At 39.0% G+C, this 72,089-nt stretch overlaps 1 pseudogene; it reads right to left on the bottom strand.

Moving 5' to 3' along the window:
* Window positions 1-35,633: 35,633 nt before the first annotated feature.
* Window positions 35,634-38,179, bottom strand: LOC122739120 (annotated as a pseudogene).
* Window positions 38,180-72,089: the final 33,910 nt, after the last annotated feature.

Raw genomic sequence — 72,089 nt, 5'->3', positions numbered from 1 at the left:
CTTCTATTTATCAGTTCTTTCTCTGGATGCAGATAGTGTCTTTCTTTATTTGTCCTTTATAATTTGAGTTATTTATAACAGTCAAAGTAACTTACTCATTCAAAGTTGTTCTTAAAACAATATTGCTGTTACTATATAAAATGTTCTCTTGGTTCTACTCATTTTCCTCTTCATTATTTCGTGCAAGTCTTTCCATGTTTTTTTCTCATCTAAGTCTATGCTCAGACCTGAGTTAATTAGTCACTCATATAGACTCATGGAATAACAGAATCTCAGAGTCAGAGAGGACCTCAGAGGGTATCTAGCCCTATCTACCTAAGCAGGACTCCCCTGTCCTCAAGGAGCTTACAATCTAAGAGGGCAAACAAATATATACAAAACAAGCTATTTACAGGATATATAGGAAATAATTAACTGAAAGAAGACACTAGAATTATAAACATGATTCCCCTTCATCCTTTCTATATTACAGCCAAAACAGGTCTTCTTGCTGTTCTTCCAATACAGCCAGCACTCCTCTCCACCCCTAAGAATCCCTTCAAAGCTCAGCTCAAGCATCTCTTCTACCTGAAGTCTTTTCTAATTCATATAGCTGTTAGTGCCTTTCTTTCTCCTTTCCAGTTTATTTTATATTTATGTTAGGTCTTATCAAGTTGGGAAGGCATTCAATATTGCACCAGTGATGGCCTAGAAATTAATCATCATGTGTTTTGCCACTAACTGATAACATTTTTGGTTATGCCATGAAACTAAGAAGAACCATGTTATATGTTCTAATATACAGAATGGCTACATTAACTAAAGTATCAATCTTTAGAAGTATCCAGTTTAGGTTTCTGTATCTATCCACAAACTCTCCTTAAGATTGTAGATTTCTGAGCAAAGCCAAATAAGCTTCTCAGAATGATTGCTCAACAACATTTATCCCCTTATTATTTCCCTATAATTTAGTTTTTAGGGAGAAAATGGCGATAGTTCTTTCTAAATGTGTATCCAGGCTAACAAACTTGATCTCTGCTGATGGATCTGTCCCCTGAAATATTTGCAATGGGATTGTTACTTTTAAAAAACAGTTTTATTGGTGCCTTTTGCTTTTTACACCACAGTCATTTCCTAATATGTACCCCACCCCCTACTCTGTCTGGTGACACATACACATGCAGACATAAACACACAAAGCATTTTAGCAAATTCAACTGACAAAATAAGAGTGACCAATAACATTCTGCATTCATAGTCTTCTGCCTCTCCCCTAAGATGAATGAAGAGTATTTCATTTCTTCTCTAGGAATGAAAATTGATCATTACATTTACTCTGAGTTCATCTGGGTAATATCTTAAAGGGTAGCAGTGTCGCTAGCAAATCTAGTACTGGCATACCTGTGTTTTTTTGTTTTTTGTTTTTGTTTTTTTTTTGCAGGGCAATGGGGGTTAAGTGACTTGCCCAGGGTCACATAGCTAGTAAGTGTCGAGTGTCTGAGGCCGGATTTGAACTCAGGTACTCCTGAATCCAGGGCCGGTGCTTTATCCACTGCGCCACTTAGCCGCCCCCATACCTGTGTTTTTATTAATTAATTAATTAATTATTATTATTTTTTTAGTGAGGCAATTGGGGTTAAGTGACTTGGCCAATCTGTAGGATTTGGTCTGGAGTTCCCAAATATGCTTTTAGGGTGACAGGGCAGAGTCTCAAGGAGAATCCAAGAGGTTCTCACTGTCTCAAGAAATGACTTTATCATCACAGATGATCCTGGACCTTAAAATGGATCCCAAGCCATGTAGCAAGGTAAAAACATAGCCAAATCACACAAGATGTCCTTCTTAGGGTTATTCTACTGGAGGAGACACACTCATATTAGTAAAATTTCCTTAGGAGATCGGACAATGCTGTCAAGCAGCCTTTGAGCCCCAAAGATGCATCTGGGTCCAAATCTCACCCTGCAAACAACCAAATCCACTCTAGCACTACATTGTAGCCAGACAATTTGTCCACCAGCAACAGAAATTTTTTTCCTTTTTTCTTAACATTTCTAGGCACACTTTGTCCCCTGTGTACCAGTAACTCCAGGGTAAAGCACACAAACTCAGCTACTGCCAGCTCTGTTGCTTTCCATAGCCATGGTGCTGAAAGGAGGTTGGGATGTCCCAGGCTACCTATGGTGAAAGTTCCCAATCATGGAGGGGATATGAATAATCTTCACCCAACTCCTATGTGCTACCCTCTGGACAGTAGTCCCTTCCAACCAGTCATACTACATCAACGTCCCTGCTTCTATTGGCAATATGAAATTTTGTACTTGTCTCTTAAAACCTCTCACGCTGAGTTGGATCACTTTGGTTCATATTAGTTTTAGCTCAGAGATCACTGGGTTCAAGTGTTCAGGTCTACATATATATTGTCTAAAGCCCCAAATGTCCTGTGTTCTAGAAGGGATGTGTGTGTGTGTGTGTGTGTGTGTGTGTGTGTGTGTGAGAGAGAGAGAGAGAGAGAGAGAGAGAGAGAGAGAGAGAGAGAGAGAGAGAGAGAGAGAGAGTGAGAAAGATCTGGTGAGATTTGGTCTTCAATTTCCCTAAACAGTTCCATACCTACCTGCCCCCCCCATTGCTTTCCCTATATAATGGTTGCTGAGTGACCCTGATTTCTTTAGGTAGGTGTTACTGCCAAATCATCAAGACTATTACTTGCTGAGTCTTTAGTATGATTTCTAAGCTCATAAGTTATTAGAATGAATCCATAAGTCATCTGAAAAGGTAAGTTTCTAAAGGCAAAGTGCATGGTGCAATTTTGGGCCAATCCTGGCATCAATCAACATCATTTTTTTAAACACCTAATATTTTCTAGCCACAAGGTTGGTACCTGAGATAGAAATACAAAAGCAAAAAAGCCTTGACATCAAGAAAATTACTTCTAATGGGTAAGACAACGATAGATGATAGAGATATAGATAGATAGATAGAGATATTGATAGATAGATAGATAGATAGATAGATAGATAGATAGATAGATAGATAGATAGATAGATAGATAGATAGATAGATAGATAGATAGATGTAAGACATATTTAAAGCAGATACAAAGTAATATTGGTGGAGAAGGTACTAGAAACTGGTAGGGTTGGGAAATAGATGAGGCTGCATACAAAGGCATTTGAGCTGAGTCTTAAAGAAAACCAGCCATTTGTTGTGCCATAGGTGAAGAGGGAGAACATTGATCACATAGAGGATGACCAATGCAAAGCTATAAAGATGGTAAATGGAATGCTATGTGTGAAAAAGAGCAAGTAGACCAGTATGACTGGATTGTGAAGGGGAGAATAATGAGAGAAAGATAGGATGTGGCCATAATATGAAATGCATTAACAAAGGAGTTCATATTTTCTCTAGAGGTGAATGAATTAACGAAGCATTTATTACATGTGTTTTATATGCAAAGCACTGTGCTAAGTGTTAGGGATACAAATAGAAAAGCAAGACAGTCTCTGCTCTCAAGATGTTAGGGAATCACTGAAGTTTATCAAGGGAGGGGGTGGGGTGGGTGACATGGTCAGATCTGGTCCTTAGGAACACAAGCCAGCACTACCCAGTCCTGTTGTTACTGTGTCGACTCATAGTGTAGATACTGTTTGATATCCTAGTTTGTCTGTGATACTTATCTTCTGGCCTGTGGGTGGGAGGCCATGGTAAGCAATAGCTGAACCCCTAACCTTTTTTGAAGCCTTTTCCAGAACTTGGTTGTAAAGTGTGGGCCCCTATCTAAGACAATCTGTACAGGAAGCCCACGCAGGTAAACAACCTCCTTTAGAAGATACCACATTGTCTGTGAGGCAGATGGTAGCCAGGGGGAAATTTCAAAGGAAGCAACTTCTTTCTCATTTCCCCTAAAAGAGGGGTGCTTAGTAAACTGCAAGTGAACTCCCCCCTCCTTCTCCCTCTTATTTTCTCTTTTCCCTTAGAAAGATCATTTGGCCAGGTGCCAGGATGTCTAGCTCACCATTGCTGCTGACGTCTCCTGATGATCTTCATAGAAGTTTAGCTGGCAGGGTGGTGGTGGAGATTTTGATGAGGGGATTGGAGTAGATGATCTCTGATCCTATGACATGTGATTGAGTGTTGATTCATTTGAATGAATGAATGAAAAAGTATTGATTAAAGACTTCCTATGTGCTTAGCATGAAAAGGGGAGGCTTGCAAGGAGCTCACGTTCTAATGGGGGAGATAATATATGCAGAAGATTTCTGCTGTCATTCAGATGCCAAGACTTCATGGTCCTTAGGGTGCTATTGCAAAGCAGATGGTAGTGCATCTTTTAAAATGTCATTTCTACTGATAAAACCATGTTGATGTGGGATGTTGAACCATTTAATAGGGCATAGGATTTTAGTCTCAAGCATTCCCCTCCCTGCCCCATCTTTAGTATCTGAGACTACTGAAGAGGTGTGTGGGGGGGAGGGGTGTGGGCTGCAGAACCAGAAGAAGAAGTTGCCAGGACATATCTCCACATGAATTATTTCCTGGGACAATGGCTCAGAGACCAGGCTGGAATCATGAATAGTAGTCTGAGGAATACTGGTATTCCCAAGGCTTATGGCTTTGGGGCCCAAAATGTCTCCATCAGGGTATCAGGGAAGGTAGTAGTCAAAGTGATGGTGGTGCAAGTATTTGACTTACCTGATACCTGACACACTTCAGAGTGCCTTGCTGCTTTTGTCTATCCTGTGGGTGGCAGTTGGTTGGTGGTTAGTGGGGATGATTGGCCCCTTCTTCACAACAGTTGCTTCCCCAGATGATACCTGGGAGTGGAAGGCAGAAGGGCTGGGTTGAATTAAAACCTGTGTTCTGGGGGTACTGCCATTTCTGGGGATCTTGGTCACTCCCCCATTGATGGCATTTGGTCAGTAACTGGTTTTGATGATATCAAGGAAAGTGATCTCGTTCTCCACAGGGATGATCTTCAATAATGGCTGCAGGAGTCAGGCTGGAAGCAAGGCTGATGGGTGTGTGTGTGTGTCATGCTATTCCTAAGGCTCTTGAAGATGGTGGCCCTCCCTCACAAAGGAAGTCAGCTATTGTATTATTATTTAATCAAACCCCACTGAATACTAGGAGAAAAGAGGTGTTGTAATGCCTTTGGAATCTTGTGACTTCTGATAGGAATTCTTGTTGATCTGGGTGCAGCCTTGAATGGCTAGATGCCTTGTATTCTGTTAAGGGCTAAAATTCTAGCTAGTCTGTCTAAAATATCTAATGAGTGGTCGCCAATAAATTATAAGCTTTAGCAAGAGTTAGACTTTTAAGCATTTATTAAGGAGAATAAGAATTTGGTAAAGAGAGAGAGAGAAAGGCCTAGATTCCTATCTATTAAAGGGAGAGCACATTTCTAGCTCCGCTCTCCACCAGAGTCCAAAAGAAAGAGCCCGAGACTGAGCGCCAGTCTCTTCCTTCCCCCTCCCACTAGTCCACGTCACTTCCTGACTCCTGGTCTTGCCCTCAAAGACCTTCGCTTCATGGGCAGAACTCTTCTACAGTAAGTCTCCAGCAGGTGGCGTCATTCCAATCGTTACAGTCCCCCCTGTTGTTCCTCAAGAAACAAAATGTTTCCTTGACGGAACAGTAAAAACAATATAATAACTATTGCTAACTAATAATATGTGAACAACAATATAGAAAAGGAAGAGAGGAAAGTTTTGTCCAGAGGGGCGATTTTTTCCCCCACTTTGCCTCCAGGTGCTAGGGGATTAAAAGCTTCTAGAGGGTGGGTCATTGCCTCCAGGCATGCAAAATTAGAGCAACAATTAGTGTTAGAACTGGGAAAAGCTGCGGGAATCTCTACAGGTTTCTCTGAAAAAGCATGGTTGGGAGAGGGAGAGATATTTCCTTCTGTGAGTAAGTTGCTGGCTCTTTTAACAAAAATAAAAAGAAAAATAGAAAATCCACAAAAACAAAGCATTAACATGATCTTATCTCCCATTTGTCTGGTTAAACAGACTAAAATCAAAAATAGGGTAATTAGGGAGTTTAAAAGGTCCATTCGAAAAAATTTAAAGGGAAAACACAGCCAGTGCGCCAGTACTTAGCAGTTTAAAGGGTAGGGGAAATTTCTTACCCAACCGGAAGATCAGAAGTGAGGTTCAGCTTTCCTCTTTGTGGTCAGCCATCTGTTAAGGGCTAAAATTCTAGCTAGTCTGTCTAAAATATCTAATGAGTGGTCGCCAATAAATTATAAGCTTTAGCAAGAGTTAGACTTTTAAGCATTTATTAAGGAGAATAAGAATTTGGTAAAGAGAGAGAGAGAAAGGCCTAGATTCCTATCTATTAAAGGGAGAGCACATTTCTAGCTCCGCTCTCCACCAGAGTCCAAAAGAAAGAGCCCGAGACTGAGCGCCAGTCTCTTCCTTCCCCCTCCCACTAGTCCACGTCACTTCCTGACTCCTGGTCTTGCCCTCAAAGACCTTCGCTTCATGGGCAGAACTCTTCTACAGTAAGTCTCCAGCAGGTGGCGTCATTCCAATCGTTACAATTCTATCAGGTCACCAATGGTGCTAACAGATTATATTTTTTATTCTCATCTCCCTTGGATATTTGGCTAATAGAGCATCATTGTGACATAGTATGGTTGTATTATAATTTGCCTTTGGAAGAATCACAATTGGGATAGATACTCTCTACTTCTTTTTTTTTTTTAGTGAGGCAATTGGGGTTAAGTAACTTGCCCAGGGTCACACAGCTAGTAAGTGTTAAGTGTCTGAGGTCGGATTTTAACTCAGGTACTCCTGACTCCAGGGCCGGTGCTCTATCCACTGAACCACCTAGCTGCCCTGACACTCTCTACTTCTTACTGCTGCTTCACATATTCCTGGAACAAGTAGGAGCTCCAACCACGTCTCTTCCTTAAGGTTCCAAACTTCAAGTCAGTGAATGCCAGCCAATGTGTTTCTTAAGCCAGATACATATATAACCTGGAGAAAAGAAGCAAAAATAATAACACTCACCAAGGAAGAAATTCAGATCTCATCTGGACCTCTTTAAAATATACCGAGTTCTTGTGGTCTTGTGAAGACATAGAGTTTAACTCCCTCCCAATAGTCTTGCTCAGTCTTCAGTGTAGACAGCTAGCAATGTTTGGTCCATTGCAGTTTAATTTCTTACTGTTAAAAACCAACTGGCATGAAGAATATGGGAAGGGGAGGTTTGCAGACTGGCTCTGACCTGTCCCCTTTTCTTGACACAATTTGACTTAGTCACTGCAGTAGTGTGATGCTTCTGGAAAGGCAACTAAATTTGGCTGTGATTGAATCTGAATGAAGGCTCTCTTCAATGAGTGAAATGACTGAATAAAAAAGCATTTATTAAGCACTACTATTTGCAAAGCACTGAGAATACAAAGAGAAAGCCAAGTTAGTCCCTGCTCTCAAGGTGCTCATAGTCTAATTGGAGGAGACAGTATACAGGAGGTTTTTTTAGCTACGAGGTCTATAGTAATGCAACATTGGAGTCATTTCAATTGATTGAATGATATTCTTTTCTAATGTTGAACTATTTGACAGAGTCAAGGATTTTGGTGGCAATGACAATTGAATTCTAGAAAGATGGTCACAGGCTGGATGATGGGAGGCTTTGATTGCTAGCGTAGTTTCAATTTAACTGGGCTAGGGATCTCTTTTCAGCCTGGCTATTTAGAGGTTCAGTGAAAATCCTCATCTCTGGATTTTGGCTAATTCAATGAGAAAGATTACAACTTCAGAAGTCATGCATGTTTGGAGAGGTGGCAGAATGCATCAGAAGAACTAGGAGTTAGAAAACCTGGTTTTGAACCAAGCGCTAAGACTTCTGATCCATGCAGCCTGTGACAAATCACTTTCCTGATGTGAGGTTCAGATCTCTCATCTGTAAAAGAGGGAGAAGAATCCTGACCTTAATTAATTAATCAATCAATCAATCAATCAATTATTAATTAATTAATTACAGGGCTTTGGGGACAGTCAAATAAGGCATTGTAGCTTTGGAAGGCATAAAGCCTGATCATTGTTATGGAGTATAACTAAAGTATGACCTTTTCAGTTTCTTTTTGTTTGTTAGTTTGTTTTTGTTTTTTTTTAGTAAGGCAATTGGGGTTAAGTGACTTGCCCAGGGTCACACAACTAGTAAGTATTAAGTGTCATCCACTGTACCACCTAGCTGCCCCGACCTTTTCAGTTTGAATAAAATACTTGCTGTGTGACCCTGGGCAAGTCACTTAACCCCAATTGCCTCACAAAAAAAGAAAAAAAAAAGAATGAAATCCTTGCATAATTTTGAGTTTATCTCTAGGTTTTCCTCACCCTGACCTACCTGGCAGCCTCCACGGAACAGCAACTGCCTGAAGGCATGAATAATCTACTCTCACATCCTGCTCCCACTGCTGATTAATACATTCTAGATATCATGGGGTACATGGGTTTTGAAGAGGGACTAGCCCCTCTGGTATGAGGGCTTGCTGAGCCCTTTTCAGGGCTGCTGAACCACTTTTGGTGTCTACCTGGCACTCGGCTCTCACCTGTGGCTCCAAGAAGCTGTAGCATGCACGGTGGCCACACCCAGATAAACTGTGCATGCAATTGGGCCAAACCAGGTTGAGGGTAACCAATGAACCTCAACTCCATTGGAGAGTTAGGGCAATATCTACCCCAAGTGTGTGAAAACTTTCCCCTAGGAATGGTCTGATGAGAACAATTTATTCCAACTGCCACAAAGGGGGATGAAGCAGACATTAAGGACTCCACAGTTGTCCACTGCATCCTGGGTCATTTCCAGTTGTCTTGACTTTTGTCTTGCCACTGGACTTCAATGACTCAGGAAGAAAGAATGAGGCTGATTTTCTGCAACTCTGCCTCACTTAAGTCCAAGTCATGCAGAAGTCAAGATAAGTTATATCACTTGTCCTCCTTGAAAAGGAAGGAAAATGACATAGACACCAGCATTTTTTGCCAGCTGTTGGCCAGTACACATTTAAAAAAAAATCTCAGGTTGCTCTCAACCACAGCTCTTTCCTAAAGAAAAATATTTCCTTCTTAGCATTAAATTGTACTATTAAATTTAACAAATATTTATAAATTAATAAATAAATAGTTGTTTGGGGACTTCTTCCTTTCTTCTTTCCTCCCTCCCTCTGTCCTTTCCTCCCTCCTTTCCTCCTTCCTTTCCTCCCTCCTTCCCTTCCTCTCTCCCTTCCTTCCTCCTTCCCTTTCTTCTTGTAAACAAGTTCCCTTTACTCAGGAATAGAATTGTCCTTGCTATGTCATAGGCCAAGCTCTAGCATAAGTTGCACTAGATGACTTTGAGGAGAGACCTGTAGATGGACTATTAATTAAAGACTAGGCTAGCTAAATGTAGTGAGGAACATCATAGTCCATCAATCAATCAACAAGCACTTGTTGAATAATGTTATTGTTGTTATTATTTGTGAGGAAATGGGGATTGGTCTCCTCTCAATCTGGACCTGTTTGAGGAAAAAGGTCTGCTTCTCCTTCCCACCCTCCCCCAAACAAAATCACATGAATCAGGGAAACCCTAGGCTGGTCAAAATTAGATCTGCTCTTAAGCTGTGTCCATATAAGGGAGGAATTGAAGAATTGTCCCTGTATCACCTTCCCTATTGGCTAAGAAAGACTTCATTCCAATTAGCTAGTTTTTGCACGTAGATTGTAACCCTTGAGTAATCAGAATAATAGTGAAAAAGGGGAGGGCCATTCACATTAGAGACTAGGAGATAAAAGGCCTGGGAGCCTCCATTTTGGTGGTCACTCCACAAGATGGACCAGGGGTGGCCTATTCTCATGAGAATGACAATAAATGAACCTTTGACACATCACCAACAATGAGTTCCAGAAGTTATTTTTCTCACATTATTATTATCTCAGAAGGAAGGAACTGATATTTTGGGCATGGGTGAGGCAGAGAAAGAAGAGATGAGGGCACTGAACATTTTAGGCATGAGGACTTGCTAGTGAAAATGCACAGGATTGGCACAGATGGAATGTTATGTTTGACCAATAGCAAGAAAGTAGGTGTTGTTGAATCTAAAAGTATGTGGAGGAAAGTAAAGTTTAAGAAGACTGGAAACATGAAGAGCAAAGTTTACGAAGGTCTAGAAATGTCAAATAGGATTTTATATTTGATATTGAAGATAACAGGAAGTGAATGGAGTTTTTTGATTAGGAGATGACATGGTCAGACTTTAGGAAAATTACTATCAGCTAAGTGGAGAATGAATTGGAGTTGGTGATGAGGAAACTTGAAGCAGGAAGACCAACAAGAAAGTCAATATTCCAGGGTGTTGTATTAAGAGCCTACAAGAGGGTGGTGACAATGTGAGTAGAGAAAATGAAATGTTACCCAGAGATATTATGAAGGAAGAAATGATAAGACTATAAGACTTAGCAACAGATTGCATATGTAAGGTAATTATGAGAGAAGTCAAGAATAACACCAAGGTTGTAGCATAGGTGATTAGGAGGATAGTGGTGCTTTTGACAGGAATGAGGAGTTTGGAAAAGAGGAGAGCTTGGGGGTGGGGGTGAGGAAGATCATGAATGTCAAGTGTTCATGGACATCTTATTTGAGATGTCCAAAAGATAATTGGTGAGTTGAGAATGGAGTTTGGGAGAGAAATTAGAGTTATATGTAGAGAGCTGGGAATCATCTACATAGAAATCATAATTGACTCCTGGGAGCTAATGAGTTAGTGAGTTACTATAATGGGAAAATGGAACCCAGGATGGAGACTCAGGGGACACCTACAGTTAGTCAGCATGACCTAGATGAAGATCTCCAAAAAGGAGCCCAAATAATATTCAAACATGTAGGAGAATGACTAATGAAAAAAAAAACGCAACATAATAAATCCTTTTTTGTTCTTCGGTCATTTCAGACTTCATGAACCCATTTGGGGTTTTTGTGGCAGAGATTCTGGAGTGGCTTGCCACTTCCTTCTCCAGCTCATTTTACAGATGAGGAAACTGAGGCAAACAGGGTTCTGTGACTTACTCAGGGTCACTCACCTAGTAAATGAATGAGGCTAGGTTTGAACTCATGAAGATTAGTCATTCCCTTTTCTCTACTCATATTGTCATGTCTTCTTCCAAGCCAAGCATTCTATCCAATCTGTCACGTGGCTTTCCAGGATATTTTTCAGGGAGGACAATAGTAGCTATAGAGATCTAGAAAGGTTTCATGTAGAATAATATAATAATAGCTAACATTTACAGAATGCTTACTATGTACCAAGCACTGTGCTAAGAGCTGTATTTTAACTCAGGTTTTCCTGACTTGAGGCCTTGACCTCTATGCCCTGTGGCACCTCACATAGAAGGTAGCATTTAAGTGGAGGAGGTAAAGGTTAGGAGGGTGCATTCCAGGCAGAGAGGATAGGTGCTGAAGAAACATGGAGATGGGAAATGGAGCACCATCTGTGAGGAAGCTATTTAACTGGACCTGCTTTTCTGGCTTCCCATCCAAAATCCCATCTTATACAAGAAACTTGCTTTAATTCTAGTGCCTGTTTATTTGTGTTTATTTGCTGCCTCCCTCATTAGATTATGGGCTCCTTGAGGGCAGGGACTGTCTTGCCTTTTTTGTATCCTCTGTGCTTAGCACAGTGCTTGGAATATAGTAGGCACTTAATAAATGTTTATCAATTAATTGATTGACCTTAGAGTGAACAATATATGAAGTGAATTAATGTATAATAAGACTAGAAAGGTAAGTTGGAGCCAGGCAATAAAGGCCTTTTAATTCTAGACACTAGGAGTTTACATTGACTCATAGTGGTACTAGGGAGCCACTGGAGTTTAGTGAGTAAATTTATTGAGTTTAACAACTAATGTGGTCACTTTAGAGAGTGCTGACTTAGACCTGGATTCACATCCCTGGTGATGCTTACTGGCTGTAGGACCATTGGCAAGTCACTTGATCTCTAGGTGCCTTAGTTTTTTCATGATAATTCAATTCAGTTAAAAAAAATGTTTTAAAATTGATTTTATTTTCAGTTCCAAATTAACTCCCTCCCTCCTCATTTTTTTTCTACCCATTGGGAAATTAAAAAAATGTATAGTCATGCAATTACAAATTACAAAATACAAAATTACAAACATGTATAGTCATGTAAAACAAAAATTTCTGCATTGGCCATGTTTCAAAAAAAAGAAAAAATGCTTCAGTCTAAATTCTGAGACCATTAATTCTCTATCTAGTGATGGACAGCATGTTTCATAATTGATTCTTTGTATTTGTGGTTAGTCATGGTTTTGTTCAGAATTACTAAGTCTTTCAAAAGTTGATTATCTTAACAGTATTGTTATTACTATATAAAATCTTCTAGTCCTGATCACTTCACTTTCTACCAGTTCATACATGTCTTCCCAATTTTTTCTGAAGCCATCCTCTTTAACATTTTTTTTTGTGGGCCAATGAGGGTTAAGTGACTTGCCCAGGGTCACATAGCTAGTTAAGTGTCAGGCTTCTGAGGTTGGATTTGAACTCAGGTCCTCCTGAATCCAGGGTCAGTGCTTTATCCACTGTGCCACCTAGTTGCCCCCCTCTTTAACATTTCTTAGAGATGTAAGGGCCTAAAATTCTAGCTGTGATGTCTAAAATCTAATGAGTGGTCACCTTAAATTAGAAGCTTTAGCAAGAGTTAAGACCTCAAATTTTTTTTTTTTTTAGTGAGGCAATTGGGGTGAAGTGACTTGCCCAGGGTCACACAGCTAGTAAGTGTTAAGTGTCTGAGGCCGCATTTGAACTCAGATACTCCTGACTCCAGGGCCGGTGCTCTATCCACTGCGTCACCTAGCTGCCCCAAGTATTTATTAAAGTACATCAGAAGTTAGAGAAAAGAGAGAGAGAGAGAGAGAGAGAGAGAGAGAGGTAAAAAGCAAACTTCATCTAACTATCTCTAAGAGAGGCCCGCATCTGTCTTCCCGCCAAGCCCAAGTCAGGAACCAACAAGCTTGTTCCTCCCAGAAGCCTCCTGTGAAATAGGAAACAGAGTCATCCACACACACAACTCCAAGCTAATTGGTTGGTAGCACTGATTGACAGGACCCATGGGGCGGCAACCATCACTTCTGGATGCTAAAGTCACATGGTTTCTTTGCAAGCCAGAGCTCACAATGTCTCTCCCAGCAGGGGGTGTCATCCCAATTCTCACAGTCCCCCGTGTGCTTCATGCGAAGAAACATGGTTTCCTCACATGAAGCAACAATGTTACAGATGTTTATGACTAACAAAGTAAAGGGAATGAAAAGAGAGAGCAAGAAATTGAGTGATGTGTTGACAAAGGCTAAAGGGGGCACTCACCTATTAGCAGGTGGACATTATAAACAGAAAAACTAAAGGGGGCACTCCCCTTTAGTAAGTGGACATTAAAAATAGTGTATACATGGGGCAGCTAGATGGCGCAGTGGATAGAACATTGGCCCTGGATTCAGGACAACCTGAGTTAAAATCCGACCTCAGACACTTGACACAAACTATCTGTGTGGCTCTGGGCAAGTTACTTAACCCTCATTGCCCCACAAAAAAACCAAAAAACCAAAAACAGTGTATACAATGTGGAAAAGGAAAACAGGAAAATGTCCATTTAAGTCTTTGGAAGTCTTTTCTCAGATGATTCTTGGGATGTCCTCTGGATGTAGTTGTAGAATGGAAGTCTTTCAGGTGTGGATGTGTGGATGCTGGTAATCAGCCAGGAAAATTTCCTACAAAATTGAGCTTAACACAACTTTAAGTAGCTTTGTTAATAATCAAATTAAACAATGAGAGTTCTCAAAAAAACACGTCTAAGGAAATTCAGAATCTTAGTTGTTACACATGAAACATATAATTACAAAACTGAAACATTCTCTAAAACTTAATATTACTACACTCCTCTAAAATTTAATATTTCTACACTCCCCGATGTGGAGGATAAATTGAGAAGACAATTGTGATATTAATTTAGAAAATTATTTTTTCTTTGTTTCATCACTTTTTGCATCATCTGCCTAATTATCATTCCATTATGAGAAATTAAAGAATCTAATATAATTGGTAGCAGATATCAAGGCCAAATCCAACACTATATTTATCATGATACCTGAGATAAGTATGGGGGTTACTATAAAAGAACAGAGAAATAACTAAGTCAGGCTTAATCAGATGCATAAGATTGAGATGTCCATGACATTAGGCATATAGGAGGGGTAATTGAAGTCAGGTGTCAAATGAGATGGTATAGTCTGGCCACCTAGTGCCATGTGGAGGAAAACTGAACCAAGAAAATCCAACCTCGACATTTGCCAATAGCCGTTTTCTTGGCCTTTCCCAAAGCAGTGCAGTACCTGGACTTCATGCATGTCTTCCCTCATGTGACAGTTCAGTGTCTGCTCTTGTGTGTATTCCTCTTGTGATTGGATGGCATCCTGGCCAATTGGCATCTGATAACTCAGAATAAAGGCAATTAATGTCTTAAATGATAAGTTCCCACAATCCAAGTCCCATATGGATTTAAAAGTTGAGGATAATAATGATTACAAAAAATGTGAATGTGCCGAGACTCAGAATATAATATATAATTATGCAATAATTTCAAGTAATAACCTTTTTTTTTACTAAGTATACAATTACTTTTGTGAAAAATCAGAACATGTTTTCATGCAAGTTAAAACAAAATCTTAAAAGAATGAGAATCTCTACAAAAATAAGCCCATACTATTGAGTTCAAAATGTAGTTGTAATAGCATAAAAAAGAAACCCTTATGTAACATTTAAACTGACTTTTTTAAATTTAATTTTTTTTAAAGTCCAGAACATTTTTTTGTTTCAGAGAACAATAGTATTCCATCACAATCATATAGTATAACTTGTGTAGCTATTCTACAACTGAGGGACATCCCCTCACTTTCCCATTCTTTGCCACCACAAAAACCAGCTGCTATAAATATTTTTGTACTCATGAATCCTTTTCCTCTTTCTTTAATGAAAATTCAATTCAACAAACATATAGTAAGCTCCTACTCTGCATAAGACATTATACTAGGGCACGGGGATACAAAGAGAGAAATGGAATGGAAGCTTGCCTTCTGTTGGGCAGGTCAAGAATGTCCACACATTTTACAAGGTTGTGGTGGAGAAAAGTACTTGGAATGTGGGCAATTATCATTGTTTAATAAGATGTGACATTTGCCTCAGCCTAAAAGATGGCAAGGATTCTAGCAGGAAGAAAGAGAAAAGAAGGACATTCCAAACCTAGGAGGGAAAACATCTCCAAAACAAAGGACCAACTTCATCAGAGGTGAATTGTTTAGTAGAAGATAGTTATTTAAACAGGAGTCATTTAAAAATTCTTTTTTGAACACAAGCAAAATAAGAAGTAACTTAGGAAGTAAAATAGGTAGTAGTTTAGTTCCCTTTAATACTTTTGTTCTCTAAGAACTAACTTGTGTGATCTTGGCCAAATCAAAGAATCTCTCTAGCCATTGTTTCTCTCTCTTAAAAATGACTACATGACTGGTCAGCAACTAGCAAAACCCATTTAATATGGGAGGAAATGGACTGGGGAAGGGACTTGCCCAAGGTCTAAGTGGTGGAACCAAGATGGGAACCCACATCTTCTTAGTCCTATTCTAGTATTTTTGTCTACTATCCTATGCTGCTTCTAAGACACCAGTCAATCAACAAGCATTTTAAAAGTACCTGGTATGGGCCAGGAACTTGGTTAAGCATTGTAAATAGAGACAAAAAGATGAAACAATCCCTGCTCAAAGGAGATTACGTTCTCTCGGGCAAGATGATATGGGATCCTAGAATTTAAGCTGGAAGAGACATTAGAGGAAAGAAGAAAGGAAGGAAACAGCATTTAAAAAATGCCTACTATGTGCCAGATATTGTGCTAAGTGCTTTACAAATATGTTCTCATTTGATCCTCACAAAAACTCTGGGAAGTCGGGTGCCATTATTATCCTCATTTTACAGATGAAGAAATTGAGGCAAACAGTGGTGAAGTGACTTGCTTTGAGTCACATAGCTGGTAAGGGTCTGAGGCCAGATTTGAACTACGGTCTTTTGGAATCCAGGCCACTGCTCCATTCAGCGGCTTTTAGAGACCATGGAATCCAACCTCCTCATTTTGCAGACAAGAATATAAGTATATACAACATAAGTATATATAAGTATATATAAGGTAGTTAGGGAGGGAGAAAAGAGCAGTGGGCAGGGGTAGAGGAGGGGTGGGGGAGTGGGTTAGAAATCAAAAAGGTCCCTGTGTGGCCTCATTTCTCAAAGGAAATGAGGAATTTTGTGAGAAAGATGAGGAGGTAGTGCCTTCCAGACATGAGATATAACCAATTCAAAGGCTTGGAAAATGGGGCAGCTAGGTTGCACAGTGGATAGAGTACCAGCCCTGGAGTCAGGAGGACCTGAGTTCAAATCCAGCCTCAGACATTTAATGCTTACTAGCTGTGTGACCCTAGGCAAGTCACTTAACCCCAATTGCCTCACCAAAAAAAAAAATCAAAGGCTTGGAAATGGGAGTTGGAGTGTTGTGGGTGAGGAACAGAGAGAAGGCTAGTTTGCTAGGACCACAGAGTAATGTATAATAAGGGTAGAAATACATGTTGGGGTAAGATTGTAAAGGGAACTGGAGACCAAACATACAGTGGGGGAAAAATCTTATACATCCTTTAAGGTAGTATTTAAGCAGAAGTTGTTCAAATACCTGTCAAATATGTTCAAGGGATTAAAAAGGTGGGAGAGAGAAGGTTGGACTAAATGACCTCTAAGCACAGATCATGGTTGTGTCAGTTTGAAGCTGGGTCTGGAAGGAGGTGTCCTGTCAGAATTAGCAGAAGGAGAAGCATAGAGAAGTTCCTGATGTACATGTGGGGGTGAGTTGGGAGTGGGGTTGGAGTACATGGGAAAAGGTAAGAAGGGAATGTTATAAGCAAAGGGAAGGAGATGGGAATCAGTTCCTAGCTGGGAAAGAGCTGGGAAAAGGATGGCCTAGAATTTCCTCTTCCCCTAAAGTATCTGACTCTTATATATGCAATTAAATTCAACAAACCTTTATTAAGCCCTACTAGATGCAAGGCAATAAACTTGGGGATGACATGATGAAAAAACACTTCTTGGAATCTTCATTCTGCTAATTTAGCTGATCTCTCCCAAATCCCAATTGGTCACACAGCTAGCATCTTTGGATTTGTGTCTTCTTTGCCTGTGTCTTCTGGACTCCAAGTCTAGCATTCTACTCATTATTCCATACTACTTGAAAGATGGGCTTCTTTAGGGGCATCTAGTCATTGCAGAAGGCTTTAAAGGATGGGTATGAGCAAAAGTCACAAAGGTATGGGTGGACTATCATCTTCACTCTTGGAAAGAACTACCTACTTGGATGAGAAGTATCAGGAAGTAATTTAATGATGGAAAGGTATTCCAAGGTAGAGAACTGTGTAATAATATACCCACACTAAGTTGGAGAGGCAGTGTGGCATAATGGAAATTACACTGGCTTTGAAATAAAAGATATCCTCCCTGTGATTTAGGGTAAGTTACCTAATTTTCTGGGTCTCAGTTTCCTCATCTGTAAAATGAGGGGATTGGATGAGATGGTCTCTGAGGTCTTTTGCAACTCTCTATCCATGGCACTATAAGCATTCCAAATTGGTTCATGTTTCATGGTTCATTGGTTCATTTTCTCTTTCACATCACAAGATTCTTCTCTATTTCTTGGATGGAAGTGGGAGATAGAAGACATAAGATGTTATGAGGGAGCCAAGGAGCTAGAAAGCTAATTCTTTCACGTTTTCACCTCTCTCCACCCCCATCCATCTGGAAGACAAAGTTAGTATAATATGCTGGTCACTTCTATTTAAGAATTAGTGCTTGTTCTTGATCTCATTGATTTTTTAAAAGTTGCTTCTCACAAACAGCATCTGATATGACTTTTTGTTTTTTGCTCAGCATTATTTATAAATCATAGAATTATCCTCCTTTAAATAATCACCATTCCATTCCACTCTTCCCCAATATGCATTGCTTTATTGGAAAAAGAAAATTGCACAGGAAAATCCTAAATTAATCTCATTTCATGAAATAACCAGTTACAAGATAGTTTTCCTGATTTGGTGTGGCTATATTTTATGACCTAACCTAGGTTAATATCTTGGAATGGAGGAAGGAGTCAGTTTTATAAAATGAGGCCTGTCTTTAGAAGCTATTGTTTCTAACTTTCTGTTTTCATATTTTCTCTCACCAGCTGCAGCTAACAAAGAGCTTGGTTTTACAGTCCCACTCAAGCTCAAATCCCTTTGAAATTAAGGGGGCCATTAAAGTCTCCTGGGAATGTTGGCCACAGAGTCAAGCCCCAAATGACTGGATGTAATCCATTCAGCAATCGTAGGGTGAATTTTTCTCTGGAAAGAGGGGAGGAGGCAGTTGGCTGTAAAGACACAAGTTTCTAGCTTTTACACAAATATATCAAGCTAGAAGCCCAGTGCCTGGCCCATAGAAGGTGCTTAATAAATACTTGCCGATTGTTTTAGAGCCACTGATAATTGTCACCAAAATGTTAAACCTTTCCCCTCCCCCTTCAAAAACTTTCACATTTATCTCAAGATTTGCACCCCTCCCCCTCTCTGTCTTTTCATCTAGGACTACGGGACACTGGGAGAAACTTTTCAGAGATTGGGAAAAAGTTCACTCAGATAATTTACATATAAAGATCCAGTCTTAGGGAACATTTGCAATTCCAAAGGGACATTTTGAAAATGATTTTGAATTGTAAGATTGTATTCCCAAATGACTCAAAAGGCTGAAATTAGATTTCCTCTGGATGACAAGAGTTCACAGACCCCCAAGATTTCAGAGAGTCCATGAAATTGGAAGGGAAAAAAATTACATCTTTATTTTCACTAGCTTTTGGTTTCCTTTGTAATCCTAGATGTTATATTTTATGCTCTTAAAGACATTATTTTGAGAAGGGATCTGTAGACTTCCCCACACTGCCAAGGGGTCCGTCTCACTGAAAGGGTCCCAAACTGCCTGAGTGTGTCCTAAAAAGTTATGGAGTGGGATGATACCCTCAATATTTGACATCAAAATGAAAATTCCCTAGACTATTTTCAAAGAATAATAATGGTGATGATCAAATAAACATCTTTAAAAGGCAAGTGACAACTCTACAGAGAAAGAGTTGAAAGTGAGAGAAACAGGATTTTAGAGACCTTGTGCTTACTAATACCCCTAGATTCTGAAGTTCTATGTTCTACGCAAATGAGCGAGTGATTGAGGGGAAAGTACTAAGTCCAATTAGAAGCCCTGGAAGCTTTCAAATCCCTTGAATCCTCTCAATGAATCTATCTACTCTGCAGACCAGTATTGTTTCTCTCCCCCCCTCCCCCTTCCCCTTCTTCATTTCCATAAACAATATAACCATTGGCTAAGCCACTCTGTCAGCAAATAAAGGCAGGAGGCTAAGCAAATTTGCTTCCCTGCAATTATTTTTGTGAGGTCACCAAGTTAAGCATTAAGAGAACACTCCTATGGATGGGGGGGGGGAGGGGAGAAGACTCGGTAACAGTGTGATTTTTGCTGTGGAACTGACAAGCCCCCTCCAGCCTCTCATCTATTTTCATACCAGGAGAAAACAATGGCTTTGTTCTAAAAGTTCAGCGGAGGGGAATCTTTCACTGGAACAAGTCTGGATTACACATAATCTCCTCTCAGGGCTTTGTTTCCCAGAGAATTGAAATGTAGGCACTTGGCTTGAGTCTACAGACTTGAAAATCATCTGATTTCTTATGCAGAAAAATAAACTGGCATCTCTAAGGATCTAAGAAAACCTGGCCCCTTAGACATGTGATAATAACCATCATGTTGTTCAGTCATGTTCGAGTCTTTGTGTGACCCCGTTTGGGGTTTTTGGGGTAAAGATACTGGAGTGGTTTGCTATTTCCTTCTCTAGCTCCTTTTATTGAGGAGGAAACTGAGGCAAATAGGGTTATGTGACTTGCCCAGGGTCACATAGCTAATAAGACTTTGAGGCTAGATTTGAACTATTGATTTGAGGCTAGATTGAACTAGATTTGAAGATACATCTTCCTGACTCCAGGCCTGGCAATCTATCTATTGTGCTACCTAGTTGCTGCAAAAAGCATCATAGCTTCCACATATATAATAATTGTGATAGTTTATATCTGTCTAGCATTTTGCAGAAAGAACACTTTGCTCCCTGTGACCCTGTGAGGTAGATAGTTGGCATATTATTATTATTCCCATTCTATAGATCTGGAGAAAATTTGAAACCCTAAGGAAACAAGTCAGTGGTCCTAAACTGGAAATCCAACACTGCCACTTACATTTGTGTGATCTTAGGAAATTAACTTAACCTCTCTGGGTCTCAGTTTCTTCATTTGTAAAATAAGGTGATCTTTAAGAGGCCTTCTACCTCTAAATCTTATAATCCTATGACACCTTGAAAATTTTTTGAATTTTAACATTCTATTGGAAAAAGATTATGAGAGGCAGCATCAGAGTTAGGAAGACCTAGTTGTAAGTGCTTCCCCCACTATTATTGGTCATGTGACCATGGGGTTGCCAATCTGCCTTAGAACAGGACTTGACTAACCTGGAGTCTCCTATGCCAATGAAATCAAAGGGTTGATCCAAAGAGAAAAATTTACAACAGATTAAGCAATCCAGGAATTAAATCTAAGTATCTTGATCTCATCTGATTACTCTCTGGGTGTGTCATGCTCCATGCAATTCATATTGCTGAAGATAGTATAATCTTAGGCAACCTCACATATCTGATCACAATAACTAGTCACATTTATACAATGCTCTACAATTACAAAGTACTTTATATACATTATCTCATTTCCTTCTGACCACAGCCCTGGGAAGCAGATAGGCCATGTGTTATTGGTGTCATTTTATAGGGGAGAACAATAAAGCTTCTAAAGGTTAAGTGACTTGTACAAGAGCAATAGGGACTGCACTCTAACTCAGGTTCCCCCTCCCAGTTATGGGCCAAGTATTCTTTTCTTTATACTTCCCTACAGTTCAACAGTATAGAGATAAATGTAAACAATAATAGTTAACATTTCATTTAGATAATATTTTAAATATAGGGTGTACCAAAAATCTTAGTGCAGCTTCAAGTTATTAAGGCTTTAAACTGCACTAGGAATTTTGGGACATGTGTGTTTTCTCATTTGATCCTTACAACAACCCTGTGAGTCAGTTGCTATCATGATATCCATTTCACTGATGAAGAATATAAAGCTGAAAGAGGTAAGTGACTTGCTCAGGTCAGCACTCTATCTACTATGCCAGGAAATACCTCTCAGCCTTTCATACTGTAAATTATGCTCCCCCATATAAATAACAATAGCCCGAGAATGTGACAAGTTCTTCTGGGATTCCTTTTCAAGCTTTCATGTTTACCAACTGTGTGACCTTAAGTGAATGACTTCAGTTTCTCTGACCCTGTTCAATTCAATTAAAAACATTTAGTAAGTGCCTACTATGTGCTAAGTTCTGGGGATACAAAAAAGAAGCAAAAGATAGTCCTGTCCACATGGAACTTACAGTCTGTTGGGAGAGAACTTGCAAATAAATATATACAAAACAAGATGTATACAGGAAGTAAATAACAGAGGGGAAGCACTGGAATTAAAAGGATTAGGGATGGTGGGATTTTGCTGCTATATGCTTTTCTGTCATGTCTGACTCTTCATGACTCCACTTAGGGTTTTCTTGGCAAAGATACTGGAATGGTTTTCCATTTCCTCCAGCAGCTCATTTTAAAGATGAGGAAATGGAGGCAAATAGAGTGAAGTGACTTGCCCAGGTTCATACAGCTAGTAAGTGTCTGAGACCAGATTTGAACTCATGCAGATGACTCTTCCTGAAACTTCACTTAGCTGCCCAGATGGAATTTTAGTTGAGACTTAAGGGAAGCTGGGGAGGTCAGTAGTTGAAGTAGAGAAGACAGAGCACAGGGGGACAGCCAGAGAAAATGCCTGAAGTGGAAAGATGGAGGTCTTATTTGTGGAACAGCCAGGAGGCCGCTGTCACTGCTTCCTTATATGTAAAAAGGTTTTAACGACACTTATAATCTTCAAAGGATTATTGTGAGGAAAATGCTCTGTTAATCTTACCTGGCTAGAGACATGTATTGTTATCATCATTAACAATTTTAAAAGTAGACATTTATTAACCATTTACTATGGAAAGGCACCATGCTCATTTGTAAGACTACAAAGCTGGAAAATGGCAATCTCTGCCTGCTCTCAGGGAGTTTATATTCTACTAGAAGTTGAGGGAGTGGGAATTATGTGCTCAAGAGAAGTATAATTTAGGCTGGAGAAAGGAGAGATCATGCCAAAGTTTTCTAAGAAACCTCAAGGAAGGAGGAAATACTTTTAGCCAAGGAAATCCAAGAAGGGTTTAGGGAGAAGGTGATGTCTAAATTAGGCCTTGAAAGAAGAGAGGGACTCTGAATGGCAGAGATGAAGAGGGAATGTAATACAGGAGCTGGGGATGATTTTCATAAGCAAATGCCTGAAGGCTGGAGATAGTATGTCTGCTAGAAGTTCAGTTTGGTTAGAATGTAGAGTAGGTAAAGGAGAGAAATATAAAGTTAGACTGGAAAGGTAAGCCAGAGCCAGATTAGAGAGAGCCTTAACTGCAAGGCTAAAGAGTTTGTATTTGATCATATGGCAATAAAAAGCCATGAAGGTTTTTGAGTGGGGGGTTTGGCATGGCCTGTACATTAGGAAAATTGGGGAGCTGTGTGAAAGATACACAGGAGAGAAGAGAAACTAGGAGCATAGAGATCAGGTAGGAGGCCAGGGCAGGCCAGAAGAATAGTTGTGTGAGTGGGGAAAAAGGGAATGATTGGCAAGAATGTGGAGGTAGACCCTGGAGTACATGGCTCATACTCTAGAAATGTTCTATATTAGTCCATATTTATAAATTTCTGTTTCTTTTTTTGGTTTTGTTTTGTTTTTGTTTTTGCTGGGCAAAAAGGGTTAAGTGACTTGCCCAGGGTTACACAGCTAGTAAGTGTCAAGTATCTGAAGCCGGATTTGAACTCAGGTCCTCCTGAATCCAGGACTAGTAGTTTATCCACCTAGCTGCCCCATGTGTCTTTTATTAAAAAATATTTTATTCTATACTTAAGAAATAAACCAAGGATTTCCATAACATAGTATAATTAAAAAAAGATGATTGCACATGAAACTGCATCTATTATGTACAACTTGCTATTCCTTTTAAATAAATAATAACCTTATCCTGTACATTTCTTTTTCCCCTCATCCCCCCCCCCCAAGAGATGGCTGCCATTCCACACAAATATGTAAAACCATTCTATACATACTTCTATTTATCAGTTCTTTCTCTAGATACATATAGCATCTTCCTTCACAGGTCCTTTTTAATTAATTTGGGTATTTATAATAGTCAAAATGACTTAATTGCTCAAAGTTGTTCTTAAAATAGATGATATACTTGGAAAAACCCAAAGATTCAACTAAAAAGTTAGTTGAAACAATTAATAAATTTAGTAAAGTAGCAGGTTGTAAAGTAAATCCACATAAATCATTAGCTTTCCTATATGTCACCAATAAAACTCTGCAACAAGAGATGGTAAGAGATACCCCATTTAAAAGACCTGGGAGAACACCTTCCAGAACAAACCCAGGGAGAATATGAACAAAATTATAAAAAACCCTTTTCTACAAATAAAATCATATTTAAATAATTGGTGCTCTGCGTCTTAATGATGAGAAAGCTCCTCTATGCCCCTTCAAATCTTGTGGTCCTCAGGTGCCCAAGGTCCAAAGTGACCACTCTAACCTTTTTGGGCTCTTGGGAGTTCTATGGGATGTACCTTGGGGACTAGTGCAAAAAAAATCTTTGCTGCTAATGGACCAAGTTTAAGTTTGGGGATGTCCTTTGTTGGTTGCAAGAAATAGATATGGGAGAGTCCTTCCAAATTCTCAATTCAGAGGATGATTTTATATGTCTACTGCTACCTCTCAGTATGACTCCATGAAGTTAGCTATGGATATAACAAGCTTTTAAAAATATATACATATTTTATTTGTGATATATAATTATATTTTATACATATATCAAACATAGATATAATATACATACATTTGACATATGTAATATAAATTTTCATTATTACATTTAGATATCTAGATATATTCTAATATATATCACTTAGTATTTTAAATCCTTAAATAATTGCTATTTAAACAAATTTGTCATATAAATTATTTATACAAATTGACATGTATATGTTATTTATAACATGTTATAATGGAAAGAATTTGGGTTCAGAGGACCTGGGTTCAAATTATAGGTCTGTAATTTAGTAAATATGTGACTTTGGGCAAGTCACTTATCCCTTTATAGGTTTCAAGTTCCTCATCTGTAAAATGAGGGGATCAGATTACACAATCTCTAAAGTCACTTTCAGCTTTAGAGCTGTGATTCTATGAATAATTTCTGGGGCTCTGAAATTCCTGCAAATCTCCTTGATTAGGAAGGCAGGAACAAAGAGAATAACTAGAACATACCATTCATGCATTAGAATGATAGCGGGTGGCTATAGGTTAATATGTCTCCTCCCTCCAGTTTAGGAATAGATTTACATTTTAACCAAGGTCTTCTGGAGATCATCAATGGAATGATTAATGGTGGGAATTTGGACTGACCCATAAACTGCTGGGGAACCGATTTTTAGGTAGGAAGGTATTAAACTCTGGTCATCCTGAACAATGATGCTGGGCAGCTAGATGGCACAGTATAGTCAGGAAGACCCAAGTTCAAATGTGGCCTCAGACACTGACTGGCTCTGTGACCTTGGGCAAGTCACTTAACCCTTTTTGCCTCAGTTTCCTCATTTGTAAAATGAACTGGAGAAAGGAAATGTCAAACCACTCCAGTATCTTTGCCACAAAAAACCCAAATGGGGTCACAAAGAGTTGGACGCAACTGAAATGACTGAACAATGGATCATAATACCACCTTGAATGCTTACCCTGACAATACAAAACCTGGAGAAGGAATAGTGGGAAAGTTTTTATGGAGGAGCGAGAAAGAGGTAAATGAAGGTAGATATTAAGAATGTGACTGGTGGGGGCAGCTAGGTGGCGAAGTGGATAAAGCACTGGCCCTGGATTCAGGAGGACCTGAGTTCAAGTCCAGCCTCAGACACTTGACACTTACTAGCTGTGTGACCCTACACAAGTCACTTAACCCTCATTGCCCCACAAAAAAAAAGAAAAAAAAAGAATTTGTTTTTAATTTAATTTTTTTTAAACAACAGAGGAATATAGAGATTGCATAATAGTGGTATAACTCTGGTCTCAAAGACCCTAAGTATGAGACTCTCTCCTTACTGGAAGAGATCAAGGCCCCACCCTGAGTCAGAGTTGAAGTTGATCTCCACCAATAAGGAGAGAGACCCATACCAAAGGGCTTTGCGTCTAGGGTTACCCTTAGTTAATTTTAGTATTTTTCTTAAAAAAAAAAAATTTAACCACTGCCTTTTGTTTTTATACCAAAGACATTTCTTCTTCCCATCTTTTGTACCTCTTCACTGAATGCTCCCTTGTAACAAAGAAAATGTTAAGCAAAATATAGGGCTCTACTCATTTGATAGCACATACCACCTTCCACATCTGTAGCTTTGACCTCTTTACTGAGAGGAAGGAGAATTTCATTATAAATTTCTGCAAATCTGCTTGTTTAGGAAGGGAAAGACAAAGAGGATACCTACATCATACCATTCATTCATTCACTAGGATGATAACCTTCAGAATTCCCAACTAACACTGTTATCTGAGCATTCTTTGTCATGCTTTCATCATGGATAGATAATCTTTTTCAATATTTAGCTATGGGGGGATAAAAAGAAAAAAATGAAAAAAAATTAGCTACGGGAGTGGTTTGTCTGAGTACAGCAACAGTAATAACAATGATAATAACTACATTTGTATGGTACTTTGTATTTATAAAGCACTTTATATACTTTATAGACATTTTACAGAAGGAAGCTAATGCTAAGAGCATATATTTCCTATAGCCTTTACTCAGCTCCTCTCCCATACTGCTTACCAAATTCTTCCAGTAGTGTGACTCTTTGTTCATGTTTTATCTCTCCTACTAGACTATACTAATCGTAGCTTACATTCATAATTATCAGGATACTTATGATTTGAAAGCACAGAAGCAAACCTGGCCCCTAATATGTTTTGAGATGAATTAAGAGGCAAGAGATATGGATTTAAGTCCCAATTCTACTACTAAGTACTAAATAATTAGTATTTAAGTACTAACCCTAACCCTTGACAAATTAACCTCAATCTTGCGGGACCTCAATTTCCTCATCTGAAAAATGAGGAAGGCTGAATTAGATGATCTTTTACTTTTAGGTCTCTTCCAGAACTAGTTATCTAGGAATCTGATTAATTCATGTGTATAGATATAGCCTTGAGAAATATTTTAATAGTATTTTTTTCCAATTACATATAAAGACAATTTTTGACATTCATTTTTTATGACATTTTGAGTTCCAAATTTTCTGCCTACCCTCCTTCCCTAAGACAGTAAGCAATTTGATATAGGTTTTATATGTATAATCATGTAAAACATATTTCCATATTAGTCATGTTGTGAAAGAAGAAACAGAACAAAAGGGGAAAATCACTCACATACACAAAAAGTGAATGTAGTATGCTTTGATCTGCAATTCAGATTCTATCAGTTCTTGCTCTGAATGCAGATAAATTTTTCCATCATGAATCTTTTGGAATTGTCTCGGTTCACTGTATTGCTGAAAAGAGCTAAGTCTTAATTATAATAATAATTTATTATTGCACAATGTTGTTGTTACTATGTACAAAGTTCTCCTGGTTTGGCTCACTTCGCTTTTCATGTATGTCTTTCCAGGTTTTTCTGAAATCTCCTTGCTTGTCATTTCTTGTAGCACAATAATATTCCATTACCTTCATATACCATAATTTGTTCAGCCATTCCCCAATTGATGGGCATGCCATGAGGAATATTTTTAAAATCTCTGAAGATATCTTGAAAACAAGTTTCAATTTTATTATTCTCTTTCTAAGCAATTAGCATAGGAATTGAACTGCATAACTTTGACTTTGCCATTGGCACATTGAAAATGAACTCTAGCAGAACTACAAAAAAAGTGAGGCAAATTAACATATGTACCCATAATAATAACTCATATGAACATCAACTTCATGTTTATAAAACACTATGTACATTATATCATTTGAGTCTTGAGGTACTCCAGTGAGACCTGTAATATAAGTATTATTATTCCAATTTTACAGATGAGGAAACTGATTGCCAGAGGGGTTAAGGGACTTGTTCATTTTCACAGTAATAAGTGACAGGGCCAAGAATTGTACTCAGGTTTTCTGACTTCTAATCTAGTGTTCTTTCCAATACACCCAATGATTCATGCTCTCTGAAGAAAGAGAATTGTATATCTTTCCTTTTCAACTTTCTATGAAATCCCAAAGCACCAGACAAAGTGTTCTTGTTATTCATCCTTGTCTTTTGTTTTTGTTTTTGTTGTTGTTGTTGTTTTTGCGGGGCAATGGGAGTTAAGTGACTTGCCCAAGGTCACACAGCTAGTAAGTGTCAAGTGTCTGAGGCCAGATTTGAACTCAGGTATTCCTGAATCCAGGGCCAGTGCTTTATCCACTGCGCCACCTAGCTGCCCCCTTGTCTTTTGTTTTTGAAGAAGACTAATGATGTCATGTGCAGTAACTTGACTTGAGCTTGAATTGGATTTCAGTGAGGCAGAGTTGCACAGTCATCAGCCTCACTCTTTCTTCCTGAGGCATAGAGGCAAGTGGCAAGACAGAAGTCATGATGACTGGTGATGGCCCCAGATACAGTGGATGACTTTGGTGGCTTCAATGTCTAACTAAGCTCTCAATGCTCTACAGTGCCTGTTTTAGCAGCCTTCAGGGCCATTGGAACAAACTGTTCTCATCCATCCATTCCATTGGGGGAAGTCTTCACATACTTGGGGTACACATCCCCCTAACTCGTTGATGGATTTGAGACCTGCTAGTTACCTTTTACCTGGTTTAGCCCATCTGCTGAGACAGTTTTTAACAGGGTGTGGCTGCTGTGCATGCTATAGCTTCTTGGAGCCAGAGGTGAGAGTTGGGTGACAGGTGGACATCAAAAGTGGATAAACAACCCTGAAAAGGGTTTAGCTAGCCCTCACACCAGAGGTGCTAGTCCTCCTTGAACACCCTTACACTCCACTAGACAAAGTAGATACTTAGTAAAAGTTAAATTGAATTAATTCATTGTAATCTTTTCTACTGAGAGGAAAACTGAATCCCTTCCCTACAACCTATTTAAATATAGTCATTAGACAAATATTAGGCACCTAGAATGTACAATTCATCCAGTCTCCTTGTACTAGCCACCTATTCTTTCATGTGCAAATATATCTTTTTGCCTTGTTTTTTAATAGTTTTCACAGGTGTATATTTGGAAACTGGAAACTCCTGGGAAACAGAGACGTACTGTCACTTCTCCCAAGAAGGTGCTAAGCTGAATAGCCCAGTCTGAGCTTGGATCCACTTTCTTGATATACAAGCTTGTTCCAATTCAACATGGATTTACTGGTATCAATATTTCGGTGCCAGGCTAGATACTGTGTGCTTTACAAATGAGGCACAAGGTACACTTGCTAAGCACAAGAACTGACATTTATTAACAGCCTGCTGTGTTTAGGTTTCTGAATGAGGCACTGGAGAGATTTTTAAAAATTAGATAACACTTAGGCCCCATCCTTTGTGGAGATGAGGCTAGTAGGGGGATAAGGTACCAGAACAGATACCTATGAAATAAAATAGTACATGATAAGTATGTAAAAGTAGTGGTAAACAAAGCATTATGTATGGGAAAGGGCCCATACCAATGTGGGAGATCAGGGAAGACTTCCTGGTAATGGTAAGGTTAGAGTTGGGGGTTTAAAAGGATGTGTAAGAATTCAGTAGTCAAGCGTTGGGGGGAAGGAAGGGCACTCCTAGGTTTAGAATAGTGGTAGTAGTTAGTGCAGACCATGCATAAGGGGAGAGAGGAGTAATGTTGGCCAGTTTAGCTGAAGCCTAAAATGTGTAGGAGGCAGCAAGATGCAATAAGAAAGGCTTTGGGTTTAGAATCAGAAGAGAGTATTTGAATCTTGGTTCTGCCATTTATTATTATTATTATTATTATTTTTACTGATAAGAAAATTTCAGTGTTTATTTATTTTTTTACATATAAGGTATTTTATTTTTTCCGTTACATGTGAAGATAGTTCTCAACTTTTGTTTATACAAGCTTTACAATTTCAGATTTTTCTCCCTCCCCTCCCTCCCCCCTCCCCTAGACAGCAGGTAATCTGATATAGGTTATATCTATATATCTATATACATATACATATATATATATACACACACATATATATCCATAATAACATTAATCCTATTTCTGCATTAATCCTGTTATAAGAGAAAAAATCAGGGCAGTAATGCAAAACCTCAAAATAGAAAAAAAAAACCCCAAAACAACAGCACCCAAAACAAAAGAAATAGTATGGTTCAATCAGCATCTATACTCCACAGTTCTTTTTTTTTTTTCTTAGATTTGGAGATCCTCCTCTATCATGAGTTCCCTGGAACTCTTCTGTACATTGCATTGGTGAGAAGAATATAGTCCATCACAGTAGGTCAACACTCAATGTTGATGATACTGTGTACAATGTTCTTCTGGTTCTGCTCATCTCACTCATCATCAGCTCACCCAAGACCCTCCAGGTTTCTCTGAACTCCTCCTGCTCATCATTTCTTACAGCACAATAGTATTCCATTGTATTCATATAGCACAACTTGTCCAGCCATTCCCCAATTGATGGGCACCCCCTCAACTTCCAATTCCTTGCTACCACATAAAGAGCAGCTATAAATATTTTTGTACATGTGGGTCCCTTTCTGCCATTTATTATTAGGGTGAAACTTGGGCAAGTCATTTGATGTCTCTTGATTTCAGTTTCATACTCTCTAAAATGAAGGAATTGGACCAGATAGATCTATAAACCTGTGAGAAAAGGCAGGAGAGTCAGGTAGCTTCTGCCTATGGAAGGCCCTGAAAGCCTACATTTCATTCTTTTGCCTGTAGGTCAGAGATCAGGAACATTTAGGATAATAGTATGGCATAAAAAGAGTGGAATTTAGACATTTTGGGTACCCAAGCAACAATTTATGAAATGGTCTCTCCTAATCCTAAAGCACAGCCTATACTTTCTTAATTCATGGTCCTTCACCCCTCTGCCTTCCTGATCACTCCTACTATGGTAGCCTAACATATTAGGGTGCAGGCTTTAATTTATGGCTTATACTACTTCTATATTAACATGATTTGGCTATGCTAAAGAATAATAGGGATAATGATAAAAAGAAAACATCTCAAAACACTATTGCCCTAAACACTCTCTCTTTGTAGCCCTCAATGAGCATTATTTCAAACCTATGCCACTGCCTCTTGCTAGATGCTGCTCTAGTTAAGAGATCAGGACCAGGGGACAGCTAGGTGGCACAGTGGATAGAGCACTGGCCCTGGAGTCAGGAGTACCTGAGTTCAAATCCGGCCTCAGACACTTAACACTTACTAGCTGTGTGACCCTGGGCAAGTCACTTAACCCCAATTGCCTCGCTAAAGAAAAAAAAAAGAGAGAGAGAGAGATCAGGACCAGAAAGGAGAGAGGCATCTGCTACTGGGTCCTGCTTAAATAGCCTGGAACAGGGCAATGGCTAATTTCAGATTCTCAAAATAGCTTCATAATTGGTATACAGTGGCTAAATCCCCAGTCAGCCTTTAGATAGAAAAGCTTCCAGTTGTCAATATGTCACTTGGTAGAATAGATTAAATCCAGGTAGTAGATATTTTCTCTCAAGCTGGGGTGGGAGAAGGAAGAGAGAGACAGAGAGAGAGACAGAAAGAGACAAAGACAGAGAGAGACAGAGAGACAAACAGGGAGAAAAAGAGAGATGGAGAGAAGAGAGAGAGTGAGAGAAGGAGGGAGGAAGGAAGGAATACAGAAAAAAGGAAAGAAAGAATAAGAAAATGGATTTCCATTTGCCCTCAGAGTCCATTAACTCTCTATCTGGAGGTGAACAGCATATTTCATCATGAATCCTTTGGAATTGTGGTAGGTCATTGTGTTAATCAGAATTCCCAAGTCTTTCAAAAGTTGTTTATCTTTACAATGTTGTTGTTATTATATAAATTATTGTCCTGATTCATCTTCATATATCTCTTGTGCAGCCATTCCCCAGTTGATGGGCATGAGGTGGGCTCTCTCTAAACAGAGATTTCTTCCCTCACTAATGGTTCTAGAGCCTGAGCTAGAAGAAGCAATAGTTAGAAGGGGACTGCTATTCCTGAGGTTCTCAGGTTTCAGGTCCTGGGCTATTTCTAAATAGGTTTCAAGGGAGGTGGTAGTTAAGATGGTGGTGATGTGTTTTGAGTTACCTGGCACAAGCCATCTCTTCTCTCTCTCCCAAGGGGCCTTGCTTTTTAAGTTAGGCTGGCTTTCATATTTATTATCTCATTTGAATCCCCCTCCCCCAAATCCCCCAAAAGAAACAAGGAAAGGAAAGGAAATAAGCATTTATTAAGTGTCTACTACATGCCAAGCACTGGGTTAAGTACTTTATAAATATTATCCCATTTGATCCTCACAACTATCTGGTACAGATCACATGGCTGATAAATTACAGCATCAGAAATTTAGAACTCTTAAGTTCAAAACTCATTTCAAACTCAAATAGAAACAGGTTGTACAAAAGGATCTCTGCTTGAGGCATATCAAGTTAGAAAACCACATATTAATACAATCTATGTCATATTGTATTTTTTAAAATTTTGTTAAATATTTCCAAATTACATTTTAATCTGGTTTAGCCCATACTTGGACTATGGTGGTAGTGGTGGTGGTGGCAGTGGTGGTGGTAGGGACAGCATGTTTGATACCTCTGCTCTAAAGGAAAATCTAGTCCAACCTTCTTCATTTTATAAATAAGGAAAGTGAGATACAGAGAAGTTAAGTGATAGATCTAGTGTCACACATGTAGTGTCAGAGGTAGAATTTGAACACAGGTCCTCTGAGTCTCAATCAAATGATCACTCTACTTGACCATGCATGCTGACTTTCACTTAAGCTCCATTCTACAGAAATGGACACTCAGTGAGATTAAGTTGGTTAAAGTCAAACAGCCAGTGTCAGTGAAAGGGCCCAAACTTTGGTTTTCTGATTCCAAGTCCAGTGTGTTCTCTCCCATACTGTGCTACTTACTAGCCTTGCTTGATATCAGACTGGTGACGATCATAGGTATACCTATGGATTTCTTTGCATACTTCCCTGCTACTCTATCTGAAAGTCTTTCCTTTTTTTCCCCAAAGTTCATTGCAGATAGTACCCTCTCCACAAAGTCTTTCCTTATTCTCCCTCCCTCTCCCGGGTGAAAGTTATCTTACATTTCTCCTAGCATTTTTACAGGATCTCTTCATTGCACTTATCCAAATCCCCCTTGTATCAGTCATTTGTGTAGGAATCCTTTCTCATATTAGATTTTTTTTTTTTTTGCAGGGCAATGGGGGTTAAGTGACTTGCCCAGGGTTACACAGCTAGTAAGTGTCAAGTGTCTGAGGCCGGATTTGAACTCAGGTACTCCTGAATCCAGGGCCGGTGCTTTATCCACTGCGCCACCTAGCCGCCCCTCTCATATTAGATTTTAAATGGAGAACAAGACCCATATTTGTTATTTTTGCTTTTATATTGTGATGAAATAATGGGATTTAGCAGATACTCAAAGACCCACCTGGAGATTAATCTAGACTGATTGAATCAAGTGAGAGTGATTGACTGCTGATTAGCCTACTTCAAGTTAATTGGATTGTAATCACACCTGGCTAGCCCTTAAGAAGGTATTGTTCTCAAAAGCTGGACTGTGAACTCAATGATGCCAACCAATCAGCTTGAAGCAGTGTGTAAGGACCACCTCTGTTCCAGACCTATAAAAAGCTTCCCCAATCAGCTTGCTGGAGAGTTCCTAATTAAAGCAGGCTTGTGGAGGAGGACTTCAGGAAGAACTCAACCAGGCTGGAACTCTAGGCTAGGTAGGCCTTCTTTTTCTTAACTTTCTCAACTCCTTGTGAATACCTCTATGCTTTATTAAATGTTTAATCCCCAAAGACTGGTGCTGAAGCTTCTAATTTAAGGCGACCACAATTTAGATTTTAAACATCACAATATACCTAGAGTCAAACTCAATGCATCCATTATATATTTAGTTGCTATTCAGTCATGTCTAACTCTTTGTGACCCCATTTGGGATTTTCTTGGCAAAGATACTGGAATGATTTGCCATTTCCTTCTATAGATCATTTTACTGATGAGGAAACTGAAGCAAACAGGCTTAAGTAACTTGTCCAGGGTCACAAAGCTACTAAGTGTCTGAGGTCAGATTTGAATTCAGGTCTTTCTAACTCCAGGCCTGGTGCTCTATCCCAAAACTATTTCTCTATTTCTATTTCTTCCTTCTTCTTCCTCCTTCTTTCTTCTTTCTTCTTCTTTCCTCTTCTTTCCTCTTCTTCTTTCTTCTTCTTCCTCTTCTTCTTTCTTCTTCTTCCTCTTCTTTCTTCTTCTTCATGAGGTTTAAGTGACTTGCCCAGGGTCACACAGCTAGCAAGTGTCAAATGTCTGAGGCCGTATTTGAACTCAGGTCCTCCTGAAGCCAGGGCTGGTGCTTTATCCACTGTGCCACCTAGCTGCTCCTATATACCTATTTTGTATACCCAGTGGCACACGAAAATTTCTCGGGCAAAAAGGGGTTGTGAGTGGAAAAAGTTTAAGAAGTCCTGCTCTATCTACTGTGCCACCTAGATGTTCTTCATTATACACAGTACATGCTTAATAATTCAGTCATAAACTTTAACATACTGCATCTGTTTGGTGAATTTGGATTGGTTGAATTCTTTCTCTTCAAGGATCAATGATGTGATCCTAACTAAGACCACATGATTCACTATGATATGTAATAATGGAAAGCAAGCCAGACTAGAAGTTAGGAGACCTGACTGAGTAAGGACAGGTACTAGCTGTGTTACTGAATTTTTCTTCTCCTCAGTTTCTTTCTCTTTAAAACAAGGGTGCACATTAGTCAAATGGAACCTCTTTGAAGGCAGGGAATTGTTTCATTTTTTATCTCCGGATCTGCAGTCCAGGAGAGGTACTTAATAAATGCATGTTGGATTGGGTTGGAGGAGGTTAGGTTACAGAAGAAAGAACACATGTATCAAACAGAAACCAAAGAGAACTCTCTGGCATATATATATTTTAGCGAGGTGATTGGGGTTAAGTGACTTGCCCAGGGTCACACAGCTAGTAAGTGTTACGTGTCTGAGGTCAGATTTGAACTCAGGTCCTCCTGACTCCAGGGCCGGTGCTCTATCCACTGAGCCACCTAGCTGCCCCTCTCTGGCATATTTTAAAAGTTTTTCTGAGACACTACAGAATTTTTCATGGCTAAACATTATTATTAATCTTTGTTTACAAAGGCATGACCTCACAATAAGAGTGCAGGATTACATATATAATGTATATCAGATTACTTGCTATCTTGGGGAGAGGGAGAGGGAGGGGAGGGAGAAAAATTTGAAACTAGAAATCTTATAAAAACAAATGTTGAAAATTATCATTACATGTAACTGGAAAATAACAAAATACTTTTATAATTTTTAAAAAAGTGCAGGATTAGGTACCACAATACCTTGGTTAGAAGGTCATTTTTCTGTTTTGGGCCTTCATTTTCTCATTCATAATGTGAGGGAGAAGGAGTGATGGGGGTCAAAAAGGGTCCCTTCTGACTCTGACATTCTATGTTCACTGTTTAAAATCCCTTCAAGATTTAACATTCTGTGTTCTAAGATCGGCTCTGGTTCTCTCAAAATCCATTTCTACTTCTATTAAGGATTCAGTGCTATTTTCAGGCCAAATAGAAATACTATCTACACTAAAGGAAGCTTGGAGTCCAATTATGGAGCCAGTGAATGGGAAATAGTAATATCACAATTTGAAGGCTATTAATCAGCACAGTGTAGTGGAAAGAGCTTTCATTGTATCTGAGGTTGGATGACCTGTGATTAAATCATGGCTCCCTTACTTAAGAAAGTCCAATAGATGCTTAGGCTTTTTTTTTTTTCTTTAAACTCCAAAATTGCTTTTGTTTAGCTGAAAGTTGAATTGAAGAAATTGTGATATTGGGCCTAGGTACAAAGGAAGATTTCAAAAAGGAAAGAGGACGAAGAATGTATACCTTTGTGTCCCACCCTAGGAACAAAAAGAGACGAGAATAGCAACTGAGGACAACTCTTTAGGGGGGGTTCAACTAGAAGGACTGGTCAATCTGTCCATCTATCCCTGGTCTCTTTCAGAGATCACAGTTTGGGGACAGGAATACTTGGTCTCTCCATCATTCCCCTACTGATATCGAGTAGTGGTATCACTTAAAGGGGAACCAAAGTTGGAAGATGCTATTGGTAAACTGACAGCAGAAGCCATAGTGGTGGGAACACTCCCATTCCCAGTTGACAATCTTTTTTTTTTTTTTTTGTAGGGCAATGGGGGTTAAGTAACTTGGCCAGGGTCACACAGCTAGTAAGTGTCAAGTGTCTGAGGCTAGATTTGAACTCAGGTCCTCCTGAATCCAAGGCCAGTGCTTTATCCACTGTGCCACCTAGCTGCCCCTCCAGTTGACAATGAAGGCAATGTCTTCATATGGAGGTCTAGCATGGAAGCAAAGCTTCTGTAGGATAGCAAAGTCCTTCTTGTCCTGGCATGCCTCTAGGAAATAGTCTGGTATAGAGTGCTTGTCAATCAGGTCTAGGCAAAAAGATGTTAAACTTGTAGCCTTGCACAATCTTTGGTGGGGGGCTTCCAAAGTCATAGTAGGTCTGGTTGTATTTGTTCCACTCAAAGCCTGTGTGGGCACAGTTGAAGAAATGAAGCTTGTGGCACTGGTATTTGTCTGCCCATAGATAAGCCTTGCCTGTGAGGGGCATCTCTGCACCGAACTGGGCCTTGTCTGCCACCATACCCTCCATGGTCTGGTGGAAAAAGATGTCTTCTGCACTCTTACTGGCATCTCCTGTGACCTGCAACTGTTGCCGAGAAAGCAGTCGGTATTGAAGGTTCTCTTCCAATTTTACCACTTGGGCATCAAAGGGCAGCTCATGGGAGGTGAACAACCTGGGCTGTACTTGCCAGAGTCATAGTCATTTAGGCTCTACTGAATCAAGTCTTCCCCCCCTCAGCTTGGCTTCCCCCTCTCTCTGATACTTGCCCTCAGGCTTATCTCCCTTTCAACTCTGGCTTCTCCTTCAGTTTCTGGTTCCTCTGAGGGACCTGAAGTAGATGGCCCTAGTTGGGCCTGATCTTGGTCTTCAGGTCCTGACATTTTATTAGGAGGTGCTGGCTCATTTTTTTTTTTTGATTTTTGGTGAGGCAATTGGGGTTAAGTGATTTGCCTAGGGTCACACAGCCAGTAAGTGTTAAGTGTCTGAGGCCGCATTTGAACTCAGGTCCTCCTGATTCCAGGGCCGGTACTCTATCCACTGCATCACCTAGCTGCCCCTTGTTGGCTCATTCTTAAGGATGGGGAGTAGGGGTTCACTCTCAGTGCCTGTTCCTGTTTCAGTGTGTACAATCTCTGCTGGAGTACATCCTGGTGATGCTCACAGAGTCTGACTCTTTATATATGTACCTTGAATTGCTGCAATATGTTCTCTCAATAGCCAACATCCAGGCTGGGCCCTCCTGCCCGGATCTTTCCCTTGATGCCCTGGAAGATTACCCAGAGTTAACTGTAGGTTTTCCCTTTGAATATCAACTGTACATCAGAACTAACAGAGGCATTTACCCCTTCTCAAAGCCTTTCTGGCCACTTTCCAGATGCCTCAAGCTTCCATAGTTTGGAAATCTCATCCTCTATAACGATGGTCATATCTCTCCAGAAATCTACATTCTTGCCCTATTCCAAATCCATGTATACCTGTTAGTCTTCCAGCAGGTCTTCCATGTCAGACACTGGGAGGCCATTGAGGGAAGTGTAGGGCTCATGCATCTCCACGGCCAGATCATCATCCTCTGCACTGGTATACTTGGCCAGGAAGGCAATAGACTTGGCCCTTCCAACCTTTATTGGATTTTCAAATGCAGTTTGGCTTGTTGAATGTGGAAGGTGTGTCCTTGTTCCTCCCGTGTTTTCAAGTGCTCTGCCTCTTTCTCCCTCTGCAGCATCTCCAGCCCTTGCTCCTGAATGGCTTTCTCCCTCTCCATCCAAGCGTGGCTGCTTCCCCTCCCACACTTCTAGCAGATTGTCTTCTGGTGTTCTCTTGTTTCTCTCCTTCAGCTCTTTCTCTTTGAGGTGGATGATCCTCTTCTTTTCTAGTGCTTTGTTCCATATATGTGAATGTTCCCAGCAGATTGTTGTCTCCAAATGGATCGTCAGTATTGGCAGAACCCATACTCCTCATTCCAGCCCATCTTTTCTCTCTTCTTCCATTCTTTGGTTTCCTTCTTTGTCAGCCTCTGGGCCCATTTCTCCACAGGTGTCTCAAATAACCTTTATCAACTCTTTTTGCTGCCATTTCTCTTCCTTTAGCCTCTATCACTCTGTGAGGCTCAATTTCTTGTCCAGGGCCTCTTGAGCACTCTGAGAGCTGGGTGGTGAAGGTGATGTAGAAGACACCAAGGAGGTGAATGATCTGGACTCATTCTCTTCCTGTGTCTGTTCTGGTGACCCCTCCTTGGCTCAGTCTCAGCCTCTGACTGGGAGGGCTTCCGATGCTGGGGATGTGACCTCCTTGGGCTTCTGTGGATCTTTTTGGAGGAATATGTTCATGCTCTCCACCCCTGGCTCTGCTTCTGTAGCCTCTTCAGCCACCCCCACCCCCACCATTGCCACTGTCCATTGAGTCTCTGGTCTGGCTTGGGCTCCAGCTGGAGCCCAGGGAGCACAAAAGACCTCAAGCATGAATCCTGGCCCATCGGCCAACCTGGATACAATTGCTAGCCCCTAGTTCTTAGGCTTTGGAGAATGTTCCCTCTTGCAAACACCACAGAGTGGTAGGGATTGGAGGGGCCCAAACTGGTTTCTAATTGTCTAAGATTGAATCTAAAATTTAAAGGCCTAAATTTTGTCTAAAATTAGAGGCCTCCACCTTTGTCACCAATGTTTATTTCTTCATGACCTTTAGTGGGAGGGGAAGGGAACCTAATTTTCTTTTCTTTAAAGAGAATATGGGGGGCAGCTAGGTGGCACACTGGATATAGCACCAGCCCTGGATTCAGGAAGACCTGAGTTCAAAACCGGCCTCAGACATTTAACACTTACTAGCTGTGTGACCCTGGGCAAGTCACTTAACCCCAATTGCCTCACACCAAAAAAAAAAAAAGAGAGAATATGGGTCCTGGGAGCTGTGGTTTTTATTTTTATTTTTTCTGATGAGCTACTCTAGGGGAACTCCCTGCTGCCTAGCTTTTCCTCCACCAGGTTGACTAAAACTTTCAACCACCAATGAAACAGTAGTGACTTTTTCCTTTTATAGGGGATGGTGTGGGGGTGGGACAGTAGGGGTGGGCTTCATAACACTGCATTTGGCTATTGGTCCTCCCTAGAAGAAGTACCTTGTCTGGAGAACTACAGGAAGTGAGGGTATTTTTGCAGGCAAATTCACTACTGAGTTCTCACCTCTGCAGAGAAATTTGCATGTCAATTTCTGGAAGCCTCAGCTTCACTGAAAAATTGAATGCATTTTTTGAAAGAGGTTTTATGATAGAGGTACTAAGAGATCATACCCAGAATCACTTTAGCTTTTCAGACACAAACATGGTGGCCTCAATTCTGTGATTAAATTTAATAAAGTTTAATTATTACTTCAGACAGAGCATCCTAGGCATTTAAATGGAGGAGCTTTGTAGACTAAAGATCTTCCTTTCTGAAAAACTGTGTCAGGAAGGGGATGCATCAGGGATCATAAATTCTCCTTTGCCTTTTTAACACTTTATGGGCTCCCAGGCAGCCCCAACAATAGGATGGGGAATGACTCTTAACAGCTCATTAAGGTTGTTTTTACCAAATGCTAATAATAAAAAGAAACCCTAAAAGCCTGTCTCATTTTTATTCAGAATGCCCTACTGCCGAATATAAAAAGATGTCATAAAATGGAAATGCCAGAGAAAGCCACTAGATGCAGTTATTTGCTAAAGCCACATTAAGATTTCCACATTAACTTGTAATCTCCGAGGTAATAATGGATGAATTTGGCAAGAGGATAGTTGCTGAGGATTCTCTACACAGAGCTTGAAAAAAAGCCATGTCTTTAGAATGTAGACAATACATATGTTAAATATCACATGCATATTATTGTATTATGCAGACAGCAACAGAAGCATAGTTTGTGCATCTCTAATAGAGAGACAGTATCATTTGCATGTTAACATTTTTATCTTGTGTCTATCCCTAACATTATATGTAAAGAATGGAAATATTCTTTGAAGACTGGCGAGTTCATTTCCCTACTCAATTAAAACTGCTGCTCTTATACAGATTAATATTAACCTGTGAAAAGTGGTGGGAGCAGGTTAGTGATGGGGGAATGTGAGTCCTAAAATATCTGGGAACTGAAGTTATCAAATTATTATATGAATTATGAATGTTCTATTTCATGTGTACTTATGTATGCAACTCAAGTCTCTATATGTGACCATATGAATTACATGAACCTGGTTTATAAACTTTAAAGAGTTATATAAATGTCAGTGGCTATTATCGTTATTATTATTGTGAATGATGAATACTGAAATTTAAATGTGCCCCTAATCATAGATATAGGATTGTGTGAAAGATGAATATCTTATCTCAATCTACTTATATGTCTGGCTCTAGAGAGAACTCTCTGTATGTCCATACATATGGGAAATAACATTTATCATTCACATAAATGTTTACATCACTTCTGCTTTAATTTTCAGATATTATTTAACTTCACATTCTTTCCATTCACAATCCTATTGGAATACTGTCCTTTTTATATTAATGCACTTTTTTGGGGGGGCAGCGATGAGGGTTAAATGACTTGCCCAAGGTCACACAGCTAGTATGTGTCAAATGTCTGAGATCGGATTTGAACTCAGGGCCAGTGCTTTATCCACTCTGCCAACTGGCTGCTGCTCATACTGTTCTTTTTAGATAGACATTAGCCATCTCTGAAAACTGGCTTTATAGTTTTCTTTCTCTCTGGAAACTGTTGCAATCTGAAAAATACATGAAAGATGAGCTCGTTTCTGAACCAGGCACTCACTCTGACAAGAGGTGTCAAATGCTGCGATTGAAAATTTTCTTATTTTGTCCTGGATCCTTGCTGTTATTATTGATATGTGAGCAAAACTTTGAAATATTATATCACCCCTCCCCAAGATCTCCAGGAACCCAAAACCATAAATTAGCACTGACAAGATCGTACCCTTCAGTCTTGTGCTGGGTATTCCCTGAATTTGTTAGATAATCTCATTTTCTTTAGGTTAAAGCTGATGTGGAAAATAAATACATTCATAGCTCACTAAAGTCTACTTGCCCAAGCCATGTAACATGTACATCTGAAGTGATTTATCATCCTCTCCAGTGCCTCGGCCTTTTCAAGAGAGAGGATGGGGGAAGTTATAGACAATTAGACTTGACTTTTAAAATTGCAAATACAATATAGCTGAAAGGTGTTTGTTTGTGTGTGTGTGTGTGTGTGTGTGTGTGTGTGTGTGTGTGTGTGTGTGTTGGGAAGAGGTCTCTGAATATTTCCCAGGATTCTTGGTTGCCAATTTTTAAAAATGTGCTCCTAAAATTCTTTAGTGAGATACCTCTGGAAGTCACATTAATGACAAATCCAAGATAAGCAAGATCCTTATGAGAATCATTCCAATTCTGCAGAGAGATTGTGTCTCCAAACTTTACCTTTTACCACCAGATGGCCAAATCGTGTCTCCCTGACACCCACTCCCTGGCAAAGTTAAGGAGAGGATTAGTGTACTTGGGATCCCTGGTCCACTGCCCTGCTCAGTACTGGTACTAGTACTGAGGTTAAATAAATGGTGAATGGCCTTTAGTTTGGAAAAACTGCTGAGCCCCACCATATGGGCTGCTCCCAGCCCCGGAATATGCTTTATTGGCATGGCTTAGAGGTTTACAAGCAATCTTCTTGAAGTTTTAATGGTGGCTTGGATGATTTATCCTATTTGGAGAGTCACTGCTATAAGGAGACACCCAGTTCCTGGGCTTTTGCTTTCGTTTATTATCAAAACCTTTAATCTTTCCCACAATGCGGCCTCCATCTCCCATAAATAACCCCATTATGGCCACACAAAGAACATGTAACTGCTCTCATATAAGTTTGGACTTTTCAAGTCATAGTTTTTGGAAACCAGTTTTGGAAACTAAAAAACCAGAGCATTTCAGAGGAATGGGAAGTTGGGAGGAGGTGAAAATGGTTTGAATATCTCTTCATACAGTGTGTGTCTTCTGACCTCCAGCCATTTCAGGTAAATTGGTGGACTTAAGGAAGACAGACTTGGAAACCCTATAGTCTCCAGTCTTTCCCTCCAGAGGATGGTTTTGAGTATGTTTTGAGTATGTTAGGATCTCCTTTCATTCCCCTGATCTTACTCAGTGAGAGAGAAGCTGATGGTAATGACAATCTGAATACAGATAAATTGTTAAGTTTTCAATTTTAGGATGTCCCTTCCTAGATCTTAACACATACTCCAGAAGAAGAAGAAACTTTACCAATGAATCAGAGTACATAAAGCTAGATTTCTGATGTTCATAGACAATATTACAATAGTCAAAGTAGTGTGCAGAGAGGGAAAGGTACTTTCCTGAGGTGTGCATAGGCTCTAGAGCAGGGAGAAACCATATCACAGATCTAGAACTGGAAGGGACTCCAGAAGTTATCTAGTCATTGGACTAGAGGAGATTGCTCCTCTACCATTTATGTAATTTGCCCAAGGTCACATATGTAATAAATACCAGAGGCAGGATTTGAAGCCAAAACTTCTGACTCCAGAGCCAATGCTCTTTCTATTTTTACCAAGCTGCTTCTTTAATAATAGCTAGTGTTTCTCTAGACTTTAAGAGTCAACAAAAATGTTTCTCACAGTAGCCCTGTGAAGTAGGGATTATAAGTATAATTCCCTCTGTTTTTTAGAGAAATCTGAGGCTTTGAGATGATAAATAACAGCCTTATAATAATGCTGGTTACTAAATATTTTCAGTGGGGTTTGGAAAAAAAAAAGGCATACTACAAACCTAACCGGCTCAATTTCCATGCAAAAAAACTAATACTTGGCCAGAGAGTTTAAATGACTTGTCCAAGGTTACCTATATAGTAACTAATAGTGTCCAGTCTCAGATCCAGTACTTTTAATCCAAATTCAGTGTTTTTACCATTATACCAAATATATAGTACATGCAGGTCCTATATTAGATATATATGCTATATGTAGTACATAAAGTATCTATACACTATAGTATATCCAGGTACATTTTTGTACATAATTGTCTATTTTGTCTAAAATGCTATGTAATAATCTAATTACTCTATTCAGTTCTCTCATTTACTACATACTACTATATTTACTAAATACCACTACATGTTGCCTCCAGAATACCTCTAAGAGGTCAGACTTAGTTGTGCCAAAGGAACTTAGAAACATACTCTCAATTCCTGTAATAACCATGCTGAAATGGCCAAAGCGGCCAGTGACTTACGGTTTTTTGTGTTGTTTTTTTTTGGTGAGGCAATTGGGGTTAAGTGACTTGCCCAGGGTCACACAGCTAGTAAGTGTTAAGTGTCTGAGGCCAGATTTGAACTCAGTTCTTCCTAAATCGAGGGCCTGTGCTCTATCCACTGTGTCACCTAGCTGCCCCTAGGCCAGTGAGTTATGAACATACTGTGCACACAGTCTTATATACCTTGTAAATGCACAAATACATAACAAATGTATTTCTAAGAATGTACTTAAGTTTCCTCACAGAACTACTTGTGAAATGAATAAATAAGAAACTAGTCTTTAGAAAAAAAGTAAGGGCTGTTTCCTGAGTTCATAAGTGCAAGGTATATTTTTAGTTATGGGAGTAGTACGAACATGAAAAGCAAGACCATTGAGTGCTTTAGAAACTTCAGATGAACAATTCCCAGTTGTTCCTAGTGATTAATAAGACTATAACAATCATGGTGGAAGGGAGGAAGGGTGTGGAGATGGCATAATTGTTTTCCAGGTGAGAAAAACAAGAAAATATTTGAGTTTTATCACCCGTTATAGCCCAAAGTTTAGACAACTAAGATTTAAGAAAACCTTGCTTAATAAATCTTGAAGAGGTGAGATTTTGGTGATCACTAGCAGTGGAATTGTTTTGTGATATTAATCAGAATTTAGAGAGAAGGGAGAACAGGAATCTTACATAACTGTCATTCTGTACTGAGTTCTATTGCTTAAAAATGAAAATGACAACGTTTACAATATCAATCCAATACTTCCTCTGAGCAGTAAAACTTACTTAAGGTCATAGCATCATAGATCTTGAACTGAAAGAAATCTCAGAGGCTGCCTAACCTAACCTCCTGTGATGTTTAAAATCTATCTGTAATGTCTAAAAAACTGAATGTGTGGTTGCCTTAAATTAGAAGCTTTAGCACCAGTCTTTGGGCATTAAGCATTTATTTATAGCACTCCTTTTTTTTTCCCAGGGCAATGGGGGTTAAGGTGACTTGCCCAGGGTCACACAGCTAGTAAGTGTCAAGTGTCTGAGGCTGGACTTGAACTCAGGTACTCCTGACTCCAGGGCCAGTGCTTTATCCACTGTGCCACCTAGCCACCCCCTATTAAGCATTTATTAAAGCATACCGGGTATTAGAAAAAAGAGAACATGTGGAGTTCAGAAAGCTAAGAAAAGGCCTATCTAGTCCAGAGTTCCAGCCTGGTTCCTCTTCAAGTCCTCCACCATTAGCCTGCTTCAACCATGAACTCCCCCACAAACTGAGTATGGAAGCTTTTCATAGGTCTGAAGCAGAGGCGGTCCTTACACACTGCTTCAAGCTGATTGGTAGACGTCATCCAAATCCATTGGTTCACTGGACTTGAAGGTGGTCTCGAGTTGAGTTCAAAGTCCTTAGCTTCTGAGAACAATACCGCCTTAAGGGCCAGCCAGGTGTGGTTACAATCTAATTTACTTGAAGTAGGCTAATCAGCAGTCAATCACTCTCACTTAATTCAATCAGTTTAGATTAATCTCCAGGTGGGCCTTTGAGTATCTGCTAAATCCCATTATTTTCTCACACTCCCCATTTTACAGAAAAGGAAACTGAGGCCCAGGGAACTTAAATGATGCAAAGTCACATAGGTGGAAGCACCAGAACTGAGGAATATATCAAAGGACCAAGCTGCATATATTGACCCAGTGTATTAAAAAAATTCTACAATTAAATTAATATGTAATTAATTATAGTAACTGTTTTGTATAAATTGATACTTGAGATATATTAATGTATATATGTAGAGAGAGATTCATATATCAGTTCCCTCTTGTTGCTATTTTATCAGGAATTTAACATTTTAATATCTATAATGCAATTTCAATAACAAATTGCATTTATAATGCAATTTATTCTTCCAAGCAAATGGAATATGATAGATTGAAAAGTACTGAATTGGGAGTCAGGAGATATGCCCCAATCTAGCTACATCAACCTGGCCAAGTCACACCTCTTCTCTAGATGTATTTCCCTGTCTGTAAAATGAGGAAAGCAGATTGGGCAAATGCTTTCTTTCTTTATGCTATATCTGTTTATTTATTTGCTCCACAAGCTTACTATGCTAGGCACTGAAGTTACTTTGGAAAAAATTGACAGACTTGCCCTCATGGAACTGACTTACTACTAGGGAAATGCCATGTTGCATATTCAAATAAAAAACCCCAAATAATATGTACACCAAATAATTGGGGGGGGGGGACACTAGAAACTGGGAATCAGGCAGATCCCATTGATAAAGGTTGGTTTTGAGCTAAATTTAGAAGGAAGCCAGGGATTGTAATAGATGCAGAAGTGAAGAAGGAATACTTTGCAGTCTTGTTGAACAATAGCCTGTACTAAATTGAGGTGAGAAAGAGAATATTGGAATAGAAATGGAAAAGAAATAGAATAGGAAGCCAGTTTTGCTGGAGCATAGAGTACAAGACAGGGAGTAAGTAATGTATAAGAAGCATGGTAAGGTAGACTATGAAGACTGTATGTAATATTGTGAAGAACTTTAAACAACATGCAGAGGAGTTAGTATTGCATCTTAGAGGCAAAAGGGAGCCATTGAAAGTTCTGAGCAGAGGAATTAAATTGACAGAGCGGCTCATAGATGGGAAATATGTTGAGGAAGGAGAATTAAAAGATTTAGCAACTGATTGAACAGATGTGGTAGGGTGAGCGAGAGTGAAAAGTAATAGAAGACATTAAATTATGAAGCTTGGTGACTTGAAGAATAGTGGCAACCTGTTCATTATCCAGTTGGAATTGTCCAGGAGATGAGGTTGTTTTAAGGTTTTTGAAATAACCATAAATGCCAGAGTTGACAGTGGTAAATAAATGGCTGACAGTGGTAAAGGGATCTAGAGCTTAAGAGAGAGGAGGCATTTAAATATAGATATCTTGATATCTCCTGACATTATGAGGATATTACTGGGAGCACTCTGTTCACCTGTAACCCCTTATTCTTGACATGTTACCAGTACAGCTAATAAATACTTGCTGACTGATTGAAAAAAATTGATGATCCAGGATGGAAGAGTATTTGAAAAGACATCAATATTCAAAGATGCCAATCAGAAGATGCAATTCAGTCTTAACCTTTATTCCCTGCCCATAAGGGCAGGGGTTGGGATGAAGTAAACAGGAAGACTGAACCAATTCTTTAATAAAGGGACAGAGAATGACCTGGGAGTCAACAGAGAACAGCCCCTAGAGACTGGTTAGGTTGATTATTTATAGATGGATTGAACTGGAAAGAGGAGGTGAGGTTGTTAAATAATCTTGGTAAAGTTAAGGCTTGGAAGTAGCAGTAAGGAAGAAGGCACATGCCTATTCCTCCTCTTGCTGAGTACATCAGAGCGTGTGAGAGAAAGTATATCCAGTTCTGGAGCAGTGGGCAGAGATCCAATTCTTCCTGGGAGAGCCAGGTTTCCATGGTTGCTAGTACATGGAAAGAGCACAAAGATGAAGAGGTCTAATATGAAGGGGGCAGTTTCTTAGCAATAGAATGGGAGTTCCATAGGGTATAATGAAAGGAGAGGATAAAATGGAATAGGGACAGGAAAAAGAAAGGATGGATATAGAAGAATATGAGGAAATAGAGAACAGTAGCCTGGGAAAAGAACTTTTGTCTAGGCAGCATAAGATTCTAAATCACAGGGATTTTGAGTGGAGCCATAGGGCAATGATGGTATGGATTTGAATATTATTGCCCGAGTAAGGGAGATATTATATGATGTATAATGTTTTGCCTTATCCAAAGAAAAATTTCAAGCATGATAAAATGGGAAGGAATGCTAGGGCCAAAAGTCAAACCTCTGATCTAGTCCTGCCCTCTGTCACTACATAATTGTGTTGTTCAGGGGTTCAGCCTGGTACATTTAGAAAAGATTCTCCTCATTAGTAAGGAGAATGATTATGCCATATAGTGCCTGCATCAGAAAAGGAGCTGTTGAAAATTTAGAAGAGGAGTCTTTTTTCTGCCTACAAGAGATGACACATGAGATTCCAACATCCCTTCAGGAAGAAACCATTGAAAGACTAGCAAGACTTTTGGGAAGAAGCAGAAAAAGTAGAAGATGTTAATACGTCCTCTGATTGTAACTTGTTACACTAGAGATTTTAGGAGATTTCCATTAGGTGAAATTGGGGAGCTTTTTCTCAGTTGAATGATATGATATCTAAGATCATGTCATTATCTCAATACAGAATAAAGTGGTGGTACAAATACTTTGACAAAGTACCACACTCATTTATGCTAAAAAACAAGACAAAACAACACCTCCCCTTCCCAATCTCTACAAATATAGGCACAAAAGGGACTTTTAACAATATTAGAAAAAATATTTATCTAAAATAAAAAATAAGTTTAATATGTAGTGGAGATCACCAGAAACTTTCCCAATAAATACAACAGTAAAACAAGGTTGCCTACTATCTCCTCTATTGTTTAATATAGTTCTAGAAATGCTAGCAATAGAAATAAGATGAGAAAAAAAAGGTCACAAATATAGGCAAAGAGAATATTATGGTATCTTTATTTGCTGATGACATGATGAACTACTTGGGAAAATCAACAAAGATATTCATAGTGTTAGTAAAGTTGCAGGATACAAAATAAATCCACAAAAAACAGCAGCATTTCTATGTAATAATAACAAAATGGATAGTCAATAACAGAAAGGGAAATGTGTTTAATGATTAGCAATTCTACCAAAGCATACTCAATACTTATATAGATTCAATTATAAACAATCCTTAAGAAATAAAAGAGGGGCAGCTAGGTGGTGCAGTAGATAGAGCACTGGCCCTGGAGTCAGGAATACCTGAGTTCAAATCCAGCCTCAGACATTTAACACTTACTAGCTGGTGTGACCACTGGGCAGTCAACTAACCCCAATTGCCTCACTTAAAAAAAAAAGAAATAAAAGAACATTTAAATATTTGGAGGAACATTCAGTACTTTTTGTACCAATATATTTAAAAATAACAATACTAACAAAGTTAATTTACAGTTTAACTACTATACCAGTCAATCTGACAAAAGAACACTTTATGGTTCTCAATAAAATAATAATAATTTATTTGGAGGAACCAAAATGTCTAGAATATCAATGAAACTAATGATTTTAAAAAAGGTAGTGATAAGAGGAAGAATAGCACTTCAAGACTTCAAACAGTATTACAATTCAAACATTCACCAGAGTAGCATTTAGTATTGGTTTAAAAATACAAAAGTAGAACAGACCACTTGAGGGAGAATCAGAAATGCTATACCTTAATAATAAGTATTTGATAACATCCTCCCCAAGTAAATTATTTATGTTATTTGATAAAAATTTCTGGGAAAACTTGAAAGACATCTAGCAGAAATTAGGTTTAGACCAATATTTTATGCATATTCCATAATAAATCCCAAATGGCAATGCAACTTTAATATTAAAGATTATACTACTAAAATTAGAAGAGAAACAGATCACACCTTTTAGAGCTAGGGGTAGGAGATTGAATTCTTTTTCTTTCTTTTAAAAATTTTAATAAACATTTTTTATTTAAGTTTTGAGTTTCAAGTTCTATTCCTCCCTCCCACTCCCCTACTTGAGGCAGTAAGCAGATAGAGGTTATACATGTGCAATTATGTAAAATATTACCATATTACCATATAAGGAAAATATGAAAGAAAGAAAGTGAAAAAGGAGCATATTTCAGTCTGTGCTCAATCAATATCAATTCTTTCTTTGAAGGTGGATTCTTAAATCAAAAAGGAATAGTGGTATTTAAAAGAGATAACATAGATAATTTGCATTATGTGAAATTGTGAAGCTTCTGCACAAACAACATTAATGCATTTAAGAAGGAAAGTAGTTGACTGGGAATAGTTTACTATCACACACACTCACACACACAACCACACACACACACACACACACACAACGCCATTCTCCAACAGATAAGTGACTAAAGGTCCACGAACATTTCTCAAAAGAATTGTAAAATATTAACAATTATTTGGAAGAATCCTCCAAAATACTAATCATTAGAAAAATGCACATCAAAACAACACTGAGGTTTTTGCATCACACTCCAGCCAGGTGGAAATGATAGGAATAATCAATGTTGAATAGGTTGTGACTAGCACAGTTATACTAGAACAGGGAATTAGTATAACCATTTTGGAAAGCAATTTGGAATTATCAGTCAATGTAACTAAAATGTCCATATCCTTTGACCAAGGATTCCATTGCTAGGTATATAACACCAACTAGGTCATTGGTGTTTTGTTATGTTTTGTTTTGTTTTATTTTTTGTTTGTTTTGTTTCGTTAAGGCTATCTCTATACACACCAAAACTTTATAGCACACTTCTGAGGTAGCAAAGACATTGGAAACAAGTAGAATATCCATCAATTAGGGGAATGGAATAAACAAGTTGTGCATGAATGTAACAGAATATTACTATACTATAAGAAATGAATAAGATTGATTACAGAGAAGCACAGAAAAGACTTAAGTGAACCCATTGTGAAATGAAGTAGGCAGAACCAGAAAACAATACACACAATGACCATAACATGTAAATACAAAGAACAATAGCTCTAAAAACAATAGAAAAGTGACTTTCAAAATTAAAAAGAATAAGCCTGGCCCCAAAAGTTGATCCTCTCGGACATTCCCACTTTCACTTATTTTCACTCCTCCCTTCTCCTGGCTCATTTCCTATCTTCTCCTCACCCCCTGGAAAAACCCTCACTTTTCTCTTTATATCCCCACTAACTCTAGTCCTGTATCACTTTTGCTATCTAGTCCTGTATCACTTTTGCTATTTTTAGCTAAACTCCTCAAAAAGGCTTTCTACAACAGGCGCCTCCACTTTCCCTCCTCTCACTCTCCCCTTAAACCCTTACAATCTGGCGTCTGACTTTATCATTCTACTCAAACTGCTCTCGTCCAAAGTTACTAATGATCTCTTAGTTGCCAAATCCTTTTCTCAATCCTCATTCTTTCTGACCTCTCTGCAGCTTTTGACACTGTTGATTTCCCCTTGATACTCTCTTTTCTCTAGATTTTCAGGATACCATTCTCTTCTTGGTTTTCCTTCTATCTATCTGATCACCTTCCTTTTCTATCCCCTTTGTTTCATCCCTCCTTCAGATCATACCCTCCAATTTTAGGTGTCCTCCAGGGTTCTGTCCTGGGCCCTCTTCTCTTCTCCATCTAGACTACTTCACTTGGTAATCTCATCAGTTTCCAAGAATTTAATTACCATCTCTATGCTAATGATTCTCAAATCTACCTTTCCTGTCCAATCCCTCTGCTGACTTCCAATCTTGTGGCTCCAATTGCTTGAACTGGATGTCAAGTAGATATCTGAAACTCACTATCTTTCCTCCAAGCCCTCTCCCCTTTCTACCTTCCCTATTACTATAGAAGACAAAACTATTCTCCCAGTCCCTCAGGCTCATAACTTAGGAATTATCCTGGATTCCTCACTATTTCTCACCCTTCCCCTCAAGCCCCCCATCCAAACTCTTGCCAACCTTTGTAGCATGTCTCAGATACACCCCATTCTCTCCTCTGACACTGCCACCACTATAGTACATGTCTGCATCACTTCAGGCCTTGATTATTATAATAGCTTGCTAGTGGGTCTACCTACCTCAAGTCTCTCTCCACTCTAATCCATCCTCCATTTAGCCACTAAAGTGATTTTCCTAAAGCATAGGTCTGTCTGATCATGTCAAGCCCTCTTGCTTAATAACTCCAGTGGCTTTCTATTGCTTCCAGGGACAAATACAAAATGCTCTGGTTGGCATTCAAAGCTTTTCATATCTTAGTCTCACCTACCTTTTCTAGTCTTCTTGCACGTTACTCCCTGCCTTGTATTCTTCCATACAATGACACTGGCCTTCTGGATATTTCACAAACAAGGCAATTCAATTCTCAGTTCAGGGGACTTCTCTCTGTCTGTCCCCTATGCTTATGGTCCCTCCTCTGCTCCTATGACCAATCCCCTTGGCTTCTTTTAAGTCCCAACTAAAATCTTACCTCTTACAGGAAGTCTTCCTAACCCCTCTAAATTCTAATGACTTTATTCTTTTAATTATTTCCTATTTTCTCCTGCATTTAGCTTGCTCTTCACATATTAGTTTGCATATTGTCTCCCTAGTAGACTATAAGCTTCTTGAGGGCAGGGTTAGTCTTTTGCTTCTTTTTTGTATCACAGGACTTAGAAGAATTCCTGGCACATAGTAGGCACTTAATAAATGTTTATTAATTGATTGATTGATGACAAGATACATCACTCTCACAAACCTTTGAAGGAGCTGGGAAGTCCATAGGTGTGGAACATTGTATGTATTATCAGATTTTTTTTTGATGTAATGATCCATTTTACTGATTTTATTTTCTTCTTTTCTTTTTTATTACAAAAATTCTTTGTTTTAAGGGATGAAATCTCTGGGAGAGGGAAGGGGTGGGGTGTTGAGGGAAATTTAGGATATGAAAAACCAAAAGTATCATAAAATTTATTTTTCAAAAAAGGAAAAAGAGAAGTAAGAAAATAGGTTGTTCTTGTTAATATACAGGATGTCCCAAAAGTCTCAGTGGAGTTTTAAACTACTAAAGACTTCTGGAAACACCCTGAATTCATCAGAATTAGACTATCTATGAAGGCAGTGAGGTCCTCAGTGGATCATGACACTGGGCCTGTAGTCAGGAAGACCTGATCTCAAAGGTAACCTCACACTTAATAGCTGTGTGACCCTGGCAAGTCCCTCAACCTCTGTTTGCTTAATCTACTGGAGAAGGAAATGGCAAACCACTCCAGTATCTTTGTCAAGAAAATCCCATGGACAGCATTAGTATGCTATGGTCCATGGGGTCACAAAGAGTCAGGCATGACTGAACAACAAGACTAGGTCCCTTTCCCTCTTACATTGCTCTGATTCTTTGAAAAAAATAATATTTTATGCACAACAAAATATTAAATATTTATAAATATCCAAGAGTACTCAAATATCTGTAATTTTTTGTCATTATGGGATGCCAGACAACTCCTTCCACCAAGGCAGATCACAATGGTCTATAGGCTTAGTGGGTAAATCCTAGGGAGATTATGAGGCATTGAGAGGTTCAGTGACCTCTATACAGTCTCATAGCTAATAAGTATCAGAGTTTAGATTGAAGCTTCTTGACTCCAAGTTCAGCACTACCCATCATTACCAGGCTGCTTCTCAGAAGATATACAGCTTGTATGGGAGAATGTCCTAACTGGTGTCCACATAATCCTTCTCTGATATCTCATTAAGGAAAGGAGATGATCCTTGGTTCTTGAAGGCTACAACAGTGGAGTCCAAGTTCTGGAAGATTCTCTTCTATGTTGGAAAAGCACTAATTATGACAGTATTGGCATTGCCAAGTGAGGAGAGGGCTCCACACTAGTGGGTCATGCATACATACATGCATACATACATACATGCATGCATACATACATATATACAATGGTCTTCAGCTTTGTTTGGTCCTCCTTTCCTTCAGATGATGATGCAGAGTGATAGAAGAGAGGACAGAGGATGCTAAACATATATAACACCGTTTTTAGATCATCTAGAGACATTAAATTGATTATTGCACTATGTATGAAGTTCTTCTCCAATGATGACTAGTGGAGAAATTGTATTTATTAAAGAGAAAAACTGAATTAAGTCAATCTTGATATTCTTGCTATAAATGAACTAAAAGACAAAGGAAGCTGTAGATAGATAGAAGAATGGCACATCAGTTCTTCCGGAAATAAAAGAGTTGGCACAATTGGTTTCACCAAAAGGCAACAAGAAACATGCATTCATGTGACATTTAGTCATCTAATCTTGCAGTGTTTGTGATAGCAACCATCATGAAAATAAGGACAGTTTGGGAGCCAAAAGCTATTTTAGAGGATGAAAAGGTAAAGAAATTATAGAAAAACTTTCTAATGGTCTCCAGATTAAATCAACATATACTTTAGTACAAAGGTGGTAATAGGGGAAGATGGTGACAAAATTATTGTAAAATGTGGTTCAGGAGTAAGGAAAGAGAGAAACCAAAAGCTTCTCAAGATTATTCAGAAATCAAACATACAGGGGTATGTTGAAGCCAGCTTGAACCTGCCAGAGAGAATTAGTAGTTAAATGTTCAGTTTGAGCATTTACTCCTCAGAAATCATCAAACTCTTCAAATTAGGGTTTAATTTTTTTGTTTATTTTATTGTAGAAAAGTAGTGGAAAAATGGAGATTAAACTTAAAAGTGTGTCTTAGAGGGACAGCAAGGTGCACAGTAGATAGGAGCACTGGCCCTGGAGTCAGGCAGACCAGAGTTCAAGTCCGGCCTCAGACACTTGACACTTACTAGCTGTGTGATCCTGGGCAAGTCACTTAACCCCAATTGCTTCACCAAAAAAAAGAAAAAGTGTGTCTTGGATATTTTTTCTCACCTGCTTATTAAAACTCTTCACAAGAGGCATATGGCTCTAACCTTCAAAAAAGGGTTATTGAACCTTATTATTTGGTTCACAAAACAATTAGTGGACATTGGAGTCTCACTGATATTTTAGGTTGTTTTTTTTTTTTTGATAAATTGCTTATCACTTCAAGTATGCTAATGTTTAAGCCTTTTTTTGATAAATTGTTTATCAATTTAAGTATCTATTATTGTCATAGTACTAGATAGAAAATTCATGAACAAGATGATGTGGTTTATTGGCTTAATGAAGATTTTGTAATAATGTTAATATTAGCCATTTATATTCATTTATCATTAATATGTCATTGTGACTATGTATATAGCTTTTATTATCCTTAGTGAAAGAGTAGTAATTTTGTTTGTATTGGTCATTATACCCACTTTCCTAATTGACTCTGGGTATGGTTTGGAATTATTGTATATATTACAAGTGGGTATTTAGTTATGCAGCATAACACGCATTTTTACCATTATATTTTCTTTGGTGAAATTAATATGAGATTTATAATTAGGGAAACTTAACATTTCAGAGATTAAATTACTCTTACACTGATCTTGATGGAGATGACTCCACTCCACGATGCAGGCCTTGGAGATAATATATGTACAATAGGAGGAGAGACAAGTACACGTAAGATGCCCTGAGGAGCTGAGAGAACAGCCATTCAGCAAAACCTGGAGGCAGGATTCCCTTAGTCCAAATACATGCAGTAAGTTCATAGTTTGCTGATATTAGCAACTATATAGGGCACATCTCTCACTCCAAAAATAGTCTGGTGTCATGGAAGCACCAGCCCATGAACCTGGTTTAACTTAATTTTTTTTTTCATTCAGTCTAGTGGCATGGTTAGAATCCATCCACCTGAGGCCTAGCACAATTATTGGATGTCTATGCACCACATGATGTGGTATGATAACCTTTCCATAACATTTCCAAGTGTCATCACAGACACATTATTAAATTTGGCCTTGATCCAGACATATAATGGTAAAAAAGTGTTATTGATGTATTGTCTCATTTTCTATCGCTTACGGATATAAACATCCTCCAAAAGGGGGGAACTCCAATATGTTGTATATGTATAAAGTCCTAAATTTGTTTTGTACATTTTGAAGAACTTTCACTATTTAAATTGAACAATTTGGACAATGCTATGCTAAAGACTAGTGAAAGCTCAGCAGTAATCCAGAGACAACAGTTCCTGAAACAACAAGTATCCAGCCTGAGTCCAGAGAAGACCAGAGTCCAGTTCCCCTGATGACATCTCAACACCTCTTTGAAGACAAGATTTAAAAGGACCTTAAATGGACACTTTTGTTTGTTCCTACATACACGATCTGTAATGTGTATTTTCTGCAGAGGTCTTCTCTCTGTGGACATTGTCAAAGCGTGAGTCCATGAGGGATTGCCCCTCTGGACAATTTTCTTTTCCTGTGTTGTTATTGACATTGTGACACTAGCATAGGTTATGGTATTTTGTTTTGCTGCTTCATCAAGGAAACACTATGTGTTTCTTTTCGAAGCAGAGGGGGGGACTGTGGAAATTTATTTTGATTTGGGGACTCTACCTTTAGGCTGAGATTAGAAAGCCTCAGGCCCTCAGGGTCTCTTCTGTGTGGGAGGTGCTGGTGGCCCTTCCCCCTCTGCTTCAGCTGATCCCCAAAGCCCCGTGGGCTATACAAGATGCAGGTCAGACAGTTGGGGAGAAAAAGCCCCCAGCCCCCTCCACCCTGAGTGGAGGTATCTGAGAGATCCTGAGCTTGTCCAGATTGGCTCTGGTATAGCACGTGAGGCTCGAGCGCACCCCCTGCCCCCCGCACCAGCCGCAGCCCTAGCTGGCAGATTAGCTTGGTCCGTGGGGGCGCAAGAAGCCCCGAGATTTGAGTGGAGAGAAGAAAAGGTATATATAGACCTGGGGGTTAGACTCAGGAGGGCGGACAAGGAGGGAATAAAGAGGCTGAGAAAGGTTCAGACAAGGAGACGGGGGGACGAGACGAACAGTAAACACAGGACTAGGAGCAAGGAGGAAAGGCCGCGGACAAGATAAGAGAGGTGGACAAGATTAGAGGGGCGACAAAGGCAGCAAAGGGCAGACTGATGGAATTGACAGACAGAAGGTCAGTGAAAGAGGGGTTTCAGCGGTGGCATTAAGGAGAGCAAAGTTAGAAGCAGGGGGATTTATAAAGTGAAAGGGGTACAGGCGGAGTTAGTGGAAGTAGCTGAGCAAGTGAAAATACCCTGAGGCGAGAGGCTGCTAAGGCCCTTATTGTATTGAAAAAAATTCCAGGGGGCAGCAGGTGAAAGCACCCAGGAATGCAGTCAGGTTGTACATTTTATTTTCCTGTATTCTTAATTTGAAATACTATCTCATAAATAAACTCTGCTTTGATTATTTAGCTAAGAGGCCTCTTCATATTTTGCTTATCAATTTGGGAGTAGAGCAGTGTGGTGGAACTTTATAAACGGCCCACATTAAATTAATAGCAGTCAGAATAGCCGGTTGGTCAAAAGTCCCCAGATTAGTCATCACGAGTTTAGTCCCCCCTAAAATTAGCCTAGTCATCAAAAATATTTCCACAGTATCCTACATCAACCACATTGTAACTATTACCCAATTGATTGAATGGTGTAGAGAATACAAGATAGTGCTGTTTGTTGTTTGTGGACTATAATTCTATATAACAAAACACTTCCTTTCCTCCAACAAAGTGTCTCACATGCATTTTAAATTTATACAAGGTTCCCTGAAAGACTTAACAGTAGAAATAACATTGTTCAATGATTCTCTAATACATTTTTTTCTTTTCTTCTTAATTTTTTTTTCAATTTACAAGCACTTGTGTCTCTCCCTCTCATCTTCCCCAGCCCCTGTTGAGAAAGAGTGGAAAAACCTTTTAAACTCAGATGCACAAACAAAATAAATTTCCATGTTGGCCAAGTCCAAAAATGTCTCATTCTTCATCTTGAGTCTATCCCTCTCTAATCAGGAGGTGAGTAGTATTCTTCATCATTGGTCATTTGGAAATCATGGTTGATTATTTCATTGATCAGAAATCTTAATTCTTTCAAAATTGTTTTATAATGTTGCTATTGTGTAAATTGTCCTCCTGGTTCTGCTATTTTTACTCTATATCAGTTCATACAAATCTTTCCAGGTTTATCTGAAAACCATCTCTTTCATCTTTCTTATACCACAGTAGTACTGTGTTACATTCATATGCCATAGTTTGTCTAGCCACTCCTCAATTGATGGGTATCCCCCTTAGTTCCATTTCTTTTCCATGACAAAAGGAGCTAATATAAATTTTTGTATGGATGCTTCCTTTTCCTCTTTCTTTGATCTCTTTAGTGCTATATGCTCAATAGGGATAGATATCATTAGGCATGTACAGTTTAGTAACTTTAGGGACTGGTTTCAAATTGCTTTCCAGAATGGATATACTACTTAACAACTATTAATGTGTCCCTGTTTTCCCATAACCCAATATTTGTGATTTTCTTTTTTTGTGTCCACTTTGGCCATCTGATGGGCAAAGGTGGTACCCTCCTTAATACTAATAATATCAATTTGTACCAATAATATATTAATGCCAGCAAGACATAGAACAATGAGATATCTGTTTTCAAAGCTGTTTGCTACTGTCACACAGGAGGTTGAAGACAGTTTGAGTCAAAGATGATTCCCGATTTATCATGATGTCCTCCAGATGTGTGTGCACCTGCATGTGATATTGTGCTGACCACTTCAAGCCTATAACTTTGTAGAGCTTCTGTAATGAGATTCATTAACAATCCCCCTTCTTCTCAAGAGTTCAGCCTAACTATCTACATAGGCAAAACCAAATGGATAAAGAATATCTATTATTCAGATTATGCTATGTAATTTTATAGACAATTTATAGATCTTATCCTTAGAAAGAAACTGAAAATAGACCATGAGCTGAGCCAGAATTGGACAGGGGGAGGAAATCAGCTTGAGTTGCCCTAGGGAAACTGCAAAGTTGTTTTAATGACCTGCAAATTTCTCCCTGAAACCACAGCCCTTCTTTTAAACCCCAACATGATGTTTTATGGCTGGAAGTCATGGAACTCCATAGTTTCTATAGAAATTATGTTGAACATTGTGTGTTGATCAATTGTGATAGACTTGACTCATCCCAGCAATACAATGGTCCAAGATAGTTCCAAAGGACTCATGATGGGAAATGCTCTCCAAATCTAGAAAAAAAGAACTGTGGAATCTAGATGCAAATTGAACCATACTATTTCTATTTTTTCTTCTTTTTTGAGGTTTTTCCTTTTTACTTTGATTCTTCTTTCACATCATGGCTAATGCAGAAATATGTTTAATGTGATTTTACATATATAAACTATATCAGATCTCTTGTCTTGGGGAGGGGAGGAGGGAAGGAGAAAATTTTAAAACTAAAATCTTATAAAAACAAATGTTGAAAAATATTTCTACATGTAACTGGAAAATAATAAAAAAGAAAAAAAAGAAATTATGTTGAAGATTTATTTACATCATCTAAGAAGCATTTATGAAGTACTTACCATAGGTTAGGTGTTGTGCTAGGAATGGGGACCAAAACCAAAATAGTCTTTGCCCTCAAGGAACCTACATTATATTAGAAGAAATAATATTGCATGCATACATACAAAAATATTTACAAAATTTTAAAAATCCAGTAATTTGGAAGGGAGAATACTAATAAATGTGAAGAGATAGATCACAAAGGAAGAGCTAGGTGGCACAGTAGATAGAGAGTACTAGGCCTGGAGTTAGGAAGACCTCAATGAAAATCTGGCCTCAGACCCTTACTAGCTGTGTGACCTTGAGCAAATCACTGAATCCTGTTTACCTCAGTTTTCTCATCTGTAAAATGACCGGGGGGCAGTTAGATGGCTCAGTGGATAAAACACTGGCTCTGGATTCAGGAGGACCTGAGTTCAAATCTGGCCTTAGATACTTGACACTTATTAGCTGTGTGACCCTGGGCAAGTCACTTAACCCCCATTGCCCTGCAAAATAAAAAAGGTTTGGAGAAGGAAACCATTCCACTATCTTTGCCAAGAAAAAGCCAATTGGGATCAGGAAGTGCCAGACACAACAGAAACAACTGAACACCACCACATCACAAAAGTACTCATGTAGGAAGTGTTACTTGAGTACACCTTTAAAAGTCAATGGGGGGGGGCAGCTAGATGGTGCAGTGGTAAAGCACCGGCCCTGGATTCAGGAGTACCTGAGTTCAAATCCGGCCTCAGACACTTGACACTTACTAGCTGTGTGACCCTGGGCAAGTCACTTAACCCCAATTGCCTCACCAAAAAAAAAAAAAGTCAATAGGGATAGAAGCAAGAAAGAAATACTTTGTTGGGGGAGGAGGAGTTGAGTGAAAATGAAGAGTTAAGGATGACTTTGAGTTTATAAAACTTAGGGATTGGAAGTATGTGGTACTCCTAACCATTCAATCAATCGACAAATATTTATTAAGCATCTATTATGGGTGGGCACTATGTTACTCAGCAGGGATGCAAGTATGATGAATGAAACAATTTACCCTCTTAAAGACCTTATAGGGGAGACAACATGTATGTGAGTGTGTGTGTATTATATATACATATAAAATATTATAAATGTACGTATTTATATAGGATGTCAAGGAGGACTAGCACCTCTGGGTGGAGGGCTTGCTGAGCCCTTTTCAGGGCTACTTATCTACCTTTAGTGTCCACCTGGCACTCAACTCTTATCTGTGGCTCCAGGAAGCTGTAGCATGCACAATAGCCACACCCTGATAAAATCACCTTGACAGATGTACTAAACCAAGTTGAAGGTAACTGATGAATCTCAAACCTGTTACTGAGTGAGGGGGGTGTCTACTTCAAGCATGTGAAGGCTTCCCTCTGGGAATGAGTGGATGAAAACAATTTATTCTAATGGCCATGAAGACAGCTGAAGCAGGTGATGTAGAGCACTTAGAGCTTGGTCAGACAGCAAAGATGCCAAGGTTATCCACTGCATTCTGGGCCATCACTACTCATCCTGACTTTGGTCCTACCACTGGACTGTGATGACTCTAAAAGAGAGAGTAAGGCTGACAACTTTGTACTACTCTGCCTCACTTAAATCCAATTTACCCACAAGTCAAGGCATCACCCCATTGATATCATTGGTCCTCTTGAAAATGAATGGCAAAAAATAATATAAGTATATACCACACAAATAAGAAGGTGGGTGTTTTTTTTTTTTTTGGTTTGGTTCGTTTTGGTTTAGTTTGGATTTTTTTTTTTTTGGCAATGAGGGTTAAGTGACTTGCCCCAGAGTCACACAGCTAGCAAGTGTCAAGTGTCTGAGGCCAAATTTGAACTCAGGTCCTCCTGATCCAGGGCCAGTGCTCTATCTACCTAGCTGCCCCCCTAAGAAATTTATAAGGACAAATATATGCAAAACAATCATAAGATAATTTGGGATGGAAGGCACTAGGACTTGGGGGAATTAGGATAGATGTTGTTTGACTACAACTTAAAAGAAGGAAGGGACTCTATGAGGGTGGAGGTAAGAAAGGAGTGCATTTCATGCACAGGGTTGGCTAGCTTAAAGCAATGAGACATAAGAATAGAATATTGTGTGTAAGAAACTGAGAAAAGGTCAGTTTGACTTGATTACAGAATGTTGGAAGGGGAGTGGTGTTCAATGAGGTTAGAAAGATAGGTTGTCATTCTGGAGAGCAATTTGGAATTATGCCCCAAAGGCAATAAAACTATGCATATCCTTTGATTCCAGCAATACCACTGCTACATTTATATCCCAAAGACATCCTAAAAAAGAGAAAAAAAGACCAATTTGTACAAAAATATTTCTAGCAGCTCTTTTTGTGGTGCCTAAGAATTGGCAATCAAATGAATGCCCATCAATTGGGGAATGGCTAAACAAGCTGTGGTGTGTGATGTTGATGGAAGTATTATTGTGCTATAAGAAATGACAAACAGGACAATTCAGAAAGGCCTGGAAAGACTTCTGTCAACTGATGTATATAGTGAAATGAGCAGAACCAGGAGAACATTGCATAGGGACAGCAATGTTTGATGAAGAACTATGAATAATTTAATTATTCTCAGCAACACAATGATACAAGACAACGTCCAAAGTACTAATAATGAAGCAAATTATCCACCTCCAAAGAAAAGAACTGGTATTAATTGAACACAGACTGGAAGCATGCTATTTTCACTTTCTTTCATTTTTCCCCTTTATTCAAGTTTTCTTATACAAAATGACTAATAAAGTAATGTTTTACATAATTCTACATGTATGAACTTATATCTGACTGCTTACTGCCTCAGAGAAGGAGGAGGGGAAGGAGGATAAAATTTGGAACACAAAACTTTAAATTAAAATGTTTATTTATTTTTTTTAAAGAAAGGTTGTGTCACTATTACATAGAGCTTTAGCCCAGAAACAATAGGGAGTGAATGTATTAGAGTGGGGAGAGATTTGAGGCTAGAAAAATTGGGACGCTATTGCAATATTCTAGGCAAGAGACTAAATTATGGTAGTAGCTGTGTGAAGAAAAGAAAAAGGGGTGGGATACCAAAGATGTTATGTTTGATAGAAATGCAAGATTTAGTAACTAATTGGAATATGTAGATGAGGGAGAGTCAAGTGATGAGGATAATCCTGAGGTTCTTTTAAAAAAGAAGTTTTCTTTGCTATTTTATGTTTCTTAAATCACCATAGTAACCTATATTTTCCTCCCTCTTTCCCTTTCCCTTCCCCTTCCAGAAAGCCTGGAACAACTAGTACCTTTTTAGAGAGGGGAAAAAGGCCAAATGTGAGGTTTAATCTGGGATATTGAAAGAATGATAATGCCTATGATCAAAATAGGGAAGTTTGAAAAGATGCAAAAGTTAAGGGGGGAAAGGAATGATACTGAGTTCAGTTTTGCACATGTTGAGTTTGGGATATCTCTAAGACACCCAGTCTGAAGTGGCCAATAGGCAATGACTGAGAGGAGAAATTGGGATTTGAAAAGGGCCTAGGACAGAACCTTGGGGTAAACAGGGAGAAGAAAATGCATTCTTTTTTAGATATGTTGAGTTTGAGATGCCTCCAGGGCAGACCATTTAGAAATGTCTAACAGGCATTTTGTGATGCTAGCTAGATCCTGATGAGGTCCTGCATAGATAGATCGGTGTAGAGGTGACCAGAAAAAAGATGGTTTGTCACAAAGGGAGTGATAATGGTAAAATAATCTAAGTGCTCCAAAGGGTATCCACACAATGCAAAGGGAAACACAAGGGTGCTGTAGGAACACCATGGCAAATTTATATGAGGGCACAGAGTGAGTGTCAAACTGGAAGGAAATGCCCACTTTTATTGTGGTGACAGGATTCATTGGAATATTTTAGTATCAGAATAAAATTTGAGATTAGGGACTGTTGTCAAATGCCTCTGTTTTTACATTTGGATTCATGTGTCTTAAATGAGTAAATAGTATAGCAGTATAGCAGGAGTAGGAACAGTGGTCTCTCAGCCTCAGTTTCCTCCATCTATAAAATGGGAAATAATAATAGCACTTATCTTACAGGATTGTTTTGAGGATCAAATGAGATAACATATGGAAAAAATGCTTCGCAAACCCTAAAGTGATATTACGACTGCTGCTAGTGTTGAATTCCTAAGTTTAAGTGGTCTTTGGAAGAATTAAAAAGATGGCATAGTAGGAAAGAATTTGGAGTTGGAATTAGATTCAAATCTGTCTGAATTTGGGCAAAACACTTTCCCTATGTAGGGCTCAGTTTCCTTCTCTGTAAAATAAAGGGATTAGACGACATAATGTCTCGAGCTCTTTTGAGCTCCAGAATCTACTATCTGAGCAGAAGGCCGAGAAATTCTTAAGATTTTGAAATTCCCCAAACTCTTAAGGTATTTCTTTTTGATACACTCAACACAAAGGGCTCCTTGCTTTTTTCCTGACTTAGTCAGAACCCTAGGGAATGTGATTTAGATAAGTCAGCCTTTCACAGGGTCTTCCTTAGGGTACTGACCAATGAGACAATCTGTTTTGCTCTTGCTTCATATCTGATTGGAATGAAGAAATCCACCAGTGTGGATCACAGGACAGATATTCAGCTTGGATTTCCAGAGAATGTGTGTGTGTGTGCCCGTGTGCTTGTTGTGTGGCTGTGTGTATTTTTCGGAGGGAGAGAGGGGATTGGGATGCAGTCACTTTGAAATTTGACCCTTTAAGAGTAGGGCTGCCAGAGAGAAATAAGGAAGAATGGAAAGAGTAGATCAATAAGGTCTTGCTGAAAATAAAACACACATTAGCATATAGTATTCCACATAACCAAGATTAATGCCTTTTTAAAGCGAAACAGAGCTCCATGTAGATCTTGGGGACTAATTTTCCAGTAAGCAGAAAGATTGAGGGCAGACTTGAATGAGTTTATAGTTAGAGATCAGTTTGAGTTATGCCCGGAATTCAAAAACTGCTGGGCTGGTTTTATTGTGAATTCTACATTTGAAATTTAAATATGTTCTTGGACAATACCTTTCTTACTAAGAAATACAAAATACCCCAGGAGGAATGATATGCAGTTATGTAACAAAGAGAGGGCTTGATCTAATATCGAATATCAGGCTACTTCCTTTGCTTATAGTTATGCAAAAGAGGCTAGGTAGAATCTCAACACCCTTCCCCCTTTCCTGTCCCGTAATCCATCCCTTAGCATTCAGAGCTATAATATCTTACATTTATAACAGGGCATTAGAGTGTACATTGTGCTTCCGTCTACATTCAAACATCGGATTCTCACAACATCTATGAGAAAAATAGGGTATTATTACCCCCATCTTATGGATAGAGGAAAATGAGGCTCTTTTACCAGAGGGGATAGTTTCAAAATGAATGTATAATAAATATAGAAAGTCCCCTGAGCTGCTGTACAGAAAGAGCCTGAAGGGGAACTTCAGAGGTCCAATTCTCTCATTTTACAAATAAGTAAACTGAGACCGAGGGTGGTGAAGTGGCTTGCAAGCAAGGGTCGAAGATAGTAGTAAGTAATCAGTAGGCGAGATTTAAACATTAATTAAATTTCTGATGAATACAAGAATAACTTAGAAACATGGAATTTCCGAGTGAGAGTGGACTGTGAACATTAGACTTATTCAGTCCCTTCTCACTTTACATCTGAGAAAACTGATGCTCAGAGGGAGAGTGTAAACTTCTGAGATCACATTTAGAAATTGTACCCTAAATTGTTTGTATCCTTGGAGGTTTTTTGTTTGGTTTTTTTAAATAAATCTTTCATGCTAGGTGATTTCAACTTGCTTATGGCTATGTGAGCAAGAAAAACAGAAATACTTATTAATGACAATGTAGCAAATGCTATAACAGAATCAGGCTGGCTGGCATTCAATATTCCCCTACTACCCTGTCCTTTTCCAGCTTTCCTTGGTGTCTGGAAGAAACAAAAACACCAATCTATAGCCAAAGTCAGATCCGTGAGGGCATATTTTAAAACGTTAATTCAAAACAGTTACCCCTGTTTGTAGGTTTGTACACATATTTGTTTAAATCTCAGCTTCATCTAATCCTTCCAACTGACATGTGACTCTAAGTCCGAAGATCAGGGGCCTTTTCTATCAGGGGAAGAAATCACCAGCATCCTGGAAAAGTTGGCGTGAAATTGTAATGACAGAGAAAAAGAGTCATTAAGTGCCTCACCAAATAATTCAGTTGAATCTACAGGAAATGACCATCAAAGCACTCTGAGGGGCGGAGGGTGGAGCTGGAGAAGCTTGACTGAAGGACCATGGCTTTTTATTAGGAGAAAAAAATCAGATTGCAACTGACTTCCCTAGGAAGGAAGAGCTACAAGATGAAACCATTGCCTAGTATAATCAATCAGCAAGCATTTATTAAACACTTGCTATGTCAGGCACTCTCCTAAGTGCTAGACACCCTCAATAGTGACGATGGCCAGAAATCAAACTTGAGTGGGCTTTTCTTTCACAGTAGACTTTGGTCTCTACAAATGCTCATTAATAAAAACAACAAAAATAAAAGTACCCAGAGTATTAGTGTCTGAGGGAGGAGGATCATAGGTTTAAGAGATTTAGAGCTGAAGGGATTTAGAAATTATTTTTTCCAGTCCTTTCATTTTGCAGATAAGAAGAATTGTGGCCCAGAGAGAAGAAAGGGTCTTGCCTGAGGTCACAACAGTAAATGGGAAGAGGCAGGGATTTGAACCCAGGTCCTGGGCTCCAAATCCAATCAATCCATCAACAAGCATTTATTAAATGCTTAGCATGTGACAGGCCCTATGCAAAATGATGACTACATAAAGAAAGGCAAAAACAGCCCCTGGCCTCACATTTTAATGAGGGAGACAACATGTAAATAATTAGGTGCATGCAAGATATTTACAATAGATGAAAAATAATTTCAGGAAGGCACAAGGAAGGGCATCTGAAGCTCTTGTTGCTTTTTACTCTGATGGAGGTTGTGGCCCACATTTCCTTTGTCTTCTCACTCTGAACTAACCATTCAATCCTCAGAGAAAGTTATCACTCACCCCAAACTTCCCCACAAAGCCCAGTGTCTGTTGTTTTGTCAAGCCAAGCCAAGCCAAGCCAAGCCAGGGAGGGAGTTGTAACTTAATGATAAAAGGATGAAGCAGATTAGCCAGTTAAGCCATCTTTGTTAGTCTGAATGATCAAATTTCACTGTATTAATCTGTAAGATAGTTAACTTCTCAGGTGTGAGCAAAAAGGGAGTGAAAGAGGAATAAAAGACTCACTGGGACCATTTATTATCTACTTTTACCTGTATCCCAAATTTTGACATCATTCTCTACTTCAGGATCACTGATACTTGGAAAGAATATTAGCAAAGAAAGCATCATATGTTGTAATAACCACCTAATTAACTGTGCTCTTAACAAAGGAATTTTCAAGCCAAACAGCTCCAGAATTTTATGAGGTTGCAGCTTTTATGAAATATCGGTGAATCGTATCAGTCTTCTAGGTTGGGCCCTTATCTCTCTCAATCACTTTCTCAGGCCTTCTGGTAAATACTAGAACAAAAGTGAGAACCATCTCAAAATTCTTCAAAACCCCCAAGTTGTTTTAGGCTTGCCTTGGACTGCCTTACAGAGAGAACTGTCCCCTTCAGGAAGGAGGAGAATAATGGGAACTAAATCTGTGATTTCACCGGGCTAGGTAATTCCAGACCAGGAAACTCTCTACCAATGCAGGTTGGCACCTTCTCTACAATTTGTGGTCTTAGTTGCCTGAAACACCAGGTCACAAAGCTAGGATGTGCCAGAAATGGGACTTGACGCTTTCTGGTTTTAGACCCTACCCCCATGCTGCCCATCCACCACACAGAGCTAGAATTATTGTTGGTAACTTTAATTTACAATGGATTTTTTAGGAGGCATGGAGAGAATGCATTGATTTAAATGTCGTAATAACCTCCTTATCTCTGTTTATCTGACTTAAGCTGGTTGACAATAAGGCTGTGGCTTTTAAGATAGGGTAGCTTATCTTATTAACTGTGTTCTACTTAACCTTTCCAGAGGAAAAAAAAATGTTACACTATAAAGACAATCAATAAAATACAAAGGAATAAATAAAACTAAATACCTCCCTCCCTTCCCTTAAAAAGAGAGCAACGAAATCCAATTGGACATTTTTCAAATTTACCTGAATCCAGCCTATCATAACTTTTCATTAGACCCCCTTGTACATCAGAAGAGTACTTGAGTAGCTGGACTATTAACCATTTAATTTTGATGGTTGGAGAGGAAAGGGGAGGGGAGGTATAACTTTTTTAAGAATTACTGTGAGCACTTAGATGGCGTAGTGGGATAGAATCGTCCCCCACCCCCACCCCCTCAGGAAGACCAGAGTTCAAATTTTGACTTCAGACACTAGCTGTGTGACTCTGGCTAACTTGACCCTGTTTGCCTCAGTTTCCTCATTTATAAAAGGAGCTGGAGAAGGAAATGGCAAACTAACTCCAGTATCTTTGCCAAGAAAAATCCCAAATGGGGGTCACAAAGAGTCTGAATGAGCAAACAACTACAACAAAAAATTATTTTTTGATTCTTCACAATTCACCACCTTTATGCTTACAAAGAGCAGTTAGCTCTGCTTCTTGCAGAATGATATAAGGTTGGTGATTGTTTATGTATTTTATTTTCTGATGATTCTGCACTGAAATTAATTTAAAAATTAAATGTGACTAATGTAGACCTAGATCCAAAGAATTTGTTTACTGGCTAAATTCAGTATATAATGGGATAGCAAAAATCCGCAAATAAATACTAGCTATCAAGGACACATACATTAAACTGGTAGTTGACTCTTTTTGTTTTCTTTAACTGAGTGTTGCCAAATTCAGTATCATATGCTAATCCTGTCTTCAGGGAACTTGAGGACAATAGTTAAATTTTTAAGGTAAGCATTTTATACCTCAGAAAGCAGTAAAATGTTACAAATCAGGAGCTTGATTTAAATTTTTTTTTCTGGGCCTGGGAAAGTGACAGAAAAAATGTTAATGGTGCAAATTAAATTGAAAGTGTTTCCTGTACATGCCACCCTACCCCAGATAGTTGTTGAATGTTTACCAGAATAATTTCTGTAATTATTTACTGTATTAGAAATTAAAATGGATAAAATTTGAAAATATTATTACTTTATTTAAAAAATGACAATAATAGAATTGTTGTATGTTAACAGCACATATTTTAATGAAAAATAACTATATTTTCCAGGACAAAATTCATAAGAAGAGTGGCATATTTTGCATATTTTTATAAATCTCTTTAATGTCTGACTAAAGAGAAGACAGCTGGTTGCTCATGTTTGCTTCTGCATTCATTGTGTTGAGATATGTTGTTTTGGTTGAAGTGTATAAAGAAAATCCAGCTTCATATAGATATGTAGTTGGCAAAGTGAGGAGTACTTTAATTGGAAATAACATTTTAACATTATTATGAAAATAGTTTGGGTCTCATTATGATCCCTGATAGGGCCTCAGGGAGTCCTCAGACCATAATTGAGGGTTAGGTATGAAATGCTGTGGGAATTTAGAAGAGGCGGGGATATTCAGGGAAGAGACATGGAAAGAGATGTCCTTTTAGCTATGTTCTTAAAGATTGGAAGGAACTGGGTAGATAGAATGGGGTGTTGAAAACAGGAAGGGCATTTTAGGTAGAGGGAATGTTCAGGAAGCCTGGTTATCCTTTTGATGTCCTTGTGTTGTTTAATCGTGTCTAACTCTTTGTGACCCCCATATGGGATTTTCTTGGTAAAGATACTGGAATTGTTTGCCATTTCCTTCTCCAGTTCATTTTGCAGATAAGGAATCTGAGGCAAACAGGGTGAAGTGACTTGCCCAGGGTCACACAGCTAATAAGTATTTGAGGCCATGTTTGAACTCAGGAAGATGAGTCTTCCTGACTCCAGGCTCCAGGCACCCTATCCACTGTGGCCACCTATTGATGTTCTAAGAGTTCCTAAAGAGTGGTTTGGGACAATAACCCAATAAGTAAATCCTAGACATCAGTTATGAGTACCAGTTATGAATGGATAGATGACTGGCTCAAAAATGCAGCCTGGCACAGTGAGTAGAGTGCAAAACTTGGAGTCAGAGAGACCTGGGTTTGACTCCCACCTGTCATTCATCTAAATGTATGAGCCTGATGTGGGCTGGAATTTGGGGTCAAATTGGTTGTCCCAAAAGAATTACAATACTCAGTGACTCAGTTTCCCAAGTTTTATTGCAATACTGTGGGTGACCACAGGGAAAGAACCAGAATATTGGAAAGGTATCTCTCCAATAAGGAAAGGAAAGACAGTTATATTTATAGTATGGATAAATTGATTATCAGTCTCATTATAATAATCTCCACCTAAGGGTGTTACAAGGGAGAGTTTATCCTAATTTAGAGTTCCTGGGGTCCTAAGCCAACCCCCAAGGTGGGTACCTTTTTCAGTGGAGGTGTGTTTTTGGGTTATACATCATAAGGTGACTCTGAGGACAAATTTGCCTTTCCTGCATGTCTCTTTGATGTCCCATGGCTACTTTCTTTTTTGTTTGTTTGTTTTGTTTTGGTTTTTTGTTTTGGTTTTGTTTTGTGGGGCAGTGGGGGTTAAGTGACTTGCCCAGGGTCACACAGCTAGTAAGTGTCAAGTGTCTGAGGTCAGATTTGAACTCAGGTCCTCCTGAATCCAGGGCCGATGCTCTATCCACTGTGCCACCTAGCTGCCCCTGCTAGTTTCAAAATAAAATAATTTTTCTTTAGAATTTCTATAAGCCTTGTCATTTGTCTAAATTCATCATGTCTCTCTCCCTCTGTTCTGTTATGGCAGTGATTCCTGTGGTACAAGAACCTAGCATAAGTTATCCATTAACTGGGGTCTGACTCCCTTTGGAGCTCATATCTGATTAGAGCTTGGGTCTTAGGTTTTTCTCTTAACCCCTTTTTGCCTCCTACATCATTCTCCCCTTTTCATAGTCACTTAACTTCTCCATGGTTTAGCCTGTAAAATGGGGGGCAATAATAGCATGTACCTTGGAGGACTGATTGAAGATCAAATGAGATAATCTTTGTAGAATGCTTTAACAAACCTTCAAAGTTCAGTTTATATAAAGGCTAGCTCTTATTACTAGGCTTGTATATGTATTGAGTGGATAAGATGTTGGTCAAGTGAGCTATGGAAGGATCCATAGCAACAGTTTGGGAGATAGAACCAGAATGCAGAGGCAAATATGGCTAAATGAGGACATTGTTAGACTTGGAAGTGGAGACTTCTTTCAACAAGCTTTTATTAATTTGCCTCACAGGTGAGAGTGAGAGTTGGTTGACTGTTGGACACCGAAGGTAGATGAGTGGCCCAGAAAAGGGCTCAGCAAGTCCTCACACCAGAGGTGCTAGTCCTTTCTAACACCCCATATACCCAACTCTCACCTATGGCTGTAAGAAGCTATTAACATGCACAACTGTCTCAGTAGATGGGCTAAACCAGATTAAGGGCAACCAACGGGTCTCAGATCTCTCAATGAGTTAAGGAAATGTCTATCTCAAGCACATGAAGACTTCCCTCACTGGAACGGAAGGATGAAAACAATTTATTCCAATGGCTGAAGCAGGTGCTGTGGAGTACTTAGAGATTGGTCAGACATCAAAGATACCAAGGTTATCCCTTGCATCCTAGGCTATCGCCAGTCATCCTGACATTTGTCCTGCTACTGGACTTTGATGAAGAGAGAGCCAGGAATTCCACTTTCTGCAACTCTGCCTCACTGAAATCTAATTCATGGGCAAGTCAAGATGTTACCCCATGATGTCATTGTTCCTCTTCAAAAACAAAGGACAAACAGCAGTAACCTTAAATTGCCTACTAATTAAATATTAATTAAATTTTTAAAAGCCTATTTCAGGCTTTGAGTGAGGTGTTGGGAACATAAAGACCAAGTACAAACAAACAAACATACAACAGCAAACAGACCTTAACCTTGAAGAGCTTTCAATCTATTGGGGAAGAGGGGGGGAAGGGATGGGGAATGGTGGAAAAAGGGCTCAATTCAGTTCAGAATAGATACAAAGTAATTTCTAGGAAGGCCACAAGAAACTGGGGGGTGGTAAGCACTTAGCAACTGGAGCCTCTGTAGGAGGTGACGACTGAGTTGGACGCTGATTTTTTTTTTTGGTTTGTTTGGGGTTTTTTTGGTTTTGGTTTTTTGTGGGGCAATGAGGGTTAAGTGACTTGCCCAAGGTCACACAGCTAGTAAGTGTTAAGTGTCTGAGGCTAGATTTGAACTCAGGTCCTCCTGAATCCAGGGCTGGTGCTTTATCAACTGAGCCACCTAGCTGCCCCTGTACTCTGATTTGAAGGAAGCTAGTTGGGGATTCGATGAGACAGAAGTGAGAAGGGGGTGCATCCCAGGTCCAGAGGACAACTAATGCACAGAAAGGAAAAGAGATAGGAGGTTAAATATTTGACTGAAAAAAATGAAGTGCTCCTTCAGATGCTTCATCTTCTCTCCATCTCTACACTCCAAATCACTTCAATATGATTCCCAACTCTCTCCTTTGTTCCACTCTTGCAGGAGGTATTCATTTACATTTGCAAATGTCAACCTCTCTCCTTCTATCCCTGATCCTGTCCTCTCTCTTATCATCATCTCTTTTCTTCCTTTATCCAGGGGTTCCTTTCCTGCTGCCTACAAACATGTCCATATCTCCCCCAACCTAAGACAAAACAAAAACCAAACCAAACTTTTACCAGATCCCACTATTCCCCCATGCTGTCCTATATTTTTAGAGAAACTTCTAGAATACTTGTTTATACTTATTGCTTCTCTCTTTTCACCTCCAAGTTCACTTCTCAAGCCCTTGTGATCTGGCTTCCCCACTATAGCACCCCCTGCTAAAATTACTCTCCCTAAAAGTATTAGTGCTCTTTTATTTGTCACATGAGAAGGTAGTTTTTTCAATTTTGATCTTCCCACAGCATTTGACAATGTTGATCACTCTCTGTCTCCGTAGAGATTCTCCCTTTCCTGGATTTTTTCAGATAGTGGGACTCTCATAGTACTCTTGCTAACTGTCTGAACGTTGCTTTCTCTGTCTCCTTTGTTGGATCATTATTATTGTCCTATTCTTCTATGGCAAGAATGTACCCTAGAACTTCATCCTGAGACATTCCTATTCTTGGTTATCTCGTTAGATGACACGGGTTCTACTGTATGCTGACAATATATATAATATATATATATATAGTTATATATATATATATATGCATACATAGACAATACACAGAAATATACAATTATAATTTAAAGAAATAGATATTTATTTTCACTACCTCTTTTGAACTCTAGTATGATCATCAAATCCTGATTAAAAGTCTCCATATGAATTTCCAATAGACTACTCTAAGACAACTAATCCAAAATAAAACTTATTTCCTTCCCAAAGTCCCCAGTCGCCCCCTTACTTATTTTTGTTAAGCACCATATTTTGAAACTTTTAAGTTTGTTCTTGATCTTACCTATCTCTTACCTCTCACATCTCATCAGTTGCCAAGTCTTGTTGGTTCTGCCTCCACAATACATTTTGTATCTATCCCTTCTTATCAGCATAGCTATCACTCTAGTTCAGACCCTTGTTATCTCTCACCTGAACTATTGTAATGATTTTCCATTTTCCATACAGCTGTAGCTTCCAAAAAAATCAGAGTTCAAATTCTCCTCCTACAGAAAGCCCAGCCTGCTTCTCCAGTTACTACTGTGCTCTCCTCAATTTAAATCTACATACAGATTTCCTCTAAAAGAATATAAACTCCCTCAGTGTAGTGGATGTTTCCTTTTGCCTTTGTGTACTTAAAGTCTAGTACATTAAAAACAAATCAGACCTGAGTTTTCATTTTTCATTTTTTGTTTTTTTTTGCTCTGAACTTTAAATACCAAAAAAAAGGGCATTTCCATATAGAAGAACATAGAAAAGTATTCTCTATAAACTCATATATGTCCATTTCATTCTGTTTGCTTTTTTTAAAGTACATAATAAATTCCATTAATTACTT

Source organism: Dromiciops gliroides, chromosome 2 (genome assembly GCF_019393635.1).
Source record: "Dromiciops gliroides isolate mDroGli1 chromosome 2, mDroGli1.pri, whole genome shotgun sequence".
NCBI lineage: Eukaryota > Metazoa > Chordata > Mammalia > Microbiotheria > Microbiotheriidae > Dromiciops > Dromiciops gliroides.
This window is presented reverse-complemented; position numbering and strand designations above follow the sequence as displayed.